Source organism: Lucilia sericata, unplaced genomic scaffold, assembly GCF_015586225.1.
Source record: "Lucilia sericata isolate MDLA Ls3-8-SP2 unplaced genomic scaffold, ASM1558622v1 Contig001693F_arrow, whole genome shotgun sequence".
NCBI lineage: Eukaryota > Metazoa > Arthropoda > Insecta > Diptera > Calliphoridae > Lucilia > Lucilia sericata.
Window position 1 is genome coordinate 9,237 of NW_023995603.1, and position 72,089 is coordinate 81,325.

General features: G+C 31.1%; 5 protein-coding genes and 1 pseudogene across 7 annotated transcripts in view; 2 read left to right on the forward strand and 4 right to left on the reverse strand.

The window, feature by feature from the left end:
* Positions 1-22,280: 22,280 nt before the first annotated feature.
* LOC119612455 (DNA ligase 4) lies at positions 22,281-26,495 on the reverse strand. Its single transcript, XM_037968260.1, has 6 exons — positions 26,228-26,495; positions 26,030-26,162; positions 25,803-25,970; positions 24,685-25,595; positions 23,369-23,968; positions 22,281-23,304 (listed from the first exon to the last, which is right to left on the reverse strand). Exons 1-6 carry the CDS (start codon positions 26,399-26,401, stop codon positions 22,516-22,518), a joined length of 2,775 nt encoding a protein of 924 aa, XP_037824188.1. The 5' UTR covers positions 26,402-26,495; the 3' UTR covers positions 22,281-22,515.
* A 286-nt stretch (positions 26,496-26,781) lies between these two features.
* LOC119612457 (mpv17-like protein 2) lies at positions 26,782-27,946 on the forward strand. Its single transcript, XM_037968263.1, has one exon. The coding sequence runs from the start codon at positions 27,075-27,077 to the stop codon at positions 27,660-27,662; it is 588 nt and encodes a 195-aa protein (XP_037824191.1). The 5' UTR covers positions 26,782-27,074; the 3' UTR covers positions 27,663-27,946.
* Positions 27,947-28,083: 137 nt separating this feature from the next.
* Positions 28,084-30,284, reverse strand: LOC119612456 (inhibitor of growth protein 3). 2 transcript variants are annotated; one of them, XM_037968261.1, is made up of 4 exons: positions 30,109-30,284; positions 29,823-29,894; positions 28,807-29,755; positions 28,084-28,746 (listed from the first exon to the last, which is right to left on the reverse strand). In XM_037968261.1, the coding sequence occupies exons 1-4, from the start codon at positions 30,134-30,136 to the stop codon at positions 28,182-28,184; spliced, it is 1,614 nt and encodes a 537-aa protein (XP_037824189.1). In that variant the 5' UTR covers positions 30,137-30,284; the 3' UTR covers positions 28,084-28,181. The 2 variants fall into 2 exon arrangements, with proteins under 2 accessions (XP_037824189.1, XP_037824190.1); XM_037968262.1 differs by having other exon boundaries at positions 28,819-29,755; positions 30,109-30,278.
* A 1,130-nt stretch (positions 30,285-31,414) lies between these two features.
* On the forward strand, positions 31,415-33,612 carry LOC119612453. Its single transcript, XM_037968256.1, has 2 exons — positions 31,415-32,813; positions 33,481-33,612. Exons 1-2 carry the CDS (start codon positions 31,974-31,976, stop codon positions 33,610-33,612), a joined length of 972 nt encoding a protein of 323 aa, XP_037824184.1. The 5' UTR covers positions 31,415-31,973.
* A 417-nt stretch (positions 33,613-34,029) lies between these two features.
* LOC119612458 lies at positions 34,030-50,702 on the reverse strand (annotated as a pseudogene).
* A 13,726-nt stretch (positions 50,703-64,428) lies between these two features.
* Positions 64,429-72,089, reverse strand: part of LOC119612459 (carboxypeptidase B-like) — a 13,802-nt gene continuing 6,141 nt past the window's right edge. Inside the window, exons 1-4 of one of the 2 annotated variants that reach the window (XM_037968265.1) lie at positions 68,569-68,831; positions 65,559-65,756; positions 64,822-65,492; positions 64,482-64,753 (exon numbers count right to left, since the gene is read on the reverse strand). In XM_037968265.1, coding sequence (XP_037824193.1) covers positions 64,508-64,753; positions 64,822-65,492; positions 65,559-65,756; positions 68,569-68,761 — 1,308 coding nt within the window. In that variant the 5' untranslated portion in view covers positions 68,762-68,831 and the 3' untranslated portion in view covers positions 64,482-64,507. Of the gene's footprint in view, positions 64,754-64,821; positions 65,493-65,558; positions 65,757-68,568; positions 68,832-72,089 lie in introns of those variants that run through there. The other variant, XM_037968264.1, reaches the window with a different exon arrangement.

A 72,089-nucleotide genomic window follows, 5' to 3' on the forward strand; every position in this document is an offset into this window, starting at 1 on the left:
ATTTCATGTTTCTAGGTTAAATTTTATAGAAAACTCAAAAAGTACCAGTCGAAGGACGAAAAAGTACCAAAAAGTCCCCTTTTATAGATTCTCATTTACTCCGGTCTCTACATGTTTAATTTCATGTTTCTAGGTTCAATATTATAGAAAATTCAAAAAGTACCTTTTGAAGAACGAAAAAGTACCAAAAAGTCCCATTTTATAGATTCTCATTTACTCCGAGCTCTACATGCTTAATTTCATGTTTCTAGGTTTATTTTTAAAGAAAACTCAAAAAAGTACCTGTGTAGAACGAAAAAGTAGCGAAAAGTCCCTTTATTATTAATTTCATGTTTCTATTTCAATATCATAGAAAACCCAAAAAGGACCAGTTGGAGAATGAAAAGTACCAAAAAATATCACTTGATACCGGGGTTCCAAATAACACCCCATTAGGATATTTAGTGTTTCTAAATTTAAAAATTTTATCTAAATTGGATCATTGTGGTTGAATAAAATCAAATTTCCCGTTTTTACCCCTTTTGGTACTTTTTTCTTCCCCATTAACGAAATAAAAATTCTATTCCAAAAATTTGCAACATCGTAATGGGAGCTCGTTTTTATGTATTCATATGTATAAGTTAATAAACCAAAAACAATGTTTTATGAAAAAAGTACCAAAAATAGGTACAATTTTAACCCCTTAAATGTCCGAATATCCAAAACGTACTAAATTCATATTTTTATTTTTTCGTTAAGTTATGAAGGAGTCAAAAATATTTTTTGAATGTGCACTGGTTTAAAAGATACATGGGGTGCGAAAAAAGTACCAAAATACAGTTTTTACCCGTTTATTCCCTAAAGGGGCCGAATTTTAAAAAAGTACCAGACACCTGTCCGTTTATTTTTTAAATGAACGGCGAGAAGCTTTAAACTGTTTTTGTATCTTTTCTAGTTTAGGAGATATAAGGTTACCGAATTTACCCGTTTTTACCCTTTTTTACCCCCTTCGTATTTCCAAAAATCCCGTCTTAGTGGATCTATTTGGCGGGAGACCAACCTCCTGTCCAAATTTCAGCTCTTTAGCTTCAACCGTTTAGGCTGTGCGATGATGAATCAGTCAGTGAATCAGTCAGTCAGTCAGTCAGTCAGTAACGTTAGAATTTTATATATATAGATAGTTTATATAAGAGCTCATTATATTTAAAAATTTGACAACAATTAATTGCTTATAGAAAATTTTACATTTTGTAGAAAAGTTCTTACTTTTTACTTTTATAAAAAGAATTGGTGCATTAAATATATTCTATAACGTAGTATGTCATAAAAGTATCAGTTTTACTATATATAATAGATTTACATGCCAGATTTTTATGCAGACACAAGAAAATTGCCAGACATTAAAGTATATTATCTATGGGATTTTACACATTTTTTTCGATACATACCCCATACAAGAGACTAACTATGCAAAGTGACTATGAGTGTAGAGTAAATAGTTTTAATTTTTTCTGTTTCTAGCCAAGCTTATTGTGGTGTAATTTTGTCCTCTATAGTAGTAGTTTTGGTAACAAACACTCCTTCAGACATACTGCAAGTCTTGTATTTCTAAAGAACACCCTGCTCGTAAACTTTAGTGAAAATATAGTCATGAAGATTGAAGATGTGGAAGAAGCTGCTGCAGTAGCATTTTGCAAAAGTGTCAAGTACTAGTTTTTATAGCTCATAGTAGTTATAGTCGAGTAACGTTAAGATAAAAACAAACAACAGCAAACCAACATTAAAAAGAAGAAAAAACTGAATGTAAAGAATAAAAAAATCTAGCAGCTTTATAACAACAACTACGCGCTTTGTAAATAGCTTTGAATGGTGTATCCTCTATTTTTACACTTACATACGAAAAATTCATTCACTTCATATGTATTTATATGTGAGACTGAAAATTATTTGAGAATATTAAAAAAATTATTCGAAATTTCCTTAAATCAATGAATCATTGCTTCACCATCAAAATTTAAATTTTAATTCTTCTCGATTTCCAAAAACCTTTTCCGATCACCCTCCTATATTCACATGTTACATTTTTGTAAGAATATGTGAATAGTATGTGTTTAAGAAAACTTATTAAGATAGTTGTTTTTCCTACTTTACCGACTGAATTTGTTATTATTAGTTTGTATGCAGATGTTTTTCTTCAACCGTATACATGCAACAAAACAACCACCGCTATAGCTAACACCTTCGCCATCCATATCACATTTAAAGTTGATTTACACTATAGAAGATAACAGCAGTAACAACACAAGTTAATAGACTGGAGTTGGTTAAGTTTTGATCAGAGGCGTTTGTAATAATTTTTTGCTAATATAAAACTCTACATACTTTGTACACTGTAACGTATGAGTGATTCTGTTGTATTGATATGAAATATTTGTTACTTATACGTACATTTGATCCAAGCAAAAAAAAACAGCAAGAGAAAAGAGGTAGAAACTTGATTAACTTTAAAGAAGACTCTGAATAGGATATAGTTTAGACTATAGACTAGACTATATTTCTAGTTCAGTTTTAGTTCAGTTCTAGTTCAGTTCTAGTTCAGTTCTAGTTCAGTTCTAGTTCAGTTCTAGTTCAGTTCTAGTTCAGTTCTAGTTCAGTTCTAGTTCAGTTCTAGTTCAGTTCTAGTTCAGTTCTAGTTCAGTTCTAGTTCAGTTCTAGTTCAGTTCTAGTTCAGTTCTAGTTCAGTTTCTAGTTCTAGTTCAGTTCTAGTTCAGTTCTAGTTCAGTTCTAGTTCAGTTCTAGTTCAGTTCTAGTTCAGTTCTAGTTCAGTTCTAGTTCAGTTCTAGTTCAGTTCTAGTTCAGTTCTAGTTCTAGTCAGTTCTAGTTCAGTTCTAGTTCAGTTCTAGTTCAGTTCTAGTTCAGTTCTAGTTCAGTTCTAGTTCAGTTCTAGTTCAGTTCTAGTTCAGTTCTAGTTCAGTTCTAGTTCAGTTCTAGTTCAGTTCTAGTTCAGTTTTAGTTCAGTTTAGTTCAGTTCTAGTTCAGTTCTAGTTCAGTTCTAGTTCAGTTCTAGTTCAGTTCTTGTTCAGTTCTAGTTCAGTTCTAGTTCAATTCTAGTTCAATTCTAGTTCAGTTCTAGTTCAGTTCTAGTTCAGTTCTAGTTCAGTTCTAGTTCAGTTCTAGTTCAGTTCTAGTTCAGTTCTAGTTCTAGTTCAGTTCTAGTTCAGTTCTAGTTCAGTTCTAGTTCAGTTCTAGTTCAGTTCTAGTTCAGTTCTAGTTCTGTTCTAGTTCAGTTCTAGTTCTGTTCTACATCAGTTCTAGTTCTGTTCTACATCAGTTCTAGTTCTGTTCTACATCAGTTCGAATATTATCATGATTACGCTCCTGAGTTTGATATATTTTATACTTGGTTTCAATAGCGTGATGTAAAATTTTACTTTTTTGGAACAGATGAAAAAATCTTAAAAAATCAGCTTCTCGCTATCATTATGTGAGTTACATTTGCCTGCATTATAAACGACAACAAAAACAAATAACGATGCAACAACTATTAAAAAATCTTAAAGAGAAATAATGTTATACATACTGGTATGCATGTTAAAGTAAGATAATTAGGGATATTCACTTAATAATGCGGATATTAAAAAGATATTAATAAACTAAACATATTCGAATTTAAAAAGTTAAACATTTAAAACGAGTTGATCCAACTTATCAGTTGAAGTGTTACAAATTCTTGCTGATTGGCGTGAATACCCGTTTCAAACAAATTGTCGCTCTATATAGTATTATTTTATAACTCTATACATAGAACATCACCTTAATGTGTATTTTTCTTTTATTATTTTTATTTTTTACAATTTCTTTATGTATAAAAATATGGCAAATAGCAAATGATCTACTTTGGTGACTTTAACTTACGTGTTTTTTTCACTTTTTTAAGTTTCCAAGCATAGTTCCATCTTTTTATAGCGTTACACATACGCTGATACTTTACTCGTTCTACGTTCCCACTAACAATATTATTGTTTTTAATACCATTAATGAGGACACACATTCACAGAAAACACACACAAACACTGCGGCATATGGAATGCAGTAATAAATTTTATAAAGAAAATAAGAGGAAAATGTCATACTTATTATCCGTATCTAAAGGTATTCAAAATGGAATATGAGACAAAAAGTTAAGTTTTTTTAAATTATCCGTTTTGAAAGAAATCATAAAGTATAAGAAAACATTAATATTTTACAACACACTTTAAAAGAGGAAAGTTCATGCGATGTGGTAAGATAGTTAGTTGTATATGATAGTGTTTACCTAGCGATCAAATAGAATGTGACAACAAAATATCAAAACCAATAATAACTACCTAATATATAATATTATAAGTAAGTCATAACTAGACTCCTTACATGTAATGCAGATGGTATGTAGTTGTTATTGAAAAGTAAGTTGTTGTACTCAGTTTTTAATGGAAATGTTTTTAAATTATATTTAATTTTAAATGCAAATTTGAATTATTTTTTACTAAAACCCCTAATAAGCCAGGATCATCTGATTCGCTTCTTTCATTAAACTAATCCCTTTCAAAATTAAAACATTTAGTAATTTTCATTAAAAATTAACGTTTATTACATATAATCCTTCATTTAAAAACATACATATCTTTAATTTTTACTTAATACTCACAAAAATGTTTTACATCATTTAAATCTGCATCTTTTTCACATTAAACGCCAGCAGACCTTAGTAAGCATTTGCAAAGCCAAGTACTATTAATAAATGGAAATTTATTTAACGTTCTACTACATACCAGTCTTTATTTTCGTTATCAAACCAAACACTAATTGCTCAAGAGCGCTGAACAAATGTAAAGTGTTCCAAATGTTGAGAGTTTCTAAAAAAAAAAAAAAAAAAAAAAAACATAAAATAAAAAAGAAATAAAATAAAATATAACTCAGCATTCATTCATTTTTGCAGATACCACCACCGACTTCAGCCAGGAAAAGCCGTAATGACTTTACGAGCCAAAAATGGCAAAAAAAAAACTAAATAAAATGAAGAAAATTAACTGTCTACACTGCAACAACAGGGTAATGAAAGTGACCACCAAGTAATTAGTTGAGTCTTTTCATTTAAAAGAAGAACAATTTGTAGTTTAGTTACATGGACATAAGAAAGGGGGCTCCTTTAAAATAAACATGTTTACTCGTTATTTAATAGTGTAAAAACTTGCTTATATTTTCTCTGATACCCCTAAATTTCCAGTTTTATGTTCATTTTCTTCAGCAACAATAAAACGAACATAAAACAATCCGTCTGTCCAAAAGTCATCAGTCATGGAGTATTTTAGATATGAATTTTTTTTATGACTTCCAAAAATTAGTCGATTTTTTTTTATTTCTTTACAAATAAACACATATAAAAATGGGCATAGTAGTATATTAAAACGATAAACAATAACTGTACAAAAATACATACATAAATAATATAAATATTTAGTAGAATTTATTTAACGTCTGGAGTATTTATGGCTGTCAAAATTGCATACAGTCAAGGACAAACAAACTGAACTAGAACTGAACTAGAACTGAACTAGAACTGAACTAGAACTGAACTAGAACTGAACTAGAACTGAACTAGAACTGAACTAGAACTGAACTAGAACTGAACTAGAACTGAACTAGAACTGAACTAGAACTGAACTAGAACTGAACTAGAACTGAACTAGAACTGAACTAGAACTGAACTAGAACTGAACTAGAACTGAACTAGAACTGAACTAGAACTGAACTAGAACTGAACTAGAACTGAACTAGAACTGAACTAGAACTGAACTAGAACTGAACTAGAACTGAACTAGAACTGAACTAGAACTGAACTAGAACTGAACTAGAACCTAGAACTGAACTAGAACTAGAACTGAACTAGAACTGAACTAGAACTGAACTATAACTGAACTAGAAATGAACTAGAACTGAACTAGAACTGACTAGAACTGAACTAGAACTGACTAGAACTGAACTAGAACTGAACTAAGAACTGAACTAGAACTGAACTAGAACTGAACTAGAACTGAACTAGAACTGAAACTAGAACTGACTAGAACTGAACTAGAACTGACTAGAACTGAAACTAGAACTGAACTAGAACTGAAACTAGAACTGAAACTAGAACTGAACTAGAACTGAAACTAGAACTGAACTAGAACTGACTAGAACTGAACTAGAACTGAACTAGAACTGAACTAGAACTGAACTAGAACTGAACTAGAACTGAACTAGAACTGAACTAGAACTGAACTAGAACTGAACTAGAACGAACTAGAACTGAACTAGGAACTGAACTAGAACGAACTAGAACTGAACTAGAACTGAACTAGAACTGAACTAGAACTAACTAGAACTGAACTAGAACTGAACTAGAACTGAACTAGAACTGAACTAGAACGAACTAGAACTGAACTAGAAAGGACGAGAACTGAACTAGAACTGAACTAGAACTGAACTAGAACTGAACTAGAACTGAACTAGAACTGAACTAGAACTGAACTAGAACTGAACTAGAACTGAACTAACTGAACTAGAACTGAACTAGAACTGAACTAGAACTGAACTAGAACTGAACTAGAACTGAACTAGAACTGAACTAGAACTGAACTAGAACTGAACTAGAACTGAACTAGAACTGAACTAGAACTAGAACTGAACTAGAACTGAACTAGAACTGAACTGGAACTGAACTAGAACTGAACTAAAACCGAACTAGAACTGAACTAGAACTGAACTAGAACTGAACTAAACTGAACTAGAACTGAACTAGACTGAACTAGAACTGAACTAGAACTGAACTAGAACTGAACTAGAACTGACTAGAACTGAACTAGAACTGAACTAACTGAACTAGAACTGAACTAGAACTGAACAGAACTGAACTAGAACTGAACTAGAACTGAACTAGAACTGAACTAGAACTGAACTAGAACTGAACTAGAACTGAACTAGAACTGAACTAGAACTGAACTAGAACTGAACTAGAACTGAACTAGACTGAACAAACTGAACTAGAACTGAACTGAACTAGACTGAACTAGAACTGAACTAGAACTGAACTAGAACTGAACTAGAACTGAACTAGAACTGAACTAGAACTGAACTAGAACTGAACTAGAACTGAACTAGAACTGAACTAGAACTGAACTAGAACTGAACTAGAACTGAACTAGAACTGAACTAGAACTGAACTAGAACTGAACTAGAACTGAACTAGAACTGAACTAGAACTGAACTAGACTGAACTAGAACTGAACTAGAACTGAACTAGAACTGAACTAGAACTGAACTAGAACTACTGAACTGACTAGAACTGAACTAGAACTGAACTAGAACTGAACTAGAACTGAACTAGAACTGAACTAGAACTGAACAAAAACTGAACTAGAACTGAACTAGAACTGAACTAGAACTGAACTAGAACTGAACTAAACTGAACTAGAACTGAACTAGAACTGAACTAGAACTGAACTAGAACTGAACTAGAACTGAACTAGAACTAGAACTGACTAGAACTGAACTAGAACTGAACTGGAACTGAACTAGAACTGAACTAAAACTGAACTAAACTGAACTAGAACTAGAACTGAACTAGAACTGAACTAGAACTGAACTAGAACTGAACTAGAACTGAACTAGAACTGAACTAAACTGAACTAGAACTGAACTAACTGACTAGAACTGAACTAGAACTGAACTAGAACTGAACTAGAACTGAACTAGAACTGAACTAGAACTGAACTAGAACTGAACTAGAACTGAACTAGAACTGAACTAGAACTGAACTAGAACTGAACTAGAACTGAACTAGAACTGAACTAGAACTGAACTAGAACTGAACTAGAACTGAACTAGAACTGAACTAGAACTGAACTAGAACTGAACTAGAACTGAACTAGAACTGAACTAGAACTGAACTAGAACTAACTAGAACTGAACTAGAACTGAACTAGAACTGAACTAGAACTGAACTAGAACTGAACTAGAACTGAACTAGAACTGAACTAGAACTGAACTAGAACTGAACTAGAACTGAACTAGAACTAGAACTGAACTAGAACTGAACTAGAACTGAATAGAACTGAACTAGAACTGAACTAGAACTGAACTAGAACTGAACTAGAACTGAACTAGAACTGACTAGAACTGACTAGAACTGATCTTGAACTGAACTAGAGCTGAAGTAGATCTGAACTGGAACTAAAGTAGATCTGAACTGGAACTGAACTAGATCTGAACTTGAACTGAAATAATTTCCTGCTTTTCCGCATTTTTAGAAAATGTTCAACTGAAAAGAACAAGTCTAGCCAATTTGAATATCCTCTTCCAATCTGAAACGTATCCCAGAGAAAGCAGTCTGCAGCTGATGATGAACTGTTAAGGTTTCATGTCTGGCCATATATTGTAACAGTCACTGTTTAAGCTAAAACCCAAACAGTTTTCAAACGTTTATCAAATTAAATTGTGAATAAGGCTTTGTTCCCTAGAGTACCATTTAAAACAAGATTGAATGTTTATATTTCGTTTTAGAAAAACACAAAATACAAGTTGTAGTTTTTTGTGGCATTTTATTTCACAGGAATGTTTTTCGTTAACATCTTATCAATATAATATATTTTAAAAAAAGAAGAATAGTCAGGTGTATTATAAAAAAAAAATTAGGCTGGTGCAAAAACATACATATGTCAAAATATCGTCTTAATCAAGATCTGAGAAGGTAATAGATTGTGGGAAGAGGTAAATAGATTTGGTTTTTCAAACTTTAAGAGCACATTTTTAAAATTAAACCGCAATTCTAAGGTTGAGTACTGATTAAAATTCGTAATATCACAGAGAAGTTTACTACACATTTCAATACATACATATGTATGTATGTATGTTAGTAGTTGATGTACCTGTATTTATTATAAAACTGTTGTAGTCCCTATAAGACATGTATTTGTCACTAAAGGAGAGTATGTGTGTTAAAGTTTAAAATCCATGACCATAACCAACTATTTTACCGCAGTAATTTACATGAATCCAATTAAGTTAAAATCTTCATAGGAAGTCCAATATATATTGTACTAAATAAGTACTATACACTATGTAAAAGTGACTGAATGAGTGAGTATGCCACAAAAATTTAAACTGATACTACGCATATGTAGAGTTTGGAAGGCGGGGTGATAAATCTATTTTTTACAAATTATAGCCTTTAAGATCCATCTGCTATATAGTTCATTCCGCTGGCATTTCAAACAAATTTACAGATGGACTAAAATGTCCTAAAACTGAACCAGTACTGAACCAGAACAGTACTAAAACTGAACTATAACTAAACCTGAGCTGTACTAAAACTGAACTGATTCTGAGCTGCACTAGAACTGAACCTAAACTGAACTAAAATGTAAAAATGTACAGATTGGGTATAATCGTAAGAAGACTGTAAGGATCCGAAATGAATATACATTAGGGTCTAAGAGCAATATTTCTGAAAGGACTTATAAGACGTCCCTTATATATGCGTCGTACATTTAGGTTATCTTTATTATTTACTAATATATGCATGTACATATGTACCTACATATGTATCTACAGGTACGAATATATATATGTCTGTGTTTGTCTTTGATTTACCTTGCACACACGCTTACAACGATATATTTTCGTTAAGGTTTATGACCATAAATAAATAAATATGAGAGTATTTCCAAAATACGTAAAACTATGTATATATGTACATATGTTGATGTAAGACCACACTAGGGTTTCGAACTTCCCAAATTTTATCACTTCCTAATATTAGGTCTTGATCCTACAATGCATTAATACTTAAATTGTTTGACAAAGTAACTTTAACATTAATATGAGATATTTGAGAAAAAATGTATTATGGTATATGTTTAAAAATCGGGAAACTGTCCCGTAACTCAAATTTGTACAATTAATGCCTGGAAATCCCCATGTTTCCAAACCCTAAGTCACAGAGACACTCTCTATGTATCCAGTTGAAATATGTAGTTAAAATATGTAAACAAGACTGCATAAACTGATATCGTCGAATATTAGGGAGTTCAACATTATCATTATTACCAGCATAAATAAAATAATATTAGCTTACCAATTTTTTTATTTTAAGGTAAAAAACTGGTAGAGGCAATAATTGAACTAGCTTACATAGGAATATATTCAGACATCTTCGATAGCATGGTGGATATAATTATCGATTACTATTGATATATATAAATATGTATTATATTGTGGAATCACTTATTAAAATGGACCACCCTAACAAGGTGTAAACACATACGTATATGTACATATGTATAGGTATATAAATATTGTCAACATTTTGACATCAATCATTGTTAACTGAAACTAATTCATGCTAAAATATAAGCATCAAGCAAAACATTACAACATAATACTCTACAACATTCAAATCATTCAGATATAGGTAAATATGTCTGTAATCACAAGTATAACGGTCGCACAAATGGTAAATATATGGCACTTTAATATTTAATTGTTCCAATATAGGCTGACGAAGTATAACTGAGCCAGAACTGAACTAGAACTGAACTAGAACTGAACTAGTACTGAACTAGAACTGAACTAGAACTGAGCTAGAACTGAACTAGAACTGAACTAGAACTGAACGAGAACTGAACTAGAACTGAACTAGAACTGAACTAGAACTGAACTAGTACTGAACTAGAACTGAACTAGAACTGAACTAGAACTGAAGTAGAACTGAACTAGAACTGAACTAGAACTGAACTAGAACTGAACTAGAACTGAACTAGAACTGAACTAGAACTGAACTAGAACTGAACTAGAACTGAACTAGAACTGAACTAGAACTGAACTAGAACTGAACTAGAACTGAACTAGAACTGAACTAGAACTGAACTAGAACTAGAACTGATCTAGAACTGAACTAGAACTGAACTAGAACTGAACTAGAACTGAACTAGAACTGAACTAGAACTGAACTAGAACTGAACTAGAACTAAACTAGAACTGAACTAGAACTGAACTAGAACTGAACTAGAACTGAACTAGAACTGAACTAGAACTGAACTAGAACTGAACTAGAACTGAACTAGAACTGAACTAGAACTGAACTAGAACTGAACTAGAACTGAACTAGAACTGAACTAGAACTGAACTAGAACTGAACTAGACTGAACTAGAACTGAACTAGAACTGAACTAGAATGAACTAGAACTGAACTAGAACTGAACTAGAACTGAACTAGAACTGAACTAGAACTGAACTAGAACTTGAACTAGAACTGAACTAGAACTGAACTAGAACTGAACTAGAACTTGAACTAGAACTAACTAGAACTGAACTAGAACTAGAACTGAACTAGAACTGAACTAGAACTGAACTAGAACTGAACTAGAACTGAACTAGAACTGAACTAGAACTGAACTAGAACTGAACTAGAACTGAACTAGAACTGAACTAGAACTGAACTAGAACTGAACTAGAACTGAACTAGAACTGAACTAGAACTGAACTAGAACTGAACTAGAACTGAACTAGAACTGAACTAGAACTGAACTAGAACTGAACTAGAACTGAACTAGAACTGAACTAGAACTGAACTAGAACTGAACTAGAACTGAACTAGAACTGAACTAGAACTGAACTAGAACTGAACTAGAACTGAACTAGAACTGAACTAGAACTGAACTAGAACTGAACTAGAACTGAACTAGAACTGAACTAGAACTGAACTAGAACTGAACTAGAACTGAACTAGAACTGAACTAGAACTGAACTAGAACTGAACTAGAACTGAACTAGAACTGAACTAGAACTGAACTAGAACTGAACTAGAACTGAACTAGAACTGAACTAGAACTGAACTAGAACTGAACTAGAACTGAACTAGAACTGAACTAGAACTGAACTAGAACTGAACTAGAACTAGAACTGAACTAGAACTGAACTAGAACTGAACTAGAACTGAACTAGAACTGAACTAGAACTGAACTAGAACTGAACTAGAACTGAACTAGAACTGAACTAGAACTGAACTAGAACTGAACTAGAACTGAACTAGAACTGAACTAGAACTGAACTAGAACTGAACTAGAACTGAAACTAGAACTGAACTAGAACTGAAACTAGAACTGAACTAGAACTGAACTAGAACTGAACTAGAACTGAACTAGAACTGAACTAGAACTGAACTAGAACTGAACTAGAACTGAACTAGAACTGAACTAGAACTGAACTAGACTTAACTAGAACTGAACTAGAACTGAACTAGAACTGAACTAGAACTGAACTAGAACGAACTAGAATGAACTAGAACTGAACTAGAACTGAACTAGAATGAACTAGAACTGAACTAGAACTGAACTAGAACTGAACTAGAACTGAACTAGAACTGAACTAGAACTGAACTAGAACTGAACTAGAACTGAACTAGAACTGAACTAGAACTGGAACTAGAACTGAACTAGAATGAATGAACTAGAACTGAACTAGAACTGAACTAGAACTGAACTAGAACTGAGCTAGAACTGAACTAGAACTGAACTAGAACTGAATGTATTGATATCAAATTCTCTCAAAAAATTTGGACTTTTCTGTAACCATAAACATGAAATTGTGTGTATATTTCGTGCGACTATTTAACATACAAATTGGTCATATTTACAATTTACTTTATTTAATCCGACATATGTAATTAAAATTCCAAAGTGTACATACATGAATATACATACATATGTACAATATAATACACAGAGATAAAACTGTTCCGTTATGTTATGTTAACCAAAATCAGATGTTGTTTTAAATAATATTTTAGTTTGAGTGAGAAAAAATTTTTGTTTCGCACTTAATTTATTAATAACAACTAAATGTTTGCTGGAAAATAAAAAAAATATTAAACTAGAGTTATTCTGTATATATTAATATACGGAATAACTCTAGTTAAAACTAAGATTTTATTGTCACTTTAACATTATTTTCTCCGTGTGGTAGCCATCTACCACTACTGAAGCAAATGAAGTTCATGCAAGTGTTTTTTTTTTCGGTCAAACTAGATTTGTTATTTTTCAAAAATTTAAAACCTAAATCAACAAAACTATAGAAAAAGATTTTTAAACTAATCAATTATCTGTTCATCTACACATTCAAACGAATGTCTATGCATTTACTTCATATTCCAAAAATGTTCAAATTTATTAAAATCTATTAAACCCACTCACTCACTAAATTCACTAATTCGACATACTTGTATGTACATAAATATGTATATATAAAGTTAAGCCAGTCAGGCTCAATTCGGTATCAATCATTTAAACAAATATGATTTTTTTTATAAATGTTTGTTGTTATCTAAAATATTCATGCAAAATGGATTTAATTAAAATTTAAGAACACAAATTTAGTTTAAAGTTAAAAGTATGACATTTATGCCATACTAGGTTTTAATTAAATTAACGTTTTTTTGAGTAATCTTTAAAATCCTGGGATTTTGAAATACCATTTGGGAATTGTTGAAAAACTTTTTTTTCGATGCAAAATTTGTAAAAAATTATCTTAAAGAAATTTTCATTTAATTGAAACAATATTTCTGCAACTTTTTGCAAATTTTTAAAATTCCTAAATGGGATTTTAAAATCCCCAATTTTGGTGGTTTTTCTGTAGACATATTTTTCAGTGAAAATTAAAATAAAATCGAATTTAAATGAAATTAAAGAATTTATGCTTTCATTTGTTTATAATCGCTAAAATCTTTGTTTTGGGATTTTAAAATCCCATTTTAGGAATTTGTTAAAACGCTTTGTTTCTGAGGAAACATTTGCTAAAAACCAGCTTGCAGAAATTTCTACTTAATAGAAGTGATTTTTCTCTAGATTTATTGCGAATTTCCAGAATTCCTAAAAGGGATTTTAAAATGCTCTATTTAGGATATTAGATATACATAGATGTAAATTTTTTTAGGTGAATAATTATTTTAAACTAAATTTTACTTAAATTTAATTTTGTTGTACTTCAATTTGTTTAAAATCCCGAAAATCCCTCTTCTGGGATTTTAAAACTCCATTTGGGAATTTGTTAAAACGCTTTATTTTTGAAGTAAATGTAGTTAAAACCACATTAGCGAAATTTCTACTTATTGCAGCTACTTTTCTGTAATTTTTTTAGGAAATTGCAAAATTCCTAAAAGGAATTTTAAAATGTCCAATTTGGGAATTTAGCTATTGACATATTTTGTGGTATTTTAAAAGAGTTTTAGTTTTTTGCAGATTTTACATATTAATATTTTTCAAATACCGAAAATCCCTTTTCTGGGATTTTAAAATTTCATTTGGGAATTTGTTAAAAAAATTTATTTTAGGCGCAAATTTTGTTTAAAATAAGTTTGGAGAAATTTCTACCTAATTGAAGTGTTATTTTTCAATTTTACTACTAATTTCCAAAATTCCTAACAGGGATTTAAAAATGTTCAATTTGGGAATTTAACTACAGGCATATTTTCCACTGAAAATTTGTTTTTAACTAAATTTTAGTTCAATAAAAGTTTTCGCTTTAATTTTGTTTAAAATTCCAAAACTCCTAATTATGGGATTTTAAAATTCCTTTTGGGAATTTCTTAAAAATGCGAAATTTTGAAGCAAAAGTTATTAAGAAACCTTTTCAACTTATTTTTTACTTAATTTATGCAATTTATTTGGGGATTTTACAAAACATACTAAATTCTTAAATGGAGATTTTAAAATACCCAAGTCGGTAACTTAGTTTTAGACAAATTTTGAACTGAAAAAGTGTTTTTATAACAAATTTTACTTCAATTTTATATTTTCTGCTCAAATTGTTCAAAATCCGGATATTAACAATTCTGGGCATTCAAAATCCCATTTTGGGAATTTATTAAAAATGCTTTATTTTTAATAAAAATTAGTTTAAAACACTTTTAAAGCTTTTTTAGTAATTTTTTTATATTCTTATATAAAAACTAACTAATATTTAGTATTTTAAATTTTATTTCATTAAAATTAAGATTTTGTTCCCTTGATAATTTCTCATTTTATGTTTGTTAAACAATTTCCTAGTTTTAACTCTAATCGCATAACATATATGCATACATAGCTCATGCTGTTCTACAAATAATAATCCCCAAAAATTGTATTTACAGAAAAATAATTATCTTTATGAAAAAATAATTTGAATTTAAAAAAAAATAACCGAACACATAATATCAGACAATGAACCTTAGAGCAAGAAAACGTGCACTCTTATGCATGCAACAAACTGATACATTTGCCGTTTATTTCAGTTGAAATTGAATGTAGGAAAAAAATTTGTTATTCATCAAAATAATTTTGAAGAAAATTGCACATGTTTTAATATGAATTTTGTTATATAAATTTTAGATTTCTTGTTTAAGAGTCTAAATTGGGGGAATTAAATACGCAATTTGCTACAGGAGACACTTTTAGAATGGGGTGTGGGATAAATACATAATATCAAAAATGTTCATTTGAAATAATGGAAAAATTAGTAGTTTATGGTTTTATATTCATTCATACTTACAAATGTCGTTACGAAAACATTACTCCCTTCCTCATTCTTTTAGGGACTATTGTACTGAGCCTGATGTTAATTTATACTTTCTAGTACCACTTCTGAGTAGAATGTTTGTGTGTGTGTATTCTAGCTGTTCTTCATCTATATTTTGTATTATATATTTGAAAAGAAAAGATAATTAAAATTCAAAAGCTTTTGTTATGCTTGTTTGCATTTAATTCTTCAAAAAAAAGGTACCAAAAGCAAAAAAATGTGTAGTACCAAAAACAACAAATACTAAAATGTTAAACAACAGCTGCAACACTACCAGCAGCATCATTATTAACAATGGCAATAGGAACAACAAGTACCTAATAATAACAACAATCAACTTACACTAGCTGCAACAACAAATGTTTTATATCCTTTTAAGAAAAATATCTCTCTTACTCACAGAAACACACACATGTACTCAAAGTCTAATGCATTAATAGTTAGAAATTCAAATTCTCTAACAGCGTTTGTGTATCGTATTAGGTGGACATGACTATAGTTTATGCTCTAGTCTATAGCCCGTACTATTATAGACTAGACCATAGACTAGACTATAGGTTAGATTATAGACTAAACTACAGACTAGACTATAGTCTTAGACTAGACTAAACTAGACTATAGATTAAACTAGACTATAGATTAGACCAGACTATCGACTAGACTTTAGACTAGAATATAGACTAGACTATACACTAGACTAAAGACTAGACTAAAGACTAGACCCTAGACTAGACTCTAGACTAGCCTATCGACTAGACTATAGACTAGCCTATAGACTAGACTATAGACTAGACTATAGACTAGACTATGGACTAGACTATAGACTAGACTATGGACTAGACTATGGACTAGACTATGGACTAGACTATAGACTAGACTATGGATTAGACTAAGGACTAGACTATAGTCTAGACTATAGCCTAGCCTATAGACTAGACTATGGACTAGACTATAGACTAGACTATGGATTAGACTAAGGACTAGACTATAGTCTAGACTATAGCCTAGCCTATAGACTAGACTATAGAATAGACTAGACTAGACTATAGACTAGACTATAGACTAGACTATAGACTAGACTATAGACTAGACTATAGACTAGACTATAGACTAGACTATAGACTAGACTATAGACTAGACTATAGACTAGACTATAGACTAGACTATAGACTAGACTATAGACTAGACTATAGACTAGACTATAGACTAGACTATAGACTAGACTATAGACTAGACTATAGACTAGACTATAGACTAGACTAGACTAGACTATAGACTAGACTATAGAATAGACTATAGACTAGACTATAGACTAGACTATAGACTAGACTATAGACTAGACTATAGACTAGACTATAGACTAGACTATAGACTAGACTATAGACTAGACTATAGACTAGACTATAGACTAGACTATAGACTAGACTATAGACTAGACTATAGACTAGACTATAGACTAGACTATAGACTAGACTATAGACTAGACTATAGACTAGACTATAGACTAGACTATAGACTAGACTATAGACTAGACTATAGACTAGCCTATAGACTAGACTATATATTAGACTATAGACTAGACTATAGACTATACTATTGACTAGACTATAAACTAGACTATAGACTAGACTATTGACTAGACTATAGACTATTGACTAGACTATAAACTAGACTATAAACTAGACTATAAACTAGACTATAAACTAGACTATAGACTAGACTATAGACTAGACTATACACTAGACTATAGACTAGACTATAGACTAGACTATAGACTAGACTATAGACTAGACTATAGACTAGACTATAGACTAGACTATAGACTAGACTATAGACTAGACTATAGACTAGACTATAGACTAGACTATAGACTAGACTATAGACTAGACTATAGACTAGACTATAGACTAGACTATAGACTAGACTATAGACTAGACTATAGACTAGATAGACTAGACTATAGACTAGACTATAGACTAGACTATAGACTAGACTATAGACTAGACTAGACTAGACTATAGACTAGACTATAGACTAGACTATAGACTAGACTATAGACTAGACTATAGACTAGACTATAGACTAGACTATAGACTAGACTATAGACTAGACTATAGACTAGACTATAGACTAGACTATAGACTAGACTATAGACTAGACTATAGACTAGACTATAGACTAGACTAGACTATAGACTAGCCTGACTATAGACTAGACTATAGACTAGACTATAGACTAGACTATAGACTAGACTATAGACTAGACTAGACTATAGACTAGACTAGACTATAGACTAGACTATAGACTAGACTATAGACTAGACTATAGACTAGACTATAGACTAGACTAGACTATAGACTAGACTATAGACTAGACTATAGACTAGACTATAGACTAGACTATAGACTAGACTATAGACTAGACTATAGACTAGACTATAGACTAGACTATAGACTAGACTATAGACTAGACTATAGACTAGACTATAGACTAGACTATAGACTAGACTATAGACTAGACTATAGACTAGACTATAGACTAGACTATAGACTAGACTATAGACTAGACTATAGACTAGACTATAGACTAGACTATAGACTAGACTACTAGACCATAGACTAGACTATAGACTAGACTATAGACTAGACTATAGACTAGACTATAGACTAGACTATAGACTAGACTATAGACTAGACTATAGACTAGACTATAGACTAGACCATAGACTAGACTATAGACTAGACTATAGACTAGACTATAGACTAGACTATAGACTAGACTATAGACTAGACTATAGACTAGACTATAGACTAGACTATATACTAGACTATATACTAGACTATAGACTAGACTATAGACTAGACTATAGACTAGACTATAGACTAGACTATAGACTAGACTATAGACTAGACTATAGACTAGACTATAGACTAGACTATAGACTAGACTATAGACTAGACTATAGACTAGACTGTAGACTAGACTATAGACTAGACTATAGACTAGACTATAGACTAGACTATAGACTAGACCATAGACTAGACTATAGACTAGACTATAGACTAGACTATATACTAGATTATAGACTATAGACTAGACTATAGACTAGACTATAGACTAGATTATAGACTAGACTATAGACTAGACTATAGACTAGACTATAGACTAGACTATAGACTAGACTATAGACTAGACTATAGACTAGACTATATACTAGATTATAGACTAGACTATAGACTAGACTATAGACTAGACTATAGACTAGACTATAGACTAGACTATAGACTAGACTATAGACTAGACTATAGACTAGACTATAGACTAGACTATAGACTAGACTATAGACTTGACTATAGACTTGACTATAGACTAGACTATAGACTAGACTATAGACTAGACTATAGATTAGACTATAGACTAGACTATAGACTAGACTATAGACTAGACTATAGACTAGACTATAGACTAGACTATAGACTAGACTATAGACTAGACTATAGACTAGACTAGACTAGACTATAGACTAGACTATAGACTAGACTATAGACTAGACTAGACTATAGAATAGACTATAGACTAGACTAGACTATAGACTAGACTATAGACTAGACTATAGACTAGACTATAGATTAGACTATAGACTAGACTATAGACTAGACTATAGACTAGACTAGACTAGACTAGACTATAGACTAGACTATAGACTAGACTATAGACTAGACTATAGACTATAGACTAGACTATAGACTAGACTATAGACTAGACTATAGACTAGACTATAGACTAGACTATAGACTAGACTATAGACTAGACTATAGACTAGACGATAGACTATACTATAGACTATACTATAGACTATACTATAGACTAGACTGTAGACTAAACTATAGACTAGACTATAGACTATTTACGTACAATTATTTTTTAGACCCCCTTAATTAACAAATTTTTGCACTTACATACAATGTGTGAATGTAGGCACTTTTTGTTTTTGTTAGAACAACAAACAGGAGACATTTGTAGCAACAATACAACAGGCGATAACAATAAGAACAATATGTGTCTTAAATCTTTAGTAAAATTCTTATACTTGTTTATGAGCTCACACAGATACACAATTCAGTATAAATGTATATAAATGGGTGTGTAAACATACACTCACACTTGCATGTAGATAATACTTAATAAATGTATATTATCCAATATTTATGCAGATTTTTAAATGAATGATAGTATCTATACAAAAATCGCTAAACGACTTTACATTCTCACCTCTCGAAATCTTCAAAGGTTAGACAAGCTATACCTGGGCAATAGTTCATAATCTCGGTAAAATTCCGTTCAGAAGATATCTCAGAATCTGAGCTTAATTCAGTCTAGGAATTAAATTAAATTTTATCTAGACAATTTAAATTTTGCAAACCGAGTATACAGTCATTTTACTTCGGATTCAAATTTCATTTGTACCTTCCAGTTATTTCATTCCTTAACACTCTGTACAACATTTTTATCTTTAGACGTCAGGATAATACATTAACATCTCAATAGATTTTAGTTTAAAAACTTACACATTCAAAACCCACTTTACCCAAATCTCTTTATTATTTGTTAAACTCAATTGTATGTATTTGAAACACGTATGCATGTGATGTTGTAATGCAAAGAGGACCAACAACCCGATCTGCAGGGAACTCTTGCTACTTGTTAACGAACTATTTTACTATTTATATATGGGAAAATATTTGTATTTTCCTAATCTAATATTCTCATTCGTAATCCATGCAATACATTCTTCTAAATTTGTTCTTATTTCTATGGCTATTTCCTCCATTATTTTTAATACTTTTTTTCAGAATATTTTACAAAAATGCACATAAATCCTCTTTTGGAAATTTGTTTAACATAAATTTGTTAGTTTTACATACATACATACATTTTCATTTCTAACGTATTTGCCAATATATCCTTGTTTTGTTTCCTTCGAAATATCTCTGCCTTTTAGAGAAAGATAGAAAAAGTTATTAATTAATGTTACAAACTTCAATATCCAGGAAGTTTATGAATGTACAGTTACAGGATAATTAAGTAGATGTTGTTAGCTAGTTGTTTCTAATAATATTTAATTAAATCTTAATTTACTACAATTTTTTTATACCCTACACCACTATAGTGGGGAGGGTATTATACGTTTGTGCTGATGTTTGTAACACACAAAAATATTGGTCCTACACCCACCTTTAAGTATACCGATCGACTCAGAATCACATTTTGAGTCGATTAAGACATGTCCGTCCGTCCGTCCGTCTGTCCGGCTGGCTGGCTGTCCATGTAAACCTTGTGCGCAAGGTACAGGCCGCAATTTTCAAGATAATTTGATGAAATTTGGACCAGGCATGTTTTTTTGCACAAGGACGAAGCCTATTGAAAATGGTTGAAATCGGTCCATTATTTCACCTAGCCCCCATACAACCATATCTCCCGATTTGGGCTTTTTATGCCATAATTACGTCAAATATGCTATTATCTCTCTAAAAATTGGCACAAATAAGTTTTATATAAGTATAAATGACACTGCAGATTTTCGTAACGATCGGCCCTTATTTGACCCTAGCCCCCATACAAACCCCCCATCAAAAAATGTCTTAAACGTCTAAAATTGACTTGTAACCATTTGTATCGCAATGAAACTCAACTTTACTAACTATTATTTAACAATATATCCTTTTCCCAAATTTAATGAGGATCGACCCATGTTTGACCTCTACTCCTATATTTAGAAAATTTGTTTTTTATCAATAAATTGCTTAAATACTTTGGAAAATTCAACATAAAAGTTTCTTTGTGAAAAATTGAAATTTTTAAAATATACTCATGGTGTAGGGTATTATATGGTCGGGCATGCCCGACTATACTTTTCTACTTGCTTTAAATTAAATTGTAAATACCCAAGAGTAATATTTGATTCACAGAATGGGTACCATAAAGTAAATACTTACCAGAAAGAAATAGATTAAGCTACATATATTCCGACTGGAATATGGCTCTGAATCTAATCTATATTCCGTCTGGAATCTGAACTATATTCCGCCTAGGAAATGACTCAATATCTGAATTATATTCCGTCTAGCAAATGGCTCAGAATCTGAACTATATTCCGCCTAGGAAATGGCTCAGAATCTGAACTATATTCCGCCTAGGAAATGACTCAGAATCTGAGCTATATTCTGTCTAGCAAATGACTTGGAATCAAAGCTATATACCTTGTAGGAAATGACTCAAAATCTTAGCTTTATCCCGTCTGGGCTCAGAATCTGAGCTATATTCCGCCTAGAAAATGGCTTGGAATCTGAGCTATATTTCGTGTAGGAAAGGACTCAAAATCTGAGCTATATTCCGTCTAGGAAATGACACTGAATCTGAGCTATATTTCGTCTAGGAAATGGCTATATTCCTTCTTGGAATCTTATTAGCTATATTCCGTCTAAGAAATGGTTGTTAATCTCAAAAAATTGCTCAGAATATGATCTATATTCCGTTTTAGAAATAGCCAGAGTCGGAACTATATTATGTCTAAGAAAATGCTCAGAATCTGAGCTATATTCCGTCTAGGAAATCGCTCATAATCCGAAATGCATTCCCTGTATGTTCTACAGTAGTTAAGCTTTAACGCATTATTATTTTGTTTTACAAAACTTTATTTGGATCAAAATACAAACTTACAAAACAAGCGACAAATACAAATATATAGAAACATTAGACTTAATTGCGTTCATAGTCGCAAAATATTAACACTGAAATTAATTTGAAGAAGTCATGATATAGTTAGTAAAATAAAATATTTAGTCAATTGTTTAAAACAGTTATAATTACGGAAAAATATTGAACAAGAGAATTCATAATAAAGAATATTTAAAAATCATGCCAAGTATATTCCTTTACATCCAGCATCATTCTAGCTTTATGCGATTCCAAAATCCATGTTATATTAATTATTTGCAAATGTGATAAATTATCGGAAAATCTCTCCTTAAGCCAATCCAAAAATTTTGTTTTATCAAATTGCAGGAGATTAATGAAAACATAATTTATTTTGCTGTAAGACTCCGAATTTAAATTTCTATCATTCAAAACATTTCCTCCATGCCATTGATAACTTAATTTTGCCTTTTCCGATTCCGCATCGATTGTATAGAAGTAGGCATATTTATTACGGAACCAATTACGGTTAAGTTGTTTGTATATTAAGTTTTCCAATTCCAACAATTCTTCATCATCCAGATCAGGTACATCTTTATCTTGCATATGATCACATATACGTTTAAGTTCTTTGGATGAAACAAACTCCGTATAATGATCACCCCATTTATCACAGAACTCGCTGAAACGTTCTCTTAGATTGTCAGTCATGGACAACATATCACGTGGTCTTAATTTGAATTTCTGTTTCTCACAAATACGTAAAAACCAATCCATAGATACTATGTCATATTGTTGGGCTTTGCAAAGCATTTGCACGCGATAGGTTTTATCACCGGCTACCACTATGCAAGCGGGATTATTGGGTAAAGGATTGTCCACTACTGTGCCACCATTTTGTACCACCAAAGTTTTCAAATACTCGGGAGTATAGCCCCTATTTAGGGATGCACTTAGTATACAAACACTAAAGTCATTCAATAAATTTGAAACTTTTTCCACCTTTAAAAAGCGAGATATCCCTCAAATTAAAATAGTAAAGGACAAATACAATTGTTAAACTTACATTGGAGGGATCAAACTTCTTATTATATGCCTGCAAACCCAGATTACGTTTCTCAGCCGCTGTCATTTTCCTGCGTTTTACACGTTCTCCCGTAAAATCTTCTAAACTTACAGTTCTCTTAACGATCTTTTTGATGGCACCTCTACCAGAACTTTGTTTCAATTGGTTGTATTCCTCCAAAGACAAACATTCATGCCACAATTTATCATTACGCCAGGCTTGTATACGTGGAAAATGTAAAGCCATTGATAAAGCAAAAGCTCCTGAAGGATTTAAATCGGTGGCTTTAATTTGTAGAATAACAGAATTTCTGGGTTCTATCCAGGCATCCGGTCGACCTTCGGCATTTGTTTCTCTGTAATGATACCACAATGGTGGTGGCTCCTCCGTAGCTAAATGCCAATGTGGTTTTAAAGTGTTATTTAGGACAACACGTTGTGTGGTATTGTTGCTAACTTTGCCAATGGAATACACTTCGAATTGTTGAAGGGAAACGTACTTAAGAACACCCACCAGAAAGGATTCTACAAATGTGCGAGTACGATTGAAAAATGCACCGATTACCAACAGATCGAATTCAGTCGTTAAACCTTCTATATACTACGATAAAATAATTTAGAAAAAGGTTAGGATTCATGTAAGAAATCCGGAATTATATTCCGAATAGAAAATAGTTCAGAATCAGAACTATATTCCGCCTAGAAAATAGTTCAGAATCTGAACTATATTCCGCCTAGAAAATAGTTTAGAATCTGAACTATATTCCGCCTTGAAAATAGTTCAGAATCTGAACTATATTCCGCCTAGAAAATAGTTCAGAATCTGAACTATATTCCGCCTAGAAAATAGTTCAGAATCTGAACTATATTCCGCCTAGAAAATAGTTCAGAATCTGAACTATATTCCGCCTAGAAAATATTTCAGAATCTGAACTATATTCCACCTAGAAAATATTTCAGAATCTCATCTATATTCCGCCTAGAAAATAGTTCAGAATCTGAACTGCATTCCGCCTAGAAAATAGTTCAGAATCTGAACTATATTCCGCCTAGAAAATACTTCAGAATCTGAACTATATTCCGCCTAGAAAATAGTTCAGAATCTGAACTATATTCCGCCTAGAAAATAGTTCAGAATCTGAACTATATTCCGCCTAGAAAATAGTTCAGAATCTGAACTATATTCCGCCTAGAAAATAGTTCAGAATCTGAACTATATTCCGCCTAGAAAATAGTTCAGAATCTGAACTGCATTCCGCCTAGAAAATAGTGCAGAGCCTATTCCAATTTCACGTCTAAAAATAATGGAATACTTACATCTGCTTTAACCTTATACCATCCACTACCATTCCTACGTCCTGGTGCGTAAGCCGCCCTCTGTTGTTTCAACACTACACCCTCTTCATGTTGATCCAGAGCCTGTTGAAATTTTTGCTTAAAATCTTCCGGCGAAGTTACCTTTACACTTTTCATTAGCTGCAAAACACCCTCCTGCTCCTTAAACAAATGCTTCAATTTATGCATTCTTTGTATGTAGGGCATTTTCAGCATTGATTCACCATTCCAAAACAACAGATCATAGACCACAAAACAAGGTTGACAATTGCGGGCATTATTCAAATTTTTAACATCAGTATTTTCACCCTTTTCATGGTACTTATTATGATAGGTATTCCACACCATCATTTCACCATCTAAAATTACGGAAGTCATACCTATGGGTAAAAGATGCTGAAGTTTCGAGGTCAATTTATTGTCCTCATCATAACAGGAACCAAAGCTGTGCGTGTAATCAATGCCTTTGCGGGAGAAATATTTAAAACGATTATTTTGATAATGTAACTGGAATCTTTCACCATCCATTTTAGTTTCCATATATAAAACATCATTGGCCATTAGATTTTCTATATTACCAGGAAATACTTCACACAGCTGGGGCCTGATGTATTCAAAAGGTTGTATGTTGACGGGTAAATCTAAAGCTCCTAGTGCAGATGTAGTTGAGGGTGCGGTGGTGGCTAGATTGAATTTATTATCAGCAATATTGCAACATAGTTTAGAGAGATTGGCGCATATTTGAAAAAAGGCCTTGGCCTGTGGATGTAATATGCCAAAAATACGTTGATCTCCAATACCCAAATGCATAGATTTTAATAGAAGTCGCACAAACCACATTTGTTCTTCAGCCGAGGCAGTTTCAGAGAGTTGTATAAGAACTTTTTCGGTATCTAAGGGAATGAAAGAAATGTGTAAATAAGAAAGCTGTCCAAAAATAGTCCATAATCTGAGCTACTTTTCGTCTGGGAAATTGTTCAGAATCTAAGCTATTTTCTGTCAAGAAATTATTTCAGAATCTGAGCTATTTTTGGAATAAGAAGTATACCAGAATATAACATATATTCCTTAGACAGATACTTAAATTTACATCCACTTACTTAGTCGATTTTCATTTGCTATAGTATCCAACATGTCATGCACTTGTTTTAGCGTTAAATTACTGGGTTGGTGGCTGCAACGTGGCTTTAGGACCCTATAGACCCTCTCGGCATAGTCACCACGAAATCCATTAAAATTGCGAGCTTCTAGAATTTCAGCATCTCTTGCTATAAATAAAAAAAATTGACTTTATGTTCATATGTAGTTTAAAATTAACTCCACTCACATTCCGAACCCAACTGTAAAATCTTAATAAACACCTTACCCAAAGAGGGTATTTGTAGGCCATAAGGAGGACGTGCCATATCGGCATTTGGTATCAGACATCTTAATACACAATAGAAACTGCTGCGACCATCCTTAATTTGACGAATATAACAAATATTTAAAACCGGTAATTATTTCAATAAAAACAATCACAAACCTCTTCCATTTCGGGTTTCCATTGCTGCTGTTCCCTAAATTTTTCTCGATGTTTACAAAATGAATCATAATATTGTTTAACAATTTTTGCTTTTTTATCCTTATTCTCATATTCTTTAATTTTATTTAACATAGAACATATATCACGAAATTTAATTGTATCTGCTATTTCCATTTGGTCCAGGAGGCGTCAAGTGGTTAAAAAATAATAATAAAACTGTGATGAAATTAACTTTTTTTCGTCTTGTTTATAAACAACAGCTGGTTCTGTTTACATTTGTTGTTGCTTTTTAATGTTAAATTAAGGAGTTGCCAGTAAGCGATGAATATAAAAGACTGTTACAATATATTTTGTAGTTTTAGCTTGAATTGTTTTAAATTTTATAGCAAAATTTTTCCAAAAATAATTTCTTATTTTGTACATTTAAAATATTTCAAAGTGTAGTCTATTTACTACACAATTTCTAAAAAATATCTATCTATTATATATACATCCGGCACTTCTGTTTCCAACTGTCATTGTGGTGTAGCAACGCCCTCTGGCACGTGTTGTTTTGGTTTTTTGACATCATTTGTCACAAACATAATATTTATTTTCATTCATTCACAAATATTCTCATTTCGTTAATTTAAGTGTTAAATTTTGTTCTAATATAGAAAATATACTAATTAAAACTAAATTTACCTTAAGTACTTGGAGCTTGCGCACCGCGGGGTGTGTTATAGCAGCAGTCAAAGGCAAAGAAAGTAAAAGTTTTAGTGAAAAAATCACTTAATTATACAATCGGTCATAAAGAAATAAAAAATTCGCAAAAACGGCTTCTCGAATTTCTTTGCAATACAATAAAATGTTGGTGATTTTAAGAGCTGCCTTAAAAAATGTTGCTAAAACAAATGCTGTGAGAGTTATAAAGAAATTCCATCACAAAGCTTTCAGTGATAAATATTTGTTACTAACAAACGTTACCATTTCCCTGAGTCTCAGTTCGGCCGGAGATGTGCTAGAACAGCAATATGAAAAATACTGTGGAGAAATAGAAAAATGGGATCGTACTCGTACATCCCACATGGCCGTGTCCGGCATGACAGTGGGTATTATCTGTCATTACTGGTATCAATTTTTGGATGCCCGTTTGCCAGGCCGTTCTATACGCATGGTTGCAAAGAAAATTTTCCTGGATCAGGTTATTTGCTCGCCCGTTTATATCTCCGCCTTTTTTGTTACTTTGGGTATCTTGGAACGCAAGTCTGCGGAAGAAGTGTGGGAAGAAATGAAAGAGAAAGCCTGGAAATTGTATGCTGCTGAATGGATGATTTGGCCGGTTGCACAATTTGTTAATTTCTATTGGTTACCTTTGAAATATCGTATATTTTATGATAATATTATAAGTTTAGGTTACGATGTTTATACTTCACAAGTTAAACATACAAATTAAAATTCAAATTATATAGTTTTTATAAAATTATTTTACTTTGTTAAATTTAGGAGTGTGTAAGTGATTTTTCTGCAAAAAGAGGCTTTGCTAGAGAGATGGTTGTGTTTTTAATTTATAATTTTAAACCCAAAGTAACAAAATACCTCAAAATACAATAGATATACAATAGATTTAACGAAACCAGTGTATTTATGTTGTATAGAAAACCCTGATAAACAGTTAAACTGTTGTAAAATCTTTTTGGTAAATTTTTTAAAAATAAAGAAGAAAAAAACTACAAAAAATTTAATTCCATAATTAAATTAGATAAAAGAAAAGTAAGTTTTACTATCTAGAAAATTGTCGAGAATCATAAATGTTTACTCTAGAATCAAATTGTAATAATTCATACTATTTTGCATAAAAATAATAAACAATCATATTTTCTTGCTTCTTGGCATTCTTCTCTCTTTATTTCTTTTCATAATAACCACTAATTTGTTCATGTTTTCATTAATTCACATTTTAATCCAAATAATACTAATTTTTGCGATTACCACGTCTACGCATTGAGGCAGTACACTTAGGACAATACCATTTGCCTTTGGGCGGTTGTGTTATGCCCACACAAGGATAATGAAACCATTCATAAGGACAGGCGTCATTATCACAAGCCACCATATCGCCATAGCTCACTTGATTACAAGTACAATAGCGTGGTTCATTAGGATCATAGGACCACTCTCCCTCCGGCGTCTGCTCAACAACCATACCATTTTCATTGAGAGTAATATTTGAGCCTGGTGTTAAAGCTGTTGATGTGGTAGATGAATTAGATAAGGAATTTACTGAAGAAGTGGAATTTAAGGCCGCCCTATTAGAGGAAGCTATACTAGATGAACCGGCAGTTGAAGATGAAGCTGTAACGTGTTGTCCAGCTGCTACCAAAGAAGGAACATTAAGGTTGGCCGTACTACCTGCCAGCATATCGACCGAGTCTACACTTAACGATGAAGACGAAGAGGCTATACTCAAGGCCGAGGGCGTGGTTGTGGGCGCAACATTTGTTGAGGCTACTGTATGTGCCAAATTGGTATTTAGTTTTCTGTAATTTCAAATAAAAGTTAATAATTGATATATTTTAAAGCAAAAGGTTTGTAAATACTTCTGAGCATACTTCTTCTTGCTTTTCTCTGACGAACTGTTACCAGTTAAACCAGCGGCAGAGGCAGCAGCTGCGCTAGCTAAATCACGGCTAATCCAAAATTCTGTAGGACCTCCACCTGCTCCATGGATGGCCTCATAGCTGGCTTTTAAACTGGCAGTACGTCTACCCTGTTGCATCTGTTGAGTGGCTACTATGGCCTGAGAAGCAGCCGCCGCTATTGCCGTAGAAGCAGAACCACCAATTTGTTGTAGATTATAAGCAACTGCCGAGGGTGTACCTACGGCTGCAGTAGCTGGGTTCAACACTGCACCCATGCCTGGTGTTATAGGTCTTACCACTGCCACGGGCGGAGCACCTGCGGGCAAACTATTGCCCAAATTAGCTCTTTTCTCAGGAACAGCACTTTGCAAAGTGGAAGTGCTGTCCCTTCTCTTCTCCGGTTTGGGAGCACGATAACGATTATCTTTAGTGGCCCCTGTAGGAGTAGCTGGCACTGTTATACCACCCATACCGATGCCGACAGCTCCGCCACCCATGACAGCACTATGGCTATTACTGCCCGAAGGAGCCACAGCTGCACTGAGCCCGCCATAGTAACGATTTTCTTTTTGATTTAAACCTGCAACACTTAATAAAGCTGTGGCCGCACTACTGCCACCGTCCATTTCTAAAGAGCGCTTCTCCAATATTTCCGTTATACCATTGTTATCAGCCTCTAGTTCACATTTAAACTTAAATAATTCACTATCCAAACGTCTTAAATAACGTTCCACTAGTTCGTGTATCTGTGTGGCTATAGTAACTTTTTCATCGGCGTCTTCTAAAACTTTGTAATATTCTTTACGCAGGTTTTGGAATTCAGTATCGGCCAGTTCTTCTTGCAAATCACCACGTTTGCACTGCACGAAAAAGGATCTGGTTTTCTTTTCTAAAGAATCCATGCTGTCTAAAAATAAAAAAATTAAGCGTTAAACAATAACAAACGACTTAAAAATCATTCCTACTCTACTTACTTTGTACCGATAAGTCCAATTCACGCATTTCGGTAAAACGATCCCTTAACTCTTGCGGCAAATGCTCAATCACTGTAATTTATTAAAAAATATACGCAAAATTAACAAAAATTTCCCTTTGTTTACTTTTTTCTCAACATAAACACTTCATTTTAACCTCAATTTGTCGGTTTGTTTATGTTTACACATTTTTTGTTGTTGAGACTCCGCTAGTCATGTTTTGACGGAGCACCCTTTTTTGTTTAGCATGTTTTTGCTTTAGCTGCTTTCAACTTTTCATACTTACTTTCCAAATAGTCTTCTAAGTACAACATTTTGTTGCTTTTTTCTGTTTAAATTTTTAATCTATATAATATTTTAGTTAATTCATTTAATTTTTATAAGAATTTTTAATAATTTTGCAAAAATTTCACGGAGCTAGAATATTTTTCGACTGCTTCATTTGACAATTCTCTCTTCAATGAAAAACACAGGGATGCTTCAAATAGTAACTAGAATTATAGCATTTCTAATAGTGGTTGCCAGATAGATCTAAATATGCATTTTGAGCAAAATCGGAATTAGTAACGGTCATAATTGTTCTTTTCCTAGAAAAATGTGTAATTCTGTGTATATTTATGTAAAATTTGATGATGGCAGGTAAAAATGTGTAAATTAATCACAGGTAATAAAAACTTTGTTCAGTTTTAGAAAATTTTTTGAAAATAATGTATTTTACCTACATTAAAAATGAATACAAAGTCTTAAGAACTATAACAATTATTAAATTTTTCAGATTGTGATATGAAATTAAATAAATCACAAAATTATTTTTCTCAATATATTATTATATTATATTTCTCAAGTAAAAATATTTGTCTCATTCATTTCTTCATTCCCCGAGATATATTTTTAAAATTAATTATTTTTATTCTTTAAGGATTTTATTTTTTTAATATTAAATTTTTTCATCCCTAATATGTGAACTGAACCATTTTAAAGGCCCAAATAGCGGCTTGACAAACATACCAATATTTTACGTTTGTGCAAGCCTGTTGTGTAGTGTATGAGGGTGTATCGTGTTTGTACAAATGCTTGCTGTTCGTTTGTACAAAAATTAAAAAAAATTGATTTTTACACAAATATATTGAATTTTTGTCAAACCGTTTGTATTGTTTATATTCATTAACAAAAAAATTTTCACAAAATTTCCATTTCTAATAAAAATTTACATCTGAACCTTTGCAAGTCCACAAAATCGTGAAAAAATCGGTGTTTTTCGAGCAATATTTGTGTAGTGTGTGTGCGAATGAAAAAAGTATGTTTGATAAGCCGCTTGTGTAGTCTATTTGGGCCTTAAAATATTTCATATAATTTTATATATTTTCAGGAATGTTTACTATTTTCAGTTTTATAGTGATTTTTAACTGTAGGAATCAAAACTAAAATTAACGTATCATCATTTATTGCACATGTACTGTTATTTTCGCCATTTCACAAGCAACATACGTATTTCTCATCCATCTGGCAACATGAACCCTTATCAAAAATGCTTTAATAGGTGAAAAATCAACCCTGTGTTGTAACCACAAATGTAAGAACAAAACAAAAAACACAATAACTGAAAACGTAACCCCAGGATCTGATAGGAAATTGTATCTGTTTTTCTTGTCTATTTGTGTAACCAAAAAAATATTGTACATTCGTAATATCCTGACGATACAGTATTCGTCATTTTGCTATCATTCGTGTCGGCCAGAATAGAAACAAGGATAGTAAATGCTCTTCTCTCAATAATTAAAACTATTAAAAAGAGCCGTCCTGTTTATAAGAGAAAAAGTTAATTTAACTATTAATTAAATTAATTTATTTAAAAAAGCAATTTTGCATTAAAAATAAAGAGCAATTTACTTCATAGTGATAAAAAAAAGGAAAATATTTCTATAAAACGTCAAATGAAAAGTTTTTTTTTGGGAAAAAAATAAATTACAGGAAAATTTAGTGATTTTTTTGTGTTTTCAAGTGATAAAAATCGTGTGTATAAAAAAACAATTAAAATTTTTGTGTACATTTAAGGAATATAATTTTAATGTTAAATGTTTAATTTTAAAAGCTTTTGCTTGTTATTAATGAAATAAGGCGTCCAATAAGAGGAAAATTTTTGTGTAAATAATGTCTAAAGTTTTATTGCCACAAAAGGCACAACTAAAACAACAACAACTACAACAGCAGCAGGAAAATTCTACAACTACAAAACCCAAAATAATGATGGCTTCATCAACACAAATAAAACTTTCCAAAGAAACACAAAATCTGCAAAATTTTACCACACCCAAACAAACCAACAGCGAAAAGTTTCCACAGCCGGCCTCGCCTTCGGGCACTATTGACTTTGATGATTTCACCTCCAGCAGCAGTATTATGGAATTTCTTAAACAAGAACAGAAATGTGGAGGCCCAGATGATTTAAGCAATGGCCACGACAGTGAAATTGATGCTGAAAGTATTTTTCAAGAAGTTTCTCGCTTGGCGGACAATTCTGATACACGTAGTGTTGATGAATTGTTGCGTGAGGCGGAACTGCTGCTGCAGCATCATCATTTTATGGATAATTTTGCACAAAATCCCAAAAAGAAAAACTCCAAACCGGCACAGGCCTTAAAGACCCAAACACAGTCAACCATACAAATGAATTCGAAATATACTAAGAGTATTGAGAATGTTAAGCCTCCTAATATGGTAAACAAGTTAATCAATGGCTATGTAGATCCCACCCCCGAAACTCCCACCCCTACAAATCCTTTATCAACTGGCAGCAATAATAATACCTTTAATGCTTTTGTTGATAATTTACCCTCGGAATCGGTGTTGTCCGAAGAAAGTGTGCCTCTGGATCTGCAAGGCACTACCACCGCCTCGGTAAAATCCTCGTCGTCCAGTAATAATACCACCGGCAAGGATATTACCACCAAACAAATGGATGGTGATGATACTGATGATGGCACTGATACGGTAAGTTTAATTTCAACTAATTTTGAAACTATTCTTTTGGTATGCCTCCGGTGGTTTAGTTATTAGTGTTCTAGACAATTAGACTGGCGGTGTTCGTTTCTTACCAGAGACATTGGTAAGAGAAGTGCATAACAGGCTCGATGGAGGTCTTCATTCAAACTAATTAATTAACTAACTTAAGCCTACTTTTTGACTGCTTGCTAAATGTAATTGTTTATTTTAAAAGTTTGTTTTGGCTTTGATTTTAAAGCATACTTTTGGGATGCTTATAAATTATACAGTGGGGAAAATACTTGCTTTTGCTTTTTAGTGTCATAAAAATAAACTGAGTGACAAATAACAATTGACAAAAACTGCATTTTTTTGTTTCGTTGGATCCCTTGTGTGAATAGTTTGTTATTTTTGTAGCTTATGCATTTTAATGCATTATAAATAAACAATGCTTTGTGCTTTAGAATGGAAATGTTTTTTTTTTTTTAATTTCTACTATATTGTAGACAGGAAATTTATTATGGGAATTAATTTTTGAGATTGTATTATTGTAGTTTATTTGCATTAAGGATTATTATGAGTTTTTAAACAAACATTTTAGTTCCAAATTACATCCTGAAACATTCTCTATCCAGTTCATTCAGAAATCTAGCACCTAACCATTTAAATATAACAGCAAAAACTATACAATAATATAGTTGAGGGTTCTGCATCAATATCCAATCTTAGAAATTGTGCTACTTCAACTAGATATGTCCATAAATCCAATGGTCAAAGTGAAACCTACTTCACTAGGCGTGATCAGTAGACATTAAGTCTGTTGCTACATCCTGATTTTAATCGAGTCTGCTACTTGCGGTAGGCTACCTCTTGGATCTATAGGATCCATTTGCATAAAAATGTTCCAAATCAATTGTCCTAAAGTTAGATCACAAATTTTGATCATATTTGAGACTTAATAACTGAGCGAAGATATATACATTTTGTTCGAAGTGAGGAGTTAAATTACAACAAATCTAACATTACCTTTAAAAGGGTTCTAATTGTTCCAAAGTTTTCATTTAGACCAGATTAAACACTTACTAAAACTAAAAGAAAAAATCAATTGATAACATTTTTATTACATTTTTATTTCTCTTAAAATTACATACATAAATAATTTAAAATAATTTAAATAATTCATTGTTTTTTATTATAAAATCTACAAATAATATTGTATACTAATACAGTTTTTACTTAAACGCAAAAAATAAGAAAATTAACTTAGAAGAAAAAAAAGTACACTGGCATTTAATTTTTTTCCCTAAAAACTACGTAAACGAGTTAGGTAACCTCACTAAACAATAGCTTGGGCAACGGTATCGACAATGGTATAGCCCTCTAGAGCAGTTTCCAGAATTTGATTAGGAGGTAAAACAAAACCAAAATTACCACGATCTCTTAACTCAATCGTATAAACATATTTTGTACCCAAAGCAGCACGAGTCCAATCATCAGAACCGCCACCAGCAATACCCAATACCTCATGGGTAACGGAGGCACGATAAACCGAACCGGTTTTCTTTTCTATACGCTGAACAGCAGTATTGGCTACACGCTGTAATGCGGGAGCATCTTTCACCTTGACGGCTTTATAAGCCCAGGGATAAACCATCATTTGACCATAACTGTGATAGGTTAGATAGGCCTCTAAATTATATTTTCGTTTACTTAAAAATTTCACCACAGCATCGGTTTCCAATTCCGAACCAGGTGAAGTGCCACGATAAGTATCACTACAGGGATTGTTCGAAGAACCATAACCATTCCAACCGATATCAAAATTACGATTTAGATCAACACCCAAACAGGTGGAACGTTTGGAAGGAGAACGATTCTTACGCCATAAACGATTAACATTGCGACTGTAAACATAACCATCAGGATTCATAACAGGCATAATATACCAGGTTTTTTTCACGTATATAATCGGGTTGTTCAGCCCATTTCGACATCAATTGGTAGAGTATGAAAGTGACCGTGGCCGGACTAATCCATTCACGTGCATGAATACCACCATCAATCCAGATTTTCTTATAATCACGGGGATTTTCGGAGATTCTGAAAAAGGGGAAAATAATAAATTAGATTAGATTTGCGTCTTTTAAATCTGTATTTTTTACTTAATGCTTATTTGTAATCTAGAACTGAACTAGAACTGACTAGAACTGAACTAGAACTGAACTAGAACTGAACTAGAACTGAACTAGAACTGAACTAGAACTGAACTAGAACTGAACTAGAACTGAACTAGAACTGAACTAGAACTGAACTAGAAACTGAACATAGAAAGAACTGAACTAGAACTGAACTAGAACTGAACTAGAACTGAACTAGAACTGAACTAGAACTGAACTAGAACTGAACTAGAACTGAACTAGAACTGACTAGAACTGAACTAGAACTGAACTAGAACTGAATAGAACTGAACTAGAACTGAACTAGAACTGAACTAGAACTGAACTAGAACTGAACTAGAACTGAACTAGAACTGAACTAGAACTGAACTAGAACTGAATTAGAACTGAACTAGAACTGAACTAGAACTGAACTAGAACTGAACTAGAACTGAACTAGAACTGAACTAGAACTGAACTAGAACTGAACTAGAACTGAACTAGAACTGAACTAGAACTGAACTAGAACTGAACTAGAACTGAACTAGAACTGAACTAGAACTGACTAGAACTGAACTAGAACTGAACTAGAACTGAACTAGAACTGAACTAGAACTGAACTAGAACTGAACTAGAACTGAACTAGAACTGAACTAGAACTGAACTAGAACTGAACTAGAACTGAACTAGAACTGAACTAGAACTGAACTAGAACTGAACTAGAACTGAACTAGAACTGAACTAGAACTGAACTAGAACTGAACTAGAACTGAACTAGAACTGAACTAGAACTGAACTAGAACTGAACTAGAACTGAACTAGAACTGAACTAGAACTGAACTAGAACTGAACTAGAACTGAACTAGAACTGAACTAGAACTGAACTAGAACTGAACTAGACTGAACTAGAACTGAACTAGAACTGAACTAGAACTGAACTAGAACTGAACTAGAACTGAACTAGAACTGAACTAGAACTGAACTAGAACTGAACTAGAACTGAACTAGAACTGAACTAGAACTGAACTAGAACTGAACTAGAACTGAACTAGAACTGAACTAGAACTGAACTAGAACTGAACTAGAACTGAACTAGAACTGAACTAGAACTGAACTAGAACTGAACTAGAACTGAACTAGAACTGAACTAGAACTGAACTAGAACTGAACTAGAACTGAACTAGAACTGAACTAGAACTGAACTAGAACTGAACTAGAACTGAACTAGAACTGAACTAGAACTGAACTAGAACTGAACTAGAACTGAACTAGAACTGAACTAGAACTGAACTAGAACTGAACTAGAACTGAACTAGAACTGAACTAGAACTGAACTAGAACTGAACTAGAACTGAACTAGAACTGAACTAGAACTGAACTAGAACTGAACTAGAACTGAACTAACTGAACTGAACTAGAACTGAACTGAACTGAACTAGAACTGAACTAGAACTGAAAGAACTGAACTAGAACTGAACTAGAACTGAACTAGAACTGAACTAGAACTGAACTAGAACTGAACTAGAACTGAACTAGAACTGAACTAGAACTGAACTAGAACTGAACTAGAACTGAACTAGAACTGAACTAACTGAACTAGAACTGAACTAGAACTGAACTAGAACTGAACTAGAACTGAACTAGAACTGACTAAACTGAACTAGAACTGAACTAGAACTGAACTAGAACTGAACTAGAACTGAACTAGAACTGAACTAGAACTGAACTAGAACTGAACTAGAACTGAAGAACTGAACTAGAACTGAATAGAACTGAACTAGAACTGAACTAGAACTGAACTAGAACTGAACTAGAACTGAACTAGAACTGAACTAGAACTGAACTAGAACTGAACTAGAACTGAACTAGAACTGAACTAGAACTGAACTAGAACTGAACTAGAACTGAACTAGAACTGAACTAGAACTGAACTAGAACTGAACTAGAACTGAACTAGAACTGAACTAGAACTGAAGAACTAGAAACTGAACTAGAACTGAACTAGAACTGAACTAGAACTGAACTAGAACTGAACTAGAACTGAACTAGAACTGAAACTAGAACTGAACTAGAACTGAACTAGAACTGGAACTAGACTGAACTGAACTGAACTAGAACTGAACTAGAACTGAACTAGAACTGAACTAGAACTGAACTAGAACTGAACTAGAACTGAACTAGAACTGAACTAGAACTGAACTAGAACTGAACTAGAACTGAACTAGAAACTGAACTAGAAATGAACTAGAACTGAACTAGAACTGAACTAGAACTGAACTAGAACTGAACTAGAACTGAACTAGAACTGAACTAGAACTGAACTAGAACTGAACTAGAACTGAACTAGAACTGAACTAGAACTGAACTAGAACTGAACTAGAACTGAACTAGAACTGAACTAGAACTGAACTAGAACTGAACTAGAACTGAACTAGAACTGAACTAGAACTGAACTAGAACTGAACTAGAACTGAACTAGAACTGAACTAGAACTGAACTAGAACTGAACTAGAACTGAACTAGAACTGAACTAGAACTGAACTAGAACTAAACTGAACTAGAACTGAACTAGAACTGAACTAGAACTGAACTAGAACTGAACTAGAACTGAACTAGAACTGAACTAGAACTGAACTAGAACTGAACTAGAACTGAACTAGAACTGAACTAGAACTGAACTAGAACTGAACTAGAACTGAACTAGAACTGAACTAGAACTGAACTAGAACTGAACTAGAACTGAACTAGAACTGAACTAGAACTGAACTAGAACTGAACTGAACTGAACTAGAACTGAACTAGAACTGAACTAGAACTGAACTAGAACTGAACTAGAACTGAACTAGAACTGAACTAGAACTGAACTAGAACTGAACTAGAACTGAACTAGAACTGAACTAGAACTGAACTAGAACTGAACTAGAACTGAACTAGAACTGACTAGAACTGAACTAGAACTGAACTAGAACTGAACTAGAACTGAACTAGAACTGAACTAGAACTGAACTAGAACTGAACTAGAACTGAACTAGAACTGAACTAGAACTGAACTAGAACTGAACTAATGAACTAGAACTGAACTAGAACTGAACTAGAACTGAACTAGAACTGAACTAGAACTGAACTAGAACTGAACTAGAACTGAACTAGAACTGAACTAGAACTGAACTAGAACTGAACTAGAACTGAACTAGAACTGAACTAGAACTGAACTAGAACTGAACTAGACTGAACTAGAACTGAACTAGAACTGAACTAGAACTGAACTAGAACTGAACTAGAACTGAACTAGAACTGAACTAGAACTGAACTAGAACTGAACTAGAACTGAACTAGAACTGAACTAGAACTGAACTAGAACTGAACTAGAACTGAACTAGAACTGAACTAGAACTGAACTAGAACTGAACTAGAACTGAACTAGAACTGAACTAGAACTGAACTAGAACTGAACTAGAACTGAACTAGAACTGAACTAGAACTGAACTAGAACTGAACTAGAACTGAACTAGAACTGAACTAGAACTGAACTAGAACTGAACTAGAACTGAACTAGAACTGAACTAGAACTGAACTAGAACTGAACTAGAACTGAACTAGAACTGAACTAGAACTGAACTAGAACTGAACTAGAACTGAACTAGAACTGAACTAGAACTGAACTAGAACTGAACTAGAACTGAACTAGAACTGAACTAGAACTGAACTAGAACTGAACGAACTGAACTAGAACTGAACTAGAACTGAACTAGAACTGAACTAGAACTGAACTAGAACTGAACTAGAACTGAACTAGAACTGAACTAGAACTGAACTAGAACTGAACTAGAACTGAACTAGAACTGAACTAGAACTGACTAGAACTGAACTAGAACTGAACTAACTGAACTAGAACTAAAACTAGAACTGAACTAAACTGAACTTGAACTGAACTAGAATTGCAGTAGAACTGAAGTAGAACTCAACTATTTTGTCCTAACAAACTCAACTTACAATCTTATTTATTGAAAAGAAAAAAAAAAAAATTACTTCTTATAAATTGATAAAAGTCAAATAGTCGACTTTTCGCAAATTGCAAAAAGTCGATTCGTAAAAGAGATATGTAGTCCAACAACTATTATTGTGATAAGTTATTAGTCATTTATTTAAAATGTTTTATTTCAATCTATTTCGATTTAAACTAATATTTCATAAAGGTCATTATTCTTTTGATTGTTTTATTTTATTCATTTCACTTTAAAAATCATTACGTATCCAATGCGGTTTTTTTGCAAAAATATATTTTTTGTTTATTTAAAAAATTGACAAGTTTCTATACAAATACAAGCATTTAATTTTATAATACCAAAATTATACAATTTGTGGCTTTGATTTGACAGACACACCATTATTGTTATTATTTCTTCTTTAATATGCAAGCATCTGTGGGTTTCATAATATTTATGAAAATAATATTTGCTAACAACTGTTTAAATATTTAAACAAGTTTTTTTTTTCGGGATATAATATTTACTTTCTTTTTAACAATATTACGCAAATTATGCTAGAAAAAAAAAACAACGAAAGCTTGCCTAAGAGGAATGCAATAGTTTTAAACTATAATTTTAATAATCAAATCAATTTTATGCAACTTTCTTTAATAAAACATCTGTTTACATAATTCCAGTTACAACTAAAACAATATAAACTTCTTTTCCCAAGTTCAAGTTCATTCAATCGTTAAATTTTCGCTTATTTTTTTTATACAGATTATTGACCTTAACCCAAACCACTATGTAATTATTTGCCACAATGATTATTTCCAAGTTTATTACAGTTTTTTGTTCGATTTTAGTTTTATCAGTACAAACAATTATTTGTGTACTATAATTGTTGATTAGCCTTAATTGGGGATTTGTTATAGACAGCGATTACAATAAAAATTAAATACTTACAATTTCCATTAATTTATAGCCATCTAAATAATTGATGCCACAAATTAGGTGTTGATACAAATAATACAATTAACAATAGCACTACAGACAAACTTTCTCCTTAAGTCATAGCGATATTTTGTTTGAACAATTACAAAATACAATTGTTTGATTTAAAAGTTTTGAGAAACAAAATACAAAAAACACCATTTCCAAATTATAGTTTTGCTGTGATTAAAAGAAAATATAGCAATTGTTTGATATGAGATAATAGGTACTTTTGGGAGAACTTCCTTCCCATTTATTGTTGTTTTAGTTGCGAAATTATGTTACTGAAGTCTCACAGAAATGTTACTTGTGATGTGACTATCAAATTGTTGAAAATCTCTTTAATATGTCTTTCCGGTTTTAGCACTGTATGTATTCAATTGAAAAGTAAAGTTACTCTTATAAAATTTTAGGACTTTACACTCTCTTATCCCCTACAATCATTATTCTCATTCGATCCACTTTTGATCTTTAGTACTTATATTGGAAAGCTCAAAATTTGAGAAATTTAGAATTTTTAGTTCTCCAGATCTATGAATTTTAGTATTTACTGTATATGGAAGGTGCCACGCCTACTATCTGTGGACTCTATAATGTTTCCCCTAAATACATATAGACATAGAAAGTCACTCGTATACAATTTTAGGACTTTAATTGACATAATTTGCCGAATATAGAAATTTTATTACTTAGTTTATATCGGTGCTATCACGCCCACTTTTGCTCATAAGAGCAAAATGGGTTTTTCAAAGTTGATAAGGGTTTGTCAAAGTTTACAATGTCGTTTTTCGAACAAATATGTATATGACTACAAATACTTATATTAGATGGAGTTGTGCCTCCTGAAATTTCAAAACAAACAGTACTCTCCAATCTTGCCGATAGGTCCAGGCTACAAAATTTTATGTTCGAAATTTTGTTTCCTAGGCTTTTTAGGTAATTCTTATACCTTTACAAGAATTATTCTCTAACAAGATATATTTTCTTACGTTTCTTTTGACCAATTTGATTCATTAGTTATATCATTTTGAAATAATCCAGATCCAAAGCATGTGCTTTTTATTTATATTTCGTCTATATATAGCACCCACTAAAAGTTTACATCCCTAATATACAAATTTTGTGAATCTTTTGAACCCTAAGAGAGCCTGAGAGAACTGATCCTTCTAAAAAATTTGAGTTTGCGATCTTGTAGAGTTTAGTATTTACCGCCGATTAATTTTCTCAATTGCTTTTTTGTCTCGTTTATTGTACTTTTGTCGATCGAGTTCGATGACGCTATCGAGACAATATGAGTAATACTTTAATACCAATTCGTCGTTTTTCATCGGATTCCCTTATGTCCTGTTATTAGTCGAGCTTTCGACGATCATCTACTTCGTCGTGATCAGAAGAATATAAACATCTATGTATCAAAGCTTCTTCCATATACAATTCGTTAATTGTGCCGCGGATTCAATACTAATATGAAGGAGTGTTGCCTGCGTTGGGGCAGGATGTAAATGAAATTGAAAAGTTTTTTCGATGTCCAAGAATGCCGTCTCTCTAAGAGATAACGTGACATTTATCGCTTAATCTTACTATATGGGTTCAAGGACATTTTAGAAAGTAATAACTGTGTAGACGCACTAACGGAAATACTCAACTAGTGAATGCGTTTGAGGTGGCGTTGTAAATGGAAAACAGACAAATTACAACTAATCTCTAATAGAAGAAGGGAAAAAGGGCCAACCTGTTTGGAAACCAAAAAAAATTTGCCTAGAATAGATATCGTACCTGCGAAGTTTACTATAAATTTGTATAGATTTCATCTCATAAATTCTATCGAGATCATAACAGGGCAATGGTCACTGGTTACCCGTTTGGCTGGGATTTTATATTCCTGATATTTGGTACTTTCATAATAATCATTTTATATTTTTAAAGAAATTTTATTCTATTATGAGTTAAAAACTTTGGCAACAGTGTTTCTATGAAGACATCAAAACAAAAAAAGTTTTCGTACAAAAATTCCAAATGCCAAAATGTTGTAACTAAAAGTGCAACTATGTATTTTTGTTTATCTTTTTAAAACACGTTCAAATGCCAAACAAATTTTAAACATTCTTAATTCTACAACTACACTAGTTCTTAATGAACATACAACTTTTCAACATTAGTCAAACAATCAATCAAAGTTAAAAAATGTGATTTTTTTGCTGAAAAATATTTGCTTTTGAATGCTAACTTCCGAAGGACCATATATTAAGTTCGATACAACTGTTTACGGATTCGAAGGACCAAATTAAATACCTAAGAAGTGAACATTTTCGAAATAGTTTTAAGTTCATTACATTGATCGAATGCTATGTTTGCAGTGTAAGTTGTCTTTCTCATTACAATGTTATGTATGAGGTAACGAGTACCCATTACCATAATCAAAACTAGCCTTAATCGTCAGTTTCTCCCTTTTTTCTCTCCCTTCCAATTAATTTCAATATCACAGAGACAATTAAAAACTTTCTTCACTCTATCCTTTTTTATAACATTAAAATTGCTATAAAATAGTAATTTTTTTTTGTTATCAAAATTTTATATCAACATGCAAAATATTATTTATAAATATTGTTATTATTTGTTGGAAACAAAAGGAAAATTTTATTTTTACAACAAACTTTGCATGTTAAAAATTAAATTAAATTTTTCTTATCACAAGTTACAAAACTTTGACAGTTATAATTAAGCATCATAATTAACTAATTAAAAAATGTGTTGCATTAAACTATTTATCAGTTTGTTAGTAGTTAACATTTTATAAAAGTTTATTATTTTTTCATTTTAAACTCACCTTAAAACTTTCAAATCTCTGCCTTCAGCAGTTTTACCAATTGTATAGAGACGACAGATGTTGGGGAATTTACCACGAATTTCACGCATAAAACTGTAAATGACATCTAAGTCATGATAATCTTTCCAGTGAATGCCACTGCGAGCAGCTTTTTCTGTGGGAAAAATTAAAAAAACGATTTATTAAATAAAAAATTTTGTCCTAAAAATTAAAATTTTGCTGCAAAATTGTCCATTGAAAAAGTTGTCAAGATTCGTTGAAATATTTTCTATAGAAAGTCTTGTCAACTTTTGTTGAAATTTTGTCTAGAGCAAATCTTGTCAACATTTTTTGAAATATTTTCTATAGAAAATCTTGTCAGCATTCCTATACAAAATCTTTTCAATATTTGTTGAAATTGTCTATAGAAATCTTGTCAACATTTGTTGAAAAATTTCCTATAGTAACATTTTCTATAGAAAAAGTTGTCAACATTCGTTGCAACATTTTCTATTAAAAAAGTTGTCAACGTTCGTTGATAAATTTTCTATAGAAAAAGTTGTCAACGTTCGTTGAAACATTTTCTATAGAAAAAGTTGTAGAAAATCTTTTCAGCATTCCTATACAAAATCTTTTCGATAATTGTTGAAATTGTCTATAGAAATCTTGTCAACATTTGTTGAAAAATTTCCTATAGTAACATTTTCTATAGAAAAAGTTGTCAACATTCGTTGCAACATTTTCTATTAAAAAAGTTGTCAACGTTCGTTGAAACATTTCTATAGAAAAAGTTGTCAACGTTCGTTGAAACATTTTCTATAGAAAAAGTTGTCAACGTTCGTTGAAACATTTTCTATAGAAAAAGTTGTCAACGTTCGTTGAAACATTTTCTATAGAAAAAGTTGTCAACGTTCGTTGAAACATTTTCTATAGAAAAAGTTGTCAACGTTCGTTGAAACATTTTCTATAGAAAAAGTTGTCAACGTTTGTTGAAACATTTTCTATAGAAAAAGTTGTCAACGTTCGTTGAAACATTTTCTATAGAAAAAGTTGTCAACGTTCGTTGAAACATTTTCTATAGAAAAAGTTGTCAACGTTCGTTGAAACATTTTCTATAGAAAAAGTAGTCAACGTTCGTTGAAACATTTTCTATAGAAAAAGTTGTCAACGTTCGTTGAAACATTTTCTATAGAAAAAGTTGTCAACGTTCGTTGAAACATTTTCTATAGAAAAAGTTGTCAACGTTCGTTGAAACATTTTCTATAGAAAAAGTTGTCAACATTCGTTGAAACATTTTCTATAGAAAAAGTTGTCAACATTTGTTGAAACATTTTCTATAGAAAAAGTTGTCAACATTTGTTGAAACATTTTCTATAGAAAAAGTTGTCAACATTTGTTGAAACATTTTCTATAGAAAAAGTTGTCAACATTCGTTGAAACATTCTCTATAGAAAATCTTGTCAATTTTGTTTGAAACATTTTCTATATAAAATCTCATCAACATTCGTTGAAACATTACGTATATCAAATCTTGTCAACATTCGTTGAAACATTTTCTATTAAAAATCTTGTTAACATTCCTTGGAACACTTTCTATAGAAAATTTTGTCATCATTTGTTGAAACAGTTTCTTTAGATAATCTTGTCAACATTTGTTGTAACATTTTCTAAAGAAAATATTCTATAGAAAAAGTTGTCAACATTCGTTGGAACACTTTTTATAGAAAATCTTGTCATTCGTTGAAACAGTTTCTTAAAAAAATCTTGTTAACATTCATTGAAACATTTTCTATAGAATCTTGTCAACATTCGTTGAAATATTTTCTATAAAAAATCTGAGTTGTTGCTCAACATTGGTTGAAACGTTTTCTATAGAAAATCTTGTCAACATTCATTGTGACATTTCCTTTAGAAAAACTTGTCATCATTCGTTGAAATATTTTCTATAGAAAATCTTGTCAAAATTAGTTGAAACATTTTCTATAGAATGATTTGTTAACAGTTATTGAAACATTTTCTATACCAAATGTTGAAAATGTTAAAAAATAAATAAAAATATCATTCTTAAAGATTATCCATTGTTATCCCTCAGAAATTGAACATTAAGTCACTTCTAAGTTTATTTATCTTAAAGCCATAAAAAGTTCAACAAAAACTTACTTGTTCTTTGGCCCATTTCGCTTTGTGTCAAATTGACGCCCATCATTTGTTCCATATCAATCAATTCTTGAATATTTGTATTTAAAATCTCTGGCATAAGATTGTGTTCTTGCAGAAAACTTCTAGCTGCTTTTAAATTGTCCTTTTCAATGGAAACATCTAAAAATTTAGAATTTTCTTTCCAAACAGTGCCACCTAAAATCAACAAAACGAGAAGAAATAATAAACTCAATTTCAATTTTAATCTTCTGCCACTTTTCAACATATTTATGAAAAAAATATTATGTGTTTAGTTGTGTATGCTTTGCATATTTTCATTACTTACCATATTTATTTTCTAATATATCAGCAACTGGCATCATTTGACGACGCATATTATCTGATATATTATAGATACGCCATAATTGTGCCTCATCATAACGTACGGGTATCTCATTGACATCCAAAACATCTGCAACTTTATGCCCCTCTTCAGCCATATTCTCCATAATTTTTGATGTTTTCATTACATCTGCTTTAAGTTCTGTTGCACTTTCATTGATTTCCTTTTCGTACAACATTTTATTTCCGGTTCGTATATTTCTATCTGCTATTGGTGTTATTCTGCTTATATCGAAGGCTGTTGCAACATTCAATAATGCCACCAATAGCTGTATGTGTACCAGCACTGCCAGTGTATTCCATCTTTTAAGTTTTGTCATATTCTAGGTAGATGTGAGTTGTTGCTATTGAACGTTAATAATCTCTGAACGTTTATAATTCAAAAATTGTTTAGTTGATTTGCTGAAGAAGGCAAGATGATGAAAATGTTTACTTTATGTAATAAATACTGGTAATAGAAAAAAATGTTATTTGGTTCAGTTCAAATAGTTTCTTATTGATAATTTTTCAGGTTTAATTTCTATTTCTAATTTTGCTTGTGCGGTTTCGTCATTAAAAACTTTTACAAGATTGATTTTGAAAAGTGAATTTAATTATATGCAGACGATGTCTTAGAATCATAAGGATAAACCATGACCTTTAAGGAGGGTTTCTGCTCTATTGATTAGTAGAGATTAATAATAGTATATTAGTTAGGGGGGTTGGGGCTTGTCTATGGAACCTATTTAATAACTTTAAACTTTGAAACTTTTTATAAAATAAAGTTGACAATAATCATTGAAACATTTCCCTGTAAAAATGTTAACAACAATTATTTGAATTATTGTCAATTGAAAATGTTGTCAACATTTATTGAAACTCTTTATATACAATATGTTGTCAACATTTATTAAAATATTTTATATAAAAGATCTTGTCAAAATTTTTTGCTATAGAAGATCTTGTCAATATATTGTAAACATATAATGAAACATTTTCCTTAGGATATGTCCTTGTCAACATTTGTTGAAATATTTTCTGTAGGAAATCTTGTTAACATTTGTTGAAACATTTTCTATACAAAATCTTATAAAAATTTTTGAAACATTTAGTATAGAAGATCTTGTCAATATATTGTAAACATATAATGAAACATTTTCCTTAGGATATGTCCTTGTCAACATTTATTGAAATATTTTCTACAGACAGTCTTTATTATAGACGATATTGTCAACATTTCTTGAAACATTTTCAAAAGAAAATTTGTTAAGATTTGTTGAAACATCAATAGACAATCTTGTCAACATTACTTGAAACATTTTCTATAGAAAATCTTGTCAACATTTGTTGAAATATTTTTTTTAGGAAATCTTGTCAACACTTGTTTAAACATTTTTTATAGAAAGTGTTGTAAATCAGCTTTTAGAAAATTTTGTCAACATTCGTTAAAAATTATTCTAAAGAAAAATTTAGTCAACATTTCTTGGAAAATTTTCTATAGAAAATCTTGTCAACATTTGTTGAAATATTTTCTGTAGGAAATCTTGTTAACATTTGTTGAAACATTTTCTATACAAAATCTTATACAAATTTTTGAAATATTTGCTATAGAAGATCTTGTCAACATATTGTAAACATATGATTTCCTTAGAATATGTCCTTGTCAACATTTGTTGGAATATTTTCTATAGACAGTCATTATTATTGAAGATATTGTTAATATTTCTTGAAACATTTTCAATAGAAAATTTGTTAAGATTTTATGAAAGATTATCAATAGACAATCTTGTCAACATTTGTTGAAATATTTTCTGTAGGAAATCTTGTCAACATTTGTTGAAACATTTTTATAGAAAGTGTTGTCAATCAACTTTTAGAAAATCTTGTCAACATTCGTTAAAAATTATTCTAAAGAAAAATTTAGTCAACATTTCTTGAAAATTTTTCTATAGAAAATCTTGTCAACATTTGTTGAAATATTTTCTGAAGAAAATCTTGTCAACATTTGTTGAAACATTTTTAATAGAATATGGTTTCAATAATCTATAGGAAATCTTGTCTGCATTTGCTGAAACATTTTCTATAGAAAATCTTGTCAACATTTGTTGAAATATTTTCTATAGAAAATCTTGTCAACATTTGAAACATTTTCTATGGAATATAGTTTCAATAATCTCCAGAAAATCTTGTCTGCATTTGTCGAAACATTTTCTATATAAAACGTTGTCATCATTTGTTGAAACATTTTATATGTATATACAATTTTGTCAACAATCTTTATAAACACTTTCTGTTGGGAATTTGTGAAACATTTTCTGTAGAAGATGTTTCCAACATTTTTAATTTTTAAAACACATTTAGATCTATAAACTATAGATTAAAAATAATTCCTTCAATATCTGCTTTATATTAATTATAATCACTCACTCGTGAATGGCCTAACATTGAATCAAAATTTTTAATTAACCTGTTTTTATTACACAACAACTACAATAATGCAAGTCATAACTTGATAATAAAATATATATGTAAACCTGTCAATAATAATAAATTTAAACAGATGTTTCTTTAAATAACTAAATATTGTTTTAAATACAAAAAAAAATTTATTAAATAATATGAAAAACCAACTAATTGATTAAATAAATATTTTTTTGCATACAAAATATAAATAATAGCGATAACAATAATTATTTCTTAATGAATTTCTAAAGAAATTTATAGTTGGAAAATCCCTTTTAAAAATTACAAAGAAAACTATATTAATGATTCACAAAATGGAATTTATACAAATTTAAAAGAATCAACATTTTAAAAGGAATAACAATAATTTTAACCCTAACAAATTTAATAAAGATCGTAATTCCTTTTTGGTTTTATATGGAAATTTAATGAGAAATCATAAAAAATTAACTTTAAAAAAATTGTTTAGTATATTTAATACTCAGAACGAATATTGTCTTTAAAGTTTTAAAAAACAACACATGTCTTCAACAACCATAAACAAATCGTAAAATTACTATAACATTTAAGATGAAGAGAAAAAAAATTGAAATAAAAACTGTGTTAAACGTGTTATAAATTCATTAACATGACATGTTTTTGTTGTTGTTGAATTGGTTGCGTTCCAACCTTATTCCTCCATTTGGACTGTTGACTGTTGAAAAAATTAGTTTTTTGATTTTTTGTTTTCGCCATGCAGCTGTTAACTGGCAATCAGAGATAAACTTGACTATTTTAAAATTGTGTTGACAACACTGGTTTACAGACTATATTTTTATTTTCTAAAAACTATTTAACAAAATTTTAAAGTAGGGAATTTTGTGACGTTTTTAAGAAAATTTCCATTACATTGTCTATTTAAACGTTAAGATGACTTTCAATTACACTAGACAACAAGGTTTTTCTAGGATCATGAAATTCGTTGAAAAATGATGTCAACATTCGTTGAAATATTTTCTATAGAAAATGTTGTCAACTTGCGTTGAAATAATTTCTATAGAAAATGTTGTCAACTTGCGTTGAAATATTTTCTATAGAAAATGTTGTCAACTTGCGTTGAAATATTTTCTATAGAAAATGTTGTCAACTTGCGTTGAAATATTTTCTATAGAAAATGTTGTCAACTTGCGTTGAAATATTTTCTATAGAAAATGTTGTCAACTTGCGTTGAAATATTTTCTATAGAAAATGTTGTCAACTTGCGTTGAAATATTTTCTATAGAAAATGTTGTCAACTTGCGTTGAAATATTTTCTATAGAAAATGTTGTCAACTTGCGTTGAAATATTTTCTATAGAAAATGTTGTCAACTTGCGTTGAAATATTTTCTATAGAAAATGTTGTCAACTTGCGTTGAAATATTTTCTATAGAAAATGTTGTCAACTTGCGTTGAAATATTTTCTATAGAAAATGTTGTCAACTTGCGTTGAAATATTTTCTATAGAAAATGTTGTCAACTTGTGTTGAAATATTTTCTATAGAAAATGTTGTCAACATTCGTTTAAGTATTTTCTTTAGAAAATGTTGTCAACATTCGTTTAAGTATTTTCTTTAGAAAATGTTGTCAACATGCGTTGAAATATTTTCTATAGAAAATGTTGTCAACATTCGATGATACATTTTCTATAGAAATGTGTCAACATTCGTTGCAATATTTTCTATAGAAAATGTTGTCAACTTTCGTTAAAATATTTTCTATGGAAAATGTTGTCAACATTCCTTGAAATATAGAAAATGTTTCACCAAATATTGACATTATTTTTTATAAGAAAATGTTACAACAAATGTTGACAAGATTTTCTATAGAAAAAGTTTTAACAAATGTTAACAAAATAAGATGTTTCAAGATTTGTTGGACAACATTTTATATAGAAAATATTTCAAATGTTAATGGCAACATGTTGACAACAATCTAAAACATTGGCAGCAAAATTGAGGCAAACAATTAGGAAACTATTCTAGAGAAATAGTGGACAATAATTTGTAAAATATTTTCTATACAAAATCTTTGCTCTAAGAGAGATTATTAAGATTCTTTCAAAGCTTTCGTGGGATCAAAAATGTTCTTGTAAAATTTTAAGATTTATTCCTTGTAGCTCTGTGTTATAGTTGTCTCTCAAGTATGATGACATTTAAAGTCAAGTTTATGATTTATATTTAAAAAAAATTTCTTGCTGTTGTTTTTGTTATTTTTACGTTTGCATTTCAAAACCCAAAACAAATGTACGTCAACATTGTAGGCTTGATTTTATTACGTTAAAAAAATTTTAAGTAAAAAATCCAAAAAAAAAAAACTTGTTATGCTTTTGTTTGTTTTACTAAATCTTTCACTTAAAAATTTCTTTTTGTTTAAAAATAACTGGTTTTAAAGACGACGTTATAATACGTTTGTTTTTAAATTTCATATTTTAAATATTATATACAGGGAAATTGTATGTATTACCAAAAATTATTAATAATTATAAATTTTTTCTAATATTTTTTTTCTTTCAAATTTCTTGCCACTATTTCATAATTATACGAATTTTTTCCCCCACACGCACATCTGATTAAAATTAGTTTCCATTTATTGTGTGTGGTTTTTAATTTTTTTTTAATAAAAATTACATTATTTTCTTAACATATTTAGATACACAAACATACACACACACCTTATGAAAATTCAAATCGTGTACACATGCGCTTAAAACCGCCGTCCACTTTTACAACGTTCCAACACGATGATGATAATGACTTTCTTGCTTTCTTTACTTTATAATAATAATATCTTTTTTTTACTTTTTATTTTCCGTGCTCTGTGTGTGTTTTTGTATAAATACTTTTTTTTAGGTTTTGGTTTTATTACTTAATAATTTTTTTTTAATATGAAAAAATAACTTTTTTTAACACAACAACACTCCACTCACTCACCACAGAGCACCACCGCGGACACTTCAGTTACAAGACTGACTAAGTGTCGGAAATGAAATGTTGTCAATTTTATATTGAAAACAAAATACAATCGAGAGGCCGAAATATGTATTTTTTTTCGAAAAAAATGTGTGCAACACACTCACAAAAAAACTGAAAATAAAAACAAAACATTTTAACGAAACGAATTCATTCAAGTCCCCGGCAATTTCATATTGTATGTATTTACGAGTATAAGTATGACTACTCATCAGGCATGGAAAATTCAGTACTTTAGTAATTTTTACAGTATTTTTTCATTTCATTTCAGTCTATAGTCTAGTATATAGTGTAGTCTACAGTGTAGTCTATAGTCTAATCTATAGTCTAGTCTGTAGTCTAGTCTATAGTCTAGTCTATAGTCTAGTCTATAGTCTAGTCTATAGTCTAGTCTATAGTCTAGTCTATAGTCTAGTCTATAGTCTAGCCTATAGTCTAGTCTATAGTCTAGTCTATAGTCTAGTCTATAGTCTAGCCTATAGTCTAGTCTATAGTCTAGTCTATAGTCTAGTCTATAGTCTAGCCTATAGTCTAGTCTATAGTCTAGTCTATAGTCTAGTCTATAGCCTAGTCTATAGTCTAGTCTATAGTCTAGTCTATAGTCTAGTCTATAGTCTAGTCTATAGTCTAGTCTATAGTCTAGTCTATAGTCTAGTCTATAGTCTAGTCTATAGTCTAGTCTATAGTCTAGTCTATAGTCTAGTCTATAGTCTAGTCTATAGTCTAGTCTATAGTCTAGTCTATAGTCTAGTCTATAGTCTAGTCTATAGTCTAGTCTATAGTCTAGTCTATAGTCTAGTCTATAGTCTAGTCTATAGTCTAGTCTATAGTCTAGTCTATAGTCTAGTCTATAGTCTAGTCTATAGTCTAGTCTATAGTCTAGTCTATAGTCTAGTCTATAGTCTAGTCTATAGTCTAGTCTATAGTCTAGTCTATAGTCTAGTCTATAGTCTAGTCTATAGTCTAGTCTATAGTCTAGTCTATAGTCTAGTCTATAGTCTAGTCTATAGTCTAGTCTATAGTCTAGTCTATAGTCTAGTCTATAGTCTAGTCTATAGTCTAGTCTATAGTCTAGTCTATAGTCTAGTCTATAGTCTAGTCTATAGTCTCGTCTAGTCTAGTCTAGTCTAGTCTATAGTCTAGTCTATAGTCTAGTCTATAGTCTAGTCTATAGTCTAGTCTATAGTCTAGTCTATAGTCTAGTCTATAGTCTAGTCTATAGTCTAGTCTATAGTCTAGTCTATAGTCTAGTCTATAGTCTAGTCTATAGTCTAGTCTATAGTCTAGTCTATAGTCTAGTCTATAGTCTAGTCTATAGTCTAGTCTATAGTCTAGTCTATAGTCTAGTCTATAGTCTAGTCTATAGTCTAGTCTATAGTCTAGTCTATAGTCTAGTCTATAGTCTAGTCTATAGTCTAGTCTATAGTCTAGTCTATAGTCTAGTCTATAGTCTAGTCTATAGTCTAGTCTATAGTCTAGTCTATAGTCTAGTCTATAGTCTAGTCTATAGTCTAGTCTATAGTCTAGTCTATAGTCTAGTCTATAGTCTAGTCTATAGTCTAGTCTATAGTCTAGTCTATAGTCTAGTCTATAGTCTAGTCTATAGTCTAGTCTATAGTCTAGTCTATAGTCTAGTCTATAGTCTAGTCCATAGTGTAGTCTATAGTCTAGTCTATAGTCTAGTCTATAGTCTAGTCTATAGTGTAGTCTATAGTCTAGTCTATAGTCTAGTCTATAGTCTAGTCTATAGTCTAGTCTATAGTCTAGTCTATAGTCTAGTCCATAGTCTAGTCTATAGTCTAGTCTATAGTCTAGTCTATAGTCTAGTCTATAGTCTAGTCTATAGTCTAGTCTATAGTCTAGTCTATAGTCTAGTCTATAGTCTAGTCTATAGTCTAGTCTATAGTCTAGTCTATAGTCTAGTCTAGTCTATAGTCTATAGTCTATAGTCTATAGTCTATAGTCTAGTCTATAGTCTAGTCTAGTCTAGTCTAGTCTAGTCTAGTCTAGTCTAGTCTAGTCTAGTCTAGTCTAGTCTAGTCTAGTCTAGTCTAGTCTAGTCTAGTCTAGTCTAGTCTAGTCTAGTCTATAGTCTAGTCTATAGTCTAGTCTATAGTCTAGTCTATAGTTTAGTCTATAGTCTAGTCTATAGTCTAGTCTATAGTCTAGTCTATAGTCTAGTCTATAGTCTAGTCTATAGTCTAGTCTATAGTCTAGTCTATAGTCTAGTCTATAGTCTAGTCTATAGTCTAGTCTATAGTCTAGTCTATAGTCTAGTCTATAGTCTAGTCTACAGTCTAGTCTAGTCTATAGTCTTGTCTATAGTCTAGTCTATAGTCTTGTCTATAGTCTTGTCTATAGTCTAGTCTATAGTCTAGTCTATAGTCTAGTCTATAGTCTAGTATATATCAAATCTATAGTCGAGTCTATAGTTGAGTCTATATGTAGTCGAGTCTATAGACGTGTCTACAGTCGTGTATATAGTCGAGTCTATTGCATAATCTATAGTCTAGTCTAACTTCTTTGAGGTGCATTGTTTGCTTGAGAATTCCAATCATCCGCAATATACTACAGCATTTTTCGAATATTACTTCGAATTTTCCAACTTAATTTCGAATATTCGAACATAACATTATGTTATCATCAATTGTACTCAAGTCTACCAAATTTCAGCGAACTCGGGCCACGGTAACTAGTTTTAAAGAGTTCAAAATTTTCACCATTTATGCAAGAAAAAGTTTGAATCGATTCATTCGATTCAAACAAACGGGAGAACATCGTTATTGTGGTCTTGATTTATAGTCTGGCCTATAGTCTATTGAAAAATTAATTAAGTACTTTAAAACCTAAAATGTACTATTTTTTTTATAAGTTAGTACTATATCAAAAATTCAATTTTCCATGCCTGCTACTCATACATTTTTGAGTATTAAATTGTATCTCAACTCGATGTACAACATTTTTCCATGATGCGCTTTTTTGTTGTTGTTTAAACCGTGTATTTGTTAAGTTGTCGTTTGTGTAGTATTGTTTTGGTTTTGTTTCCATAACTTTTTACTAACAATGCTAATTTAGCGTTTTTTTTTTTCTTTTAGTCTATAGTCTAATCTTTAGTCTAGTCTATAGTCTAGTCTATAGTCTAGTCTATAGTCTAGTCTATAGTCTAGTCTATAGTCTAGTCTATAGTCTAGTCTATAGTCTAGTCTATAGTCTAGTCTATAGTTTAGTCTATAGTCTAGTCTATAGTCTAGTCTATAGTCTAGTCTATAGTCTAGTCTATAGTCTAGTCTATAGTCTAGTCTATAGTCTAGTCTAGTCTAGTCTAGTCTATAGTCTAGTCTATAGTCTAGTCTATAGTCTAGTCTATAGTCTAGTCTATAGTCTAGTCTATAGTCTAGTCTATAGTCTAGTCTATAGTCTAGTCTATAGTCTAGTCTATAGTCTAGTCTATAGTCTAGTCTATAGTCTAGTCTATAGTCTAGTCTATAGTCTAGTCTATAGTCTAGTCTATAGTATAGTCTATAGTCTAGTCTATAGTCTAGTCTATAGTCTAGTCTATAGTCTAGTCTATAGTCTAGTCTATAGTCAAGTCTATGTCAAATCTATAGTCGAGTCTATAGTTGAGTCTATATTTAGTCGAGTCTATAGTCGTGTCTACAGTCGTGTATATAGTCGAGTCTATTGCATAATCTATAGTCTAGTCTAAGTTCTTTGACGAGCATTGTTTGCTTGAGAATTCCAATCATCCGCAATATACTACAGCATTTTCGCACTAAGAATATTCGAATTTAAAACAGATAACACTTTAGGAATCGCCTCTATCAATGACATTCGAAATGGCATTTTGCTTCATGTGGGCTTCAGAAGCAATGTCGCCTCATAAAGTGGCCGTGCCAAGGGATTGAGAGTATCGCAACGATTTATATTTGAAATAAATTTTGAAATTTATTAAATTTTTTAAAACATTTTAGCGTTTTCATTATCACTTTAATAACGACATAATAACATCACTGTTTCCATACTCATTTGTTTACTCTCCAACTAAATGGAAAATTTGTTGCTGTAGATTTTTATTTCAATATTATATTTTAAATTGTTGCTGTTTTTAAACTCTCCTACGAATTGCAATTTGTGTTTTTAATATTAAATGATCATTGTATTTGATCATTATTTTAGTTCCAATTTTAATTTTACGCACTTTAGGTTACAATTTTACTCACTTGTTGTTGTGAGTTTGATGTTTAACGTCTGTCTGTTTGAAATTTGACACTAAACACATGTAATAATATTGGGGAGTAAAAGAGGTTTTTAAACTAAATGAAAACGAGTGCTAAGTAGTTGAGCTACACACTTGGTGTTTTATTCTAGTCAAGTGGTCTGCAGTCATAGACAACAGAGGCTGTGGAATATGAAATTTTAAAAACCAGTAAACGATTAATAGGTATGATCATTAACGATTTACATATTTGAAAAATATGTGCCACATATTCTCTTTATGTTGATCATTGATCTAGTGCATCTATGTTTACTATTGCAACAGTATAGTGAGCTGCTATTTGTTGTGCATTTAAATTGAATGTGCGCTGCCTATTAGACAAATTTGCCGCTTCAAATGCGTATTGTGACAAGTGTCATTCATCTTAAATTGCCGTCTACTCTACATTTCAATTGAAAACTTAAAAAAAACAACAACGATTGCATTTCAACGTTTATCGAATATAAAAGCAGTTTGTATTAAAAAATGCGTAATTTTTAAATATGAGGTCAATTAAATAATATGTGTGGGATAATATTTAGTTTGTTTAGTACAAATAATAATACTAATCAAATACAAAGTTAACGATTGTTTTTTTTTTTTCTTAAAGTAGAGCAAAATTGAATTAGAAATTCGAATCTTTAGGGGGTAAAAAAGGGTAAACTCTAAATAAACCATAAAATTTACATCACCTTCATTTCATGTCTGATAGAAAAATCAGAAATACAATACAGGCAACTATCGGGCCTGTTGTGTGCTCCTTTTCATGAAAAAAAAATTCAATGAATGTATTATTTTTCAATGTTCAGAAACTCTGTTTCCTGGACGTAAATCCTAAGAATTTTCCAATCAGTGTTAGTCAGGAATGTTATTTACAGAATAATATCACTTCCAAGATGCTTGGATCTAACTTCGACGAATGCCTGACAGTGTCAAAGAAAGTGCTTTCACTGTCCTCACCACATGCTCCACATTCGTCTGAATCCACACGTATAAATGTGCTCGTAATTCTGTGTGTCCACTCAGAATACGTACCATCATACTAACCACGGACTTGCTCATTTTGAGGAGATTTCTCGTCTGGCTCTCATCAGGGTCACCCCATAGGATCTTTGTGGTTCCTCCCACCGTATCATTATTCCAAGAGGCCTTATGGAATTCTCTCATCCATATTTTTAATTCAGTTTTTGTTGCGTCGAACGGTTTTGCGTTTGTCAGGTTAACTTCCTCGAGCTCCCTTCCCTTTAAAGCTATTACACTACCCAGCCCACTTTGTCCCCTAATTCAGAGCCATCCGTGCAACAACGGATTCCTTGTTACGAACCGCTTTTCGCAAGTTCGTCTAAAATAAAGAGTCGTTCGGCTGCAAGCGCCGCCTCATATCATAAATACGTTTCAATTGGTGAAATATATTGCAACGTTTTCAGAGCCATGGGTGAAGTAGTACACATGGCACCATTTATACCCAAGCAGCATGTACGCTGAACTCCCTGTAGTAGTTTAATATTACACTTTTTGTCCAAAGCAGTCCACCAGATTATTTAGATCCTTTCTCTTTAAAAGTATTACGACATCATCTGCATAGCAGACAGGTCTAAGTCCTTTATCAGTTAGGGTCCTTAGGATGCTATTAATCGTGGTAACCTTTTTCCTGATAGTTATATCGTATATCTCGCAGCTTATCCATCTTATCGACAGTTTGCTATCGAAGGATTCACTTATGTAGTGGAAAACTTCGTTCAAAGAGGTTTCCACCAATCGTCCCTTTACATAAGCATGTTGCTAAAAGGCTAACGAAACAACGAACGAATAACGAACGAACGAACGAACGAACAAGAACGAACGAAACGAACGAACGAACGAACGAGAACGAACGAACGAACGAACGAACGAACGAACGAAGAACGAACGAACGAACGAACGAAACGAACGAACGAACGAACGAACGAACGAACGAACAACGAACGAACGAACGAACGAACGAACGAACGAACGAAGAACGAACGAACGAACGAACGAACGAACGAACGAACGAACGAACGAACGAACGAACGAACGAACGAACAAGAACGAACGAACGAACGAAACGAACGAACGAAACGAACGAACGAAGAACGAACGAACGAACGAACGAACGAACGAACGAAAACGAACGAACGAACGAACAACGAACGAACGAACGAACGAACGAACGAACGAAACGAACGAACGAACGAACGAACGAACGAACTAACGAACGAACGAACGAAACGAACGAACGAACGAACGAACGAACGAACGAACGAAAGAACGAACGAACGAAAGAACAACGAACGAACGAACGAACGAAGAAACGAACGAACGAACGAACGAACGAACGAAGAACGAACGAACGAACGAACGAACGAACGAACGAACGAACGAAACGAACGAACGAACGAACGAACGAACGAACGAACGAACGAACAACGAACGAACGAAAACAACGAACGAACGAAAACGAACGAACGAACGAACGAACGAACGAACGAAAACGAACGAACGAACGAACGAACGAAACGAACGAACGAACGAACGAACGAACGAACGAAACGAACGAACGAAACGAACGAACGAACTAAACGAACGAACGAACGAACAAAAACGAACGAACGAACGAACGAACGAACGAACGAACGAACGAACGAACGAACGAAAACGAACGAACGAACGAACGAACGAAAAACTAACGAACGAACGAACGAACGAACGAACGAACGAACTAACGAACTAACTAACTAACTAACTAACGAACTAACTAACGAACTAACGAACGAACTAACTAACTAACTAAACGAACTACGAACTAACTAACGAACTAATAACTAACTAACGAACTAACTAACTAACGAACTAAAACAACTAACTAACTAAACTAACTAACTAACTAACTAACTAACTAACTAACTAACTAACTAACTAACTAACTAACTACTACTAACTAACTAACTAACTTTTGAAACGATCTTTTGCCAAAACCCCACCGAGAACATGCTGCTAGACATATCAGCGTAAGGTTATCGCCCACATGTTGCAATACCTACGGTCTTCTTAGGATGACAATTGTCAAAATATAAATAAATGCCTTTTTCTTTTTTTTTTTTTTGACTGTTTGTATGAATATAAATGAAATGATGATCGTTATCACAACACTTTTTAATACGGGAAGAGTTGCGAAGCTCATTGGGTAAAGTTAATCCATTTAACAAAAATTTCCATTACAAACCGACATTCAAAACTCGATAATTTAAACCAAAACCTAACCTTGAAATGTTGCATACATAATTTTAAACAAAACACTACATTTATAAAAAAAAAACAAACTAATATATCATTTTAAACGTAAGAAATCCCACAACTTTCATTCTACTAATATAACAAATTTGAAACAAATAAATTTCTTTTTTCTTCTCTCTAACAAATAAAAAGCGCTCAAAAATATTACGCAATAAAACGAAAAAATATACATAGAAAAATAATTAATTGTATAAACATTAATTAGAATTATTAATTTATGCAAACAAAACATAAAAATATATAATTCAAGGTAAAAAGCACACACCACTGACCAATTCAAATTATCATTTTTTTTTTTTTTTTGTAAAAAAAAACATTGGTGTAAAAAACTAAATAAACATTTTGAATAAAGGTTCAGTTAAATCTTTTAACAGAAGTGTGTCGAAAAGTCAAAAAACGACAACAACAACAACATTATCATTAAAAACTTTCTCTTTCAATAATATCGAAACGAAGAAGTTGTAGAAGAGAAAAAAAAACTTTTTTTCTTTTTCCAAAAATTCATTAACAATTCAAATTAATACTTAACACGAATTAATAAATAGTTTGTTATTTTTTTTTTGTTGTACATATTTCTTTAGATTTTGGCAGTTTTTATTGTCTATATTTTGGTTTTAATTTTAATGAAAGAAAAAACCGTAAAAAGAATATAAGTTTATATTTATAAAACATTCTCATACTATGTTTTTAAGTATCTGTCTGTCTGTCTAAACCCTTCTAAAGCTTATTCTTATTACGAGCACCGATTTAATTTTGTTTAATTTGTTAAACAATGTGTATTGTTACACTTAGAGAAATAAACAGATCGTTAAATTTATAAAGATTTTTTGTAAAAATCAATTTTTTTATATAAATTTTTTTAGGAATACGATTTTTTACTAAAGATGACATTTTTGGGCCAATATCATATCTCTAGGTACTCTCCTTTAGGTCGTAGCGTCGTATAGGAGGAGCATATTTAGATCTCTTACATGAATCCAAAGATTTATCATTGATTTTCGATGTGTTACTAGTGGAGCGAAAAAATCTATTTACCCACTATTTCTGATAGTTGGTATCTATAACAAGTATTACTATAGGATTTGAATAGCTAAAATAAACAATTTAAGAAAACAGTTGCTACAACTGTTTTAAACTTAATATTTGTTAATGATTATTTGAACAATTGTCAATTTGACATTGATTTTAATCTCGTAATATTAGAGGTTTAAATACTATACTTGTGCATATGGCACAAGAAGATTGCTGATGAGGAGCCGTAGCGGGCCCGAAAATGCATTCCATTCTGCTGTTGTGTCCGAAAAATTAAATTTTCAGTATTCTTATAATTAAAAATATCATTACAATTTGGAAAATAACTTATCCCCAAGTGGGACTCGAACTCGAGCCTGAAGAATATTCAATTAATAATACTAATACAAAATATAAAAATTACTTAAAAAATTTAGTAAATGAAATTATTTCAAAATCTATTCAAAGTATAAAGCGGAAAATAACTATAGTTTTATTTAAACAAATTTTTTTATAAAATTTTAACATTTCATTTAGTCGCATGGAATTTGAAATTTGGCTATCAAGGCCTAAATGGGAACAAATTCTTGTACTTTTTTTAATGGTGTCCTTTCCACAAAGGCATAATTTATTCGCATCTTTCTAATTTAAAAAAGAGAAGAGAAACAGTTTTGGTACTTTTTATACACCACTATAGTGAGGAGGATATTATGTGTTTGTGCTGATGTTTGCAACATCTAAAAATATTGGTCCTGAACTCGGAATCACTCAGAATCACTTTCTTAATCGATTTAGCTATGTCCGTCTGTCGTCTGTCTGTCTGTCCGTCTGTTGGTCTGTCTGTCTGCCTGTATGTATGTCTGTCCGTCAATCAGTGTGTCACTCAGAATCACTTTCTTAATCGATTTAACTATGTCCGTTGTTGGTCTGTCAGTTTGTCTGTCTGCCTGTATGTAGGTCTGTTCGTCAATCACTTTTCAAGATAATTTGATGAAATTTTGAACATGCTCTGAAAATAGTTAAAATCGGTCCATTATTTCCCCTAGCCCCCAAATATGGCTTTTGAGCTCATAAAATGTCAAATATTATTGTATTCCTCCAAAAATCAGCAGTCCAAATGGTAGTGCCAATTTTCGTTTGACCCTAGCCCCTTCAGAAAATTACTTAATGTTCAAAATTCACTTATAAACACTAATATCACAATGAAATTCTGAATAACTAACTTTAATGTAGCCGTAAAGCCCTCTACCAGAATTTATAAGGACAGGCCCCTGTTCCCATATAACTCATCTTTTAGTAAGTTAGTTAGTTAGTTACTTAGTTAGTTAGTTAGTTAGTAGTTAGTTAGTTAGTTAGTTAGTTAGTTAGTTAGTTAGTTAGTTAGTTAGTTAGTTAGTTAGTTAGTTAGTTAGTTAGTTAGTTAGTTAGTAGTTAGTTAGTTAGTTAGTTAGTTAGTTAGTAGTTAGTTAGTTAGTTAGTTAGTTAGTTAGTTAGTTAGTTAGTTAGTTAGTTAGTTAGTTAGTTAGTAGTTAGTTAGTTAGTTAGTTAGTTAGTTAGTTAGTTAGTTAGTTAGTTAGTTAGTTAGTTAGTTAGTTAGTTAGTTAGTTCGTTAGTTAGTAGTTAGTTAGTTAGTTAGTTAGTTAGTTAGTTAGTTAGTTAGTTAGTTAGTTAGTTAGTTAGTTAGTTAGTTAGTTAGTTAGTTAGTTAGTTAGTTAGTTAGTTAGTTAGTTAGTTAGTTAGTTAGTAGTAGTTAGTAGTTAGTTAGTTAGTTAGTTAGTTAGTTAGTTAGTTAGTTAGTTAGTTAGTTAGTAGTTAGTTAGTTAGTTAGTTAGTTAGTTAGTTAGTTAGTTAGTTAGTTAGTTAGTTAGTTAGTTAGTTAGTTAGTTAGTTAGTTAGTTAGTTAGTTAGTTAGTTAGTTAGTTAGTTAGTTAGTAGTTAGTTAGTTAGTTAGTTAGTTAGTTAGTTAGTTAGTTTCATAGTTTCATCTTTTGAATTTTATTATTCTCTGTTCAAACCTTTCTTTAAGTGTATTAATATTTATTTTATTATGCAATAACACAAGTGAAATTTAAATATTCGCCTATAAATCTTATTGATGCTTAATTTGTTTAATAAACTATTAAATTTAGTTAATGAATATTTAAATAATTCATTACCAGAAGCTATTTCTGAACAATAAAACTGTATAATAAAAATTTAAATATTTTTGTAAAATTAAGACTAAACACATTAATAATTTTTTTCAGACGCTATTAATAACTTTCTTCAAATATTGCTAGGCAATAAACAAAATTTAATTAAGGCAATTAATTTATTACATAAATTAAGAAAACAATTTTGTTTAAACAATATTACAAAATAGTTAAAATTTTCCTTCATTGGAATTTGTTTCATATAATGACTTTTATTTAAAATCTTTTAATTGTTATTTCTCTATATACAAACTATTTAATTAGCCAATTAAATTGATAAATTTCTACTTAATTATTTATTAGCTTTTTATTATTATTTTTTTATTCACCATTTATTTTGTTTAATTTCTTTATTTACATTTCAATTTAAAAGTAATTCAAGCGCAGATCATATTACTTATTGACTATTTTTTTTCTTTTTGGCAATTTAAATTTTAACTTTGAAAAGGTTAGAAAGTGCATTTAGCTGTAAGCAGTTTTTTATAGTTTAATTTCTTTTAAAATATTTTTCTTATAAGAAAAGGTTTTACTATTGATTTTTGATGTTTGTTTGTTCAGTTCATTTCTGCAAGCTATTTACAAAATTTTTCAAATCGCAAACCAAAACAAATTAAATAAAAGAAAAAAAAAACCTACTACAACTTCTGTTAGGAAAAGTAGTTTAAACAAATTGAAAATAAATGAGCTAAACAGAGAAACAAAAAAAAACAATCAATGAAAGTAAGTTTACATTTAGTTGAGTTTTAATTTATTACCTTTTACAAAAATAAAAAAAAAACTTTGTTAGAGTTTATTGTTTATTAACAAAGAATAATAAGAAGTTGGACTATGACATTGTTTTACAACAATAACATTTCCTTCTCTTCACAGACGAGTTCTGTGTAAATTCAACACACTTGTGAGAACTCAATTCTCTCACAATACTTCAAAACTTTTTCGCAAAAATACCGGGATAATATTACTTGAAAGACTTTTTTTCACAAACACATAACTATTTTTTAATTTTTTACACAATTTTATCGCATTTAACAATCCGAAATATTTTTATTTTTCACAAACTAAAAAAATATTTTTTTAATTTTTTTGACAGTTAATTTTTGTGTGTTGAAATTAAAATTGATAAAACAAAGTTGTATATTTTGGTATTGAAAATGAAAAAAATATTTAAAATAAACTTATTTTTTTGCAAAAAAGAGATTTAAAGTCCGAAAAATATATTTATCAAATGTTTACTGATCAGATGTGGGCAAAATAAAGTAAAAAATCTGCGAATGTAGAAATTTAAATGTTATTTATTTTTCCTAAAATTTTTATGTACGATTTTATGCAAGTATGTTTGTTTGGAATGTGTGGTGAAAGTGGTTGGAGCTCCAATACTAATACAAAAATTCTACCAATACATACTTAGAGTTAGGTACCGAATGACAATTCCTTTACGTACCAACTGACAAGCCCCAATTTCTTTATATTCTTTGTTTATTAACTTAACATTTTGGTTACAAAAAATTTAAATGAACTTTGAAAAATAGAAAAATATAGAGATTTATTTCAAAAAGCCTGAAAGTATGTTAAAATATTTTTGTTTCAAACAGTTATAAATGATATTTATGATTCAATTAACCCATTGTATGTAGTAGGAGAAAAGAAAATTACTGTATTGTTATTAAAAATTTAGCACTTTAAATACACATTTAACGTCTTTTTGGTTTAGATTAGAACTTCTTTCGTCATCAGTTCTTTAACAAAACTTGTTTGATATTGAAGACAATCTCAACATTGGCCTATAGACTGATCTCTATATCTCTATTAGCCTGAGCTTTTGTCTGATCAATTACAAGTTTACATGTAGACTGATTTATAGACTGACCTATAGACTGAGCTATAGTCTGATCTATAGACTGATCTATAGACTGATCTATAGACTGATTTATAGACTGATCTACCGACTGATCTTTAGATTTGTGTATTGACTTGTCTATAAACTGATCTATAGTCATATCTATAGACTGATCTATAGTTTTATCTATAGACTGATCTATAGTCTTATCTTTAGACTGATCTATAGTCTTATCTATAGACTGATCTATAGTCTTATCTATAGACTGATCTAAAGACTGACTTATAGAATGGTCTATAGAATGATCTTTAGAATGATCCATAGTATGATCTATAGTACCTTGTGGGTACTGATCTATAGGCTATTATATAGACTGATCTCTAGGCTACTATATAGACAGATTGCTTTCCCAGCTGATCTATCAGCTGAGCAATTGACTGATCTATAAATTGAACATTGAACTAATCAATAGACTGATCTGTGGATTGATCTATAGACTGATCTATAGACTGATTTATAAACTGATCTATAGACTGATTTATAGACTGATCTACTGACTGATCTTTAGAATTGTGTTTTGACTTGTGGAGACTACTATATATATAGACTGATCTCTAGGCTACTATATAGACAGACTGCTTTCCCAGCTGATTTATCGACTAAGCAATTGACTGATCTATAGATTGAACATTGAACTAATCAATAGACTGATCTATGGATTGTTCTATAGACTGATCTATAGACTGATTTATAAACTGATCTATAAACTGATCTATAGACTAATTTGTAGAAAGATCTATTAACTGATTTATAGATTAATCTGATCTATAGATTACATTCTAAACTATCTATAGACTGATCAATAGACTAATATATAGATTGATCTATCTCAGCATTTGACATTGGACTGAACATTATGCTGATCTTTAAAATGATCTATAAACTGTATAGACTGCTTTGTTAGACGTCCAACAGAATTATATATAGAGTAACCTGTAGCCGTATCAATAGTCTGAGCTATTGCCTGATTAATATGCTGATCTTCTGTATTTACTGATGTATAGATTGCTTAAGCACCCAATTATAAGCGTAAAATTTTCATTTTCTCTTTATTTTTCCACAAATAAATAATTCACAATAAATAAATTATCTTAATTACTAAACTTAAAAATATTCATTCATACTTTATAAATACTTCTTCAATTATGATAGTCTAATGCTAATGCTATAGTTTTCATAAACTCATAAGCTTCTTCACCCGATTCCACAATATAATGGGGAGGCATTAAATAACCATAACGTCCCTGATCTTTAAGGAAAACATTATACACATATTGAGGATTAATATGATATTGAACCCAATCGGCAGAATTGCCAGCACGAGCAAGTTTAAGGCGATAACTGGAACCTACACGATATTCTGCCTGATTCAATTTGCGGAAATTCTAGAAAATGAACAAAAATAAATCATGTTATATTTTTCAGTTTTAGAATGATCATAAGTATAACTTACCGCCATTGCTTTGCGACCAACTTTATGTAAATTTCTTTGATTGTCGGTAACAAAGTCAGCATCACCCCAGGGATAGGCTATTTCCTGGCCATAACCTCCAAATGAAATGTAGGCACCCAAATAATCTTTCATATTTAACATGAAATTTCTAATAGCGCGCGTTTCGGGTTCCGAGAACTTTTTAGCTCCTTTATAAAGATTTTTGCAAGGATTTTCCGAAGATCCTGAACCACCCCATTTATATTCGAAATTTCTATCCAAGTTAACACCAAAACAACCTGTTTTCGTATCGAAATGACGATTTTTAGTCCACAAACGATCGGTTATACGTGAGTACTGGTAACCATCAGGATTGGCTACGGGCAAGAAATACCAATCAATATGATGAATTATTTCCGATTCTGGACTATCCCATAAATAGGTTAATTTTGATATGGCCAATGTAACAGCAGCCGGACTTAACCAATCACGACCCTGTAGACCGGCATCAATAAATACCGCCCAATTATTGGGATCACCATTTGATATTCTCAATACTTCCAAAGGTCTTTTATTGTTTGTTACTCCAATTTGTACTATCTCAGACATATCGCCATAATTTTCCAAAATATATTGCATAAATTGTTTTATATCACCGATATCATGAAAACGATTCCAATTCATTATGGTGCCTGAAAAATGATTTGAAATAAATATTTCAAAATTGTGTTAGGGCTTATGTGTACTATATGGCTTACCTTCTCTATCAAGCCAGGGCATTTTAGGATTTGTCGCATTAACTTCTATGTAGGTTTCATCAATAGCCACTTCTAAATCATCGATCATTATATTATAGGTAAAATCACTTTTAGACATAAATTCCTTAGCTTTAGCTGTGTTCTTATAATCGATTAATACATCAATACCATCTTGATTAATATTCCAAACTTCTGTGCCTGTAAAGAGATCGAGAAAAAATTGAAATTTTAATAAATTTGTTTGATCAAGGTCGGACTGATCTTTATATAGAATGAATTCTATATAGACTGATCTATTAACAAGTTTATACATTGATCAATCTGATAGAATGAACTATAAACTGTAAGATTGAAAATCAATAGAAATTAAAATAAATTTATTTGATCATGATTAGACTCAGCATTATATAGACTGGATTATATTTAAAACTGATCTATAAACAATTTTATATATTTATCAATACACTGGACTATAAACTGATCCAAAAACTGGTCTATAGACTGATTTGAGGACTAGTCTATACACTTATCTGTAGACTGATCTATTAACTATATATAGACTTGTCTATAGACTGATTTATAAACTGATCTATAGACTTGCCTATAGACTGATCTGTAGACTTGTCTATAAACTTGTCTATAGAATTGTCTATAGACTTGTCTATAAACTGATCTTTAGACTTGTCTATAGACTGATCTGTAGACTTGTCTATAGACTTGTCTATAGACTGATCTATAGGCTTGTCTATGGACTGATCTATAGACTTATCTATAGACTTGTCTATAGACTGACCTATAAATTTGTCTATAGACTGATCTATAGATTTCTCTATATTGATCCATAGATTTGTCTATTGACTGATCTATGGATTTGTCTATAGACTGATCTATGGATTTGTCTATAGACTGATCTATAGATTTGTCTATAGACTGATGTATAGATTTGTCTATAGACTGATCTATAGACTTGTTTATAGATTTATATATATATTTATCTATAGACCTGTCTATTGACTGATCTATAGACTGACCTATAGACTTGTCTATAGACTGATCTATAGACTTGTCTATAAACTGATTTATAGACTGATATATAGACTTATCTATAGACTAATCTATAGACTGATCTATAGATTTGCTTATAGACTGATCTATATATTTGTCTATAGACAGATCTATAGATTTGTCTATAGACTGATCTATAGATTTGTCTATAGACTGATCTATAGTTTGTCTTTAGACTGATCTATAGACTTGTCTATAGACTGAGCTATAGACTAGTTTATAGACTGATCTATAGACTAGTTTAGAGATTGTTTTATATACTGCTCAATAGACTGATATATAGACTTATCTATAGACTAATCTATGGACTTGTCTATAGACTGATCTATAGACTTGTCTATGGACTGATCTATAGACTTGTCTATAGACTGATCTATTGATTTGTCTATAGACTTGTCTATAGACTGATCTATAGACTGATCAATAGACTGATATATAGACTTATCTATAGGCTAATCTATGGACTTGTCTATAGACTAATCTATAGACTTGTCTATAGACTGATTTATTGACATGTCTATAGACTGATATATAGACTTGTCCATAGACTGGTCTACAGACTGATCTATTGACTGATCAACAGACTTATCTATAGACTGATCTATAGATTTGTCTATAGACTGGTCTACAGACTGATCTATAGATTTGTCTATAGACTGATCTATAGATTTACCTATGGACTAATCTATAGACTTACTTATAGACTGATCTATAGACTTGTTTATAGATTGATCTATAGATTTATCTATAGACCTGCCTATTGACTGATCTATAGGCTTGTCTATAGACTTACCTATAGACTTGTCTATAGACTGATCTATAGACTGATATAAAGATTTATCTTTAGACTAATCTATGGACTTGTCCATAAACTGATCTGTAGACTTATCTATAGACCAATCTATGGACTTGTCTATAGACTGATCTATAGACTTTCTATAGACTGATCTATAGACTTGTTTATAGACTGATCTATAGACTTGTCTATAGACTGATCTATAGACTTGTCTATAGACTGATCTATAGACTTGTCTATAGACTGATCTATAGACTTGTCTATGAGTGATCTATAGACTTGTCTATAGACTGATGTATAGACTTGTCTATAGACTGACCTATAGACTTGTCTATAGACTGATCTATAGACTTACCTATAGACTGATCTATAGACTTGTTTATAGATTGTTCTATAGACTTGTTTATAGATTGATCTATAAGACTTGTCTATAGACTGATCTATAGACTGATGTATAGAATGATCTAAAGACTGATATTTAAAATGATCTGTTAACTGATTTCTTTTGTAAAATACTTAATTTAGTAAAGTTTTTATATATTTGCCATAACTTCGCTATTTGGAAGTTTTCAATTTATTCTGTATTTATTGATTTTTGCAATACTTTATATGTGTGTGAATTTGTCAATTACTATCTTTATAAAGAAAAGATTTTGAATTATTTATTTAAGGGTAAATATCAATAACTACTCTATTTGTGGGAAGATTTCAATTATGGAAACATAATAACAATTTCTCTAAAATCCGTATTGTCTTGGGGACACGTGAACTTAAATTTTTATGTTAATTTTTTTTTTTTTTTTTTTTGTAAAACAAACATAAAATGTTTCTTTGGCGATTACGTCTTTATTTTAAACAAAAAGAGATTGTTTATATAAATTAATGTAGATTTTATGCAATGAATAACATTATCCTAATATCAATTTATTATAAAAGAAAATTTAATTATGATTAACAATAGCTTAAATAGTAGTTATATGATGCGAAATTTAAATTTGCATTTGAATAAAAACGTAAAATTTTAAACAAAACACATTTGAATAGTCTGTTAAAAATTTAAAATAATAAAAATATTTCAAAAAAGTTTTAAAATAATTTTTGCAAATTACAAAGTTAACTAAAATTTGTTAAAACTTACGCCACACTAACCAAATAATTTCCAAAAATGATTTAATTCTTTATTCGATACATCATTCTCATGAATTTTCCACAATTGATGACCGAAATATCTTTTAACTGAGGGATCATTGCGATAACGCATATTGATCTGATATGTGGAAGAGGGTGAGAAAACATTGAAACGTCTTATATCGGTGGGTATTAACCATTGTAAACTTTCCATGGTATTATCGTATAGATCTTCACCCGAAAAAAATACCGAAGATAAACTACCGTTTGTACTGCGCACAAGTAAATATAAGCCATTATTGTTATTAAAGCGCGAATATTGTCGTGAATATGTTGTCGTTAGTAAAGTTATTAAAATAAATAATTTTATTAAAATATTGTTTAAATTAAAATATAATTTCTTAATTTGAAACATTCTCTTTTCAATATATTTTATATTCTTTCTACTTTTTTCACTTAATTCGATCTTTTAGTCGCGCTGTTTGCAAACAAACTGATTAAAGCGAAATTCTTTAATTCGTAACAGGGCCAGAGATTTTTTTCTAAACTCATCTTTTAATTTATAGCTGTATTTTTATTTCTATGTTTGGTAGAATATTTATATCTTATGTATCCACGAGTTTACCAAATATAAAATAAAATATTAATAATATTTGATAAATTTTTAAAATATGCATGATGGTATTTCGTAGAATATGTTTTCCCTGTTGTTTTACTCACGTTTAAAATGTCTGGTTGTTAATTTTTATTTGTGATTCTACCTTTGACCAGGTTTATTATTTCGCTTTGGGTCAGAACTTTTTTTATGTAGATCTTTTGTTTAGGGTTTTAATACATAGAATAAACAGGTTTATGTAGGGTCAATAGACTTTCTAATGATCTAAAGAAATGGAATCAGTTAGTTTGATGTTTTTCTAATAGACTCTTAATTAATTTATTGTATGTTTGGTTTTGAAAATCTAAACTAAGGTCATGATGTTTTGCATATTCTATAGGCCGACAGTTTTGTTAAAAATGGCTACCTACCACATAAATCTTTTGAAAAATGTAAAACGGAAATATCTTTGAAATAGTAGCTTTTAAATTATAAGGGCCATTTACAAAGTAGTAAGTTAAGCAGTGATATTAACATCTAGTCAAGTCTATAGTCTAGTCTATAGTCTAGTCTATAGCCTAGCCTATAGTCTAGTCTATAGTCTAGCCTATAGTCTAGTCTATAGTCTAGCCTATAGTCTAGCCTATAGTCTAGCCTATAGTCTAGTCTATAGTCTAGTCTATAGTCTAGACTAGTCTATAGTCTAGACTAGTCTATAGTCTAGTCAATAGTCTAGTCAATAGTCTAGTCTATAGTCCAGTCTATAGTCTAGTCTATAGTCTAGTCTATAGCCTAGTCTACAGTCTAGTCTATAGTCTAGTCTATAGTCTAGTCTATAGTCTAGTCTATAGTCTAGTCTATAGTCTAGTCTGCAGTCTAGTCTACAGTCTAGTCTATAGTCTACTCTACAGTCTAGTCTATAGTCTAGTCTATAGTCTAGTCTATAGTCTAGTCTATAGTCTAGTCTATAGTCTAGTCTATAGTCTAGTCTATAGTCTAGTCTATAGTCTAGTCTATAGTCTAGTCTATAGTCTAGTCTATAGTCTAGTCTATAGTCTAGTCTATAGTCTAGTCTATAGTCTAGTCTATAGTCTAGTCTATAGTCTAGTCTATAGTCTAGTCTATAGTCTAGTCTATAGTCTAGTCTATAGTCTAGTCTATAGTCTAGTCTATAGTCTAGTCTATAGTCTAGTCTATAGTCTAGTCTATAGTCTAGTCTATAGTCTAGTCTATAGTCTAGTCTATATCTAGTCTATAGTCTAGTCTATAGTCTAGTCTATAGTCTAGTCTAGTTTAGTCTAGTCTATAGTCTTGTCTACAGTCTAGTCTATAGTCTAGTCTATAATCTAGTCTATAGTCTAGTCTATAGTCTGGTCTATAGTCTAGTCTATAGTCTAGTCTATAGTCTAGTCTATAGTCTAGTCTATAGTCTATAGTCTAGTCTATAGACTTGTCTATAGTCTAGTCTATAGACTTGTCTATAGTCTAGTCTATAGTCTTGTCTATAGTCTAGTCTATAGTCTAGTCTATAGTCTATAGTCTATTCTATAGTCTAGTCTATAGTCTATTCTATAGTCTAGTCTATATTCTAGTCTATAGTCTAGTCTATAGTCTAGTCTATAGTCTAGTCTATAGTTTAGTCTATAGTCTAGTCTATATTCTAGTCTATAGTCTAGTCTATAGTCTAGTCTATAGTCTAGTCTATAGTCTAGTCTGTAGTCTAGTCTATAGTCTAGTCTATAGTCTAGTCTATAGTCTAGTCTATAGTCTAGTCTGTAGTCAAGTCTATAGTCTAGTCTATAGTCTAGTCTATAGTCTAGTCTATAGTCTAGTCTATAGTCTAGTCTATAGTCTAGTCTATAGTCTAGTCTATAGTCTAGTCTATAGTCTAGACTATAGTCTAGTCTATAGTCTAGTCTATAGTCTAGTCTATAGTCTAGTCTATAGTCTAGTCTATAGTCTAGTCTATAGTCTAGTCTATAGTCTAGTCTATAGTCTAGTCTATAGTCTAGTCTATAGTCTAGTCTATAGTCTAGTCTATAGTCTAGTCTATAGTCTAGTCTATAGTCTAGTCTATAGTCTAGTCTATAGTCTAGTCTATAGTCTAGTCTATAATCTAGTCTATAGTCTAGTCTATAGTCTAGTCTATAGTCTAGTCTAGTTAGTCTAGTCTATAGTCTTGTCTACAGTCTAGTCTATAGTCTAGTCTATAATCTAGTCTATAGTCTATAGTCTGGTCTATAGTCTAGTCTATAGTCTAGTCTATAGTCTAGTCTATAGTCTAGTCTATAGTCTAGTCTATAGTCTAGTCTATAGACTTGTCTATAGTCTAGTCTATAGACTTGTCTATAGTCTAGTCTATAGTCTTGTCTATAGTCTAGTCTATAGTCTAGTCTATAGTCTAGTCTATAGTCTATTCTATAGTCTAGTCTATAGTCTATTCTATAGTCTAGTCTATATTCTAGTCTATAGTCTAGTCTATAGTCTAGTCTATAGTCTAGTCTATAGTTTAGTCTATAGTCTAGTCTATATTCTAGTCTATAGTCTAGTCTATAGTCTAGTCTATAGTCTAGTCTATAGTCTAGTCTATAGTCTAGTCTGTAGTCTAGTCTATAGTCTAGTCTATAGTCTAGTCTATAGTCTAGTCTATAGTCTAGTCTGTAGTCAAGTCTATAGTCTAGTCTATAGTCTAGTCTATAGTCTAGTCTATAGTCTATAGTCTATAGTCTAGTCTATAGTCTAGTCTATAGTCTAGTCTATAGTCTAGACTAGTCTATAGTCTAGACTAGTCTATAGTCTAGTCAATAGTCTAGTCAATAGTCTAGTCTATAGTCCAGTCTATAGTCTAGTCTATAGTCTAGTCTATAGCCTAGTCTACAGTCTAGTCTATAGTCTAGTCTATAGTCTAGTCTATAGTCTAGTCTATAGTCTAGTCTATAGTCTAGTC

What these genes read in the sequence shown, in the direction of transcription:
- LOC119612457 (XM_037968263.1), top strand. Translation starts at nt 27,075, where the DNA reads ATGTTGGTGATTTTAAGAGCTGCCTTAAAAAATGTTGCTAAAACAAAT.
- LOC119612455 (XM_037968260.1), bottom strand. Translation starts at nt 26,401, where the DNA reads ATGGAAATAGCAGATACAATTAAATTTCGTGATATATGTTCTATGTTA. An exon ending in GGAAACCCGAAATGGAAGAG is followed by an intron (nt 26,163 to 26,227) that starts GTTTGTGATTGT and finishes CGTCAAATTAAG; the next exon opens with GATGGTCGCAGCAGTTTCTA. An exon ending in GGTATAAGGTTAAAGCAGAT is followed by an intron (nt 23,969 to 24,684) that starts GTAAGTATTCCA and finishes ATTTTATCGTAG; the next exon opens with TATATAGAAGGTTTAACGAC.
- LOC119612456 (XM_037968261.1), bottom strand. Translation starts at nt 30,136, where the DNA reads ATGTTGTACTTAGAAGACTATTTGGAAA. An exon ending in CTTAGAAGACTATTTGGAAA is followed by an intron (nt 29,895 to 30,108) that starts GTAAGTATGAAA and finishes AATAAATTACAG; the next exon opens with TGATTGAGCATTTGCCGCAA. An exon ending in AAGAAGAAGTATGCTCAGAA is followed by an intron (nt 28,747 to 28,806) that starts GTATTTACAAAC and finishes TTGAAATTACAG; the next exon opens with AAAACTAAATACCAATTTGG.
- LOC119612453 (XM_037968256.1), top strand. Translation starts at nt 31,974, where the DNA reads ATGTCTAAAGTTTTATTGCCACAAAAGGCACAACTAAAACAACAACAA. An exon ending in CTGATGATGGCACTGATACG is followed by an intron (nt 32,814 to 33,480) that starts GTAAGTTTAATT and finishes TAAATATAACAG; the next exon opens with CAAAAACTATACAATAATAT.